Source organism: Misgurnus anguillicaudatus, chromosome 24, assembly GCF_027580225.2.
Source record: "Misgurnus anguillicaudatus chromosome 24, ASM2758022v2, whole genome shotgun sequence".
Taxonomy (NCBI): domain Eukaryota; kingdom Metazoa; phylum Chordata; class Actinopteri; order Cypriniformes; family Cobitidae; genus Misgurnus; species Misgurnus anguillicaudatus.
The window spans coordinates 24,840,196-24,912,284 of record NC_073360.2 but is presented as its reverse complement, the minus strand read 5'-3'; the positions used below and the strand labels follow the sequence as shown (position 1 = coordinate 24,912,284).

The 72,089-nt window shown below is 37.4% G+C and overlaps 1 protein-coding gene and 1 long non-coding RNA gene across 3 annotated transcripts; both read right to left on the bottom strand.

Annotated features, from left to right (window-relative positions):
* Window positions 1-14,441: 14,441 nt before the first annotated feature.
* On the bottom strand, window positions 14,442-49,327 carry LOC129438169 (uncharacterized). Its single transcript, XR_008642464.2, has 4 exons — window positions 48,550-49,327; window positions 19,792-19,867; window positions 16,162-16,226; window positions 14,442-15,773 (listed from the first exon to the last, which is right to left on the bottom strand). It is a non-coding gene; the product is annotated as an uncharacterized lncRNA (long non-coding RNA).
* Window positions 49,328-63,889: 14,562 nt separating this feature from the next.
* LOC129438166 (arsenite methyltransferase) lies at window positions 63,890-69,573 on the bottom strand. Of its 2 annotated transcripts, XM_055196781.2 has the most exons (11): window positions 69,419-69,573; window positions 68,839-68,969; window positions 68,565-68,715; window positions 68,317-68,453; window positions 68,133-68,202; window positions 67,944-68,025; window positions 67,363-67,494; window positions 67,146-67,288; window positions 66,936-67,058; window positions 66,171-66,249; window positions 63,890-64,425 (listed from the first exon to the last, which is right to left on the bottom strand). In XM_055196781.2, exons 1-10 carry the CDS (start codon window positions 69,515-69,517, stop codon window positions 66,172-66,174), a joined length of 1,146 nt encoding a protein of 381 aa, XP_055052756.2. In that variant the 5' UTR covers window positions 69,518-69,573; the 3' UTR covers window positions 63,890-64,425; window position 66,171. The 2 variants fall into 2 exon arrangements, 1 of the variants encoding a protein (XP_055052756.2); XR_012367520.1 differs by lacking the exon at window positions 63,890-64,425 and having other exon boundaries at window positions 66,936-67,054.
* Between the last annotated feature and the right edge of the window lie 2,516 nt (window positions 69,574-72,089).

The window sequence follows — 72,089 nt, the reverse complement described above, 5'->3', positions numbered from 1 at the left end:
GGATAAATTATAGTTAATCTAGATCTTCATTCGAATTGTGTGAGTTTTCGATTCGTGTAACACGGTAAATTACAAGAAAGCAGTTTGTTTACTATATAAATATTGTAATGCAGCTCAGAAGATGAGATTATTAATAACAGAAAACATTTTCAATAAGAAAGATAGTTTTAATGGTTAAAGTGTTGTTAAAATCAAATACTAATTGAAGTAAATTGAAACATGGGGCCCTATTTTAACGATCTGAAACGCAAGTCCGAAGCGCAAAGCGCAAGTGACTTTGTGGGCGGATCTTGGGCGCTGTTGCTATTTTCCCGGCGGGAGAAATAAGTCTTGCGCCGGGCGCAAATCAATAAGGGGTTGGTCTGAAGTAGGTTCATTATTCATAGGTGTGGTTTGGGCGTAACGTCAAATAAACCAATCAGAACGCTATCCAACATTCCCTTTAAACGCAAGGGCGCAAGTTCCATGGCGGGTTGCTATTATTATGACGGATTTGACAGGCGCACGCCAGGAGCGGTTCACAGCCGAGGAGACCGACGTTCTTGTAAGAGCAGTCAAAGACAGAGAAGTTGTTTTGTATGAGGATGGGAGAAACCCGCTCAAATCAGCGTCGGTTAAACAGGCGTGAGAGGAAATAGCCGCAATTGTCTCATCAGCTGCGCCAAGCACTACAATGATGTCAGGAGACGGGGGGATCCCAAGCTTGCCAGCATAAATCGGGCACGCCAGGCACACAGGAGGACATTGCTGCATCCACCCTCACCGCTGAAAGGGTTTGGGGTCTTTGAAATCGGATACAAGAAACGCAAGCAAGGTTCAACCCCAAAGTACACTTACAAATCAAGTTCACATACATGAAGGTTTCCTATGAAAACATTTTAATTATTATTTAGATAAAATAAACGTAATACAGCCACACAACAAACTTATGAAAATATTTTAATCGTTATTTGCATGAAATTTTTTAACGCTGCCAGAAAATAAATAAAAACTATCACCGCTCACCACAATGATTTCCTTTATGTATTAATATTTTTGATTGTAACAATTTATGATTTGATGATTTCCCTTATCTCATGTATTAATATTTTTATTGTAACAATTTATGATTTAATGATTTCCCTTATCTTATATTTTTATTGTAACAATTTATGATTTGCAAAAATAACTGTTGCATCTGTGTAGATTAGATAAGCAATGCGCGTTGTGCACGCTATATATTATGGTCAAGCATGCGCCCTTAAAATAGCATAATGAACCACGCGCAACGCGCCACTGACTTTAGACTAGTTTTTTTTGGTTAGTAGAGCAATTGTTTTTTGAAACTGCAAAATAGCATAAGAGATGGTTTGCGCCGGAGCACGCCTCCTTTTTTGCGCTGAACCGCCCAGGGAGCGCAAGTTCATTCCCTAGTTTGCCGACGTGCATCTGTGGAGGGAAAAACCCGCTGTGCGCCAGTGTAAAATACGAAATGATACATGCGTCACTGACAAAGTCAATTGCGCTGGGTGCAAGATAGGGCCCATGGTTTCAAAAGCATGCAAGCAATATGAATATGCACCGTTAAAAAGAATGGCAGTGGTGGCCGGTGACTTCTTTTTTTGAGAGCGCTCGATATGAAGTTCTTCACAACATGTATGTAGCCTATCATGTGTGTGGTTCCTTTTTTCAAAATATAGGTGTGTTCGACATCGGCTGTGGCTGGATGTAACCGATCGGCGAGATTAGCCGCGTGCAGGTGGGGAGGAGCTGAAAACGGAGACGTGAAGTCGGACGCGCTATGCTTCCCGTAGTTTGCTGCATTTACGTCAGGCATGGCTGATCACGTGCCGTTTGCTTGCTTAATCGCATTAAAAATTATTTGTAAGATGTAAACTACATAAAAAGTGAATTATACTGTTTTGAATGTCCGTATATGAGCATGAGTGGAACTGAAGAGGCTTACAGCAGTGTTTTTACAAGAATAAAGAGTTCAACATAAGCATATATTATTTAAATACCAATGTAGTGGGGGTCTACGTTTTTTATCCATTTTATTTTGATGAAGATGACACAATATAACATCGCGACTACATGAAAAGAGCTTTAACTGTTATGATAAAAATACAGATTTGTGAGCATTTGTGGAACTGAGGGCGTGAAAAACACACGAAATACACATGATTGTTGTCATGTGCTGAATCCGACCAATCGTGAAACAGCTGTGTCGTCATTACAGCCCGTGCAGCTCCTCTTCGCGAACTGCGCTGGCTTACTCAGGCGGCTGATCTCGAACCGCTCTCGCGGTACTTAAAAACCATATGACACAATCACGTGCCTGCAGCGCCAGCTGAAGTCGGACAAAAATACTAACCGGAATGCACTGCTTCAAGTCAGCCGCCGATCGGTCTGCGCAGCGCCGCATGAAGTCGAACACACCTTGGGCCCTATTTTAACGATCTAAGCGCATTGTCTAAAGCGCACAGCGCAACGTCTAAATGGGCGTGTCCGAATCCACTTTTGCTAATTTAACGACGGGAAAAATTGTTTTTGCGCCGAGCGCATGGTTGAAAAGGGTAGGTCCTATTGTAATGGGAGTATTTTGGGCGTAACGTGCAGTAAACCAATGAGAGTCACAGCTCTCATTCCCTTTAAAAGCAAGTTGCGCTGGCGCTATGTCTAATCCCTATTTAGATGACGGACTTTGTAAACTGAAAAACTAAGCGGAGGTAGAAGATCCCCAGTTTAAGAATAATGTTAAATAATTGTGTTGTTTTTCCCTTATATTGAAATTGTTATTTTTTTATTAAAACCTTTAAAACCCGTTTTCTTTTAGTCATGGAAGTAAAAAGCAGGCTTGCAATTGCTTTAAATGTATGGCTATCCAATATCATCAAAAAATAATTTACAAGTATGTAAGATAAGGTTTGTACTCTAAAAATACTTTATTTGTAACAAACAGGAGATAAAGAAATTACAAACGGCTCTCCTCACGTTTCAGCACTTTGGACAGGGTTTTTTTTAGCAAAGAGTTTTTTTAAGCATTACTTACAAATGTTTCTCATCTCGCCATATCCACATGTACATCATATACAATAAATCCGGGAGGTAGCATTAAAAAAAAACATTTAAAAACAGACGCATTTGTTTAAAGCAAAGCATTTATTTATCAGGCTGCAGGTAAAGCAGCTCTTTGCGCCTTCTAACGTCTCATAATCAGTCCTCATTTATAAATATGTTCAAGAGACTCAATAATAATCTCTTAAATTCAATCCTTTAATCTTTCATATTTAAAAGCATTTTTGTGCTGCTGCGCATTTATGTACTTTGTGATAAGCAAACCCGCGTTGTCCTCCCGTTTATAGGCGCATATTACTAATGCGCTCTTTAAATAACATAAAACATATTGCGCCATTGACTTTAGACTTTAGACCAGGTTTTTGTTGGTCAATGGCGTAGTCTATTTTAGTTGCCTCAAAATAGCAACGCGCCAACAATGCGCCTGAACACACCTCGTTTTTCAGACCAGAACGCCCATGGGCGCAAAGGGGGCGCAAATACATTTGCTATTTAAACAACGCGGCGCTAAACGTGAAAATTAGGGTGGAAACTAGCGAAAGACACTTGCGTCGCGCATTGCGCTGCATTGCGCCGGGTGTAAGATAGAGCCCCTTATGTGTTTGGCGCATCGAGTGATCCTGTGTGCATCACGTGTCTTGTCAAAATGAGTGCCTGCTGCAGACGCGTCTAAAGGGTTTATGATAAAAGAGACACTCACGTTTGCCAGATACTCGCATAATCTCATGTGTAATCAGAGTTTACTGTCAAAGGAGTGTCTTGTGTGTATTTTGTGAACGTGAGCGTAAACGGTTTTGTTTTGTGTGCAGCAAGCACTTATTTTGACAAAATACCTGATGCACATGGCTTTCCTGAGTCATAATTTAGTCGTAATATATGTAAAGAGTTTCAAAGGCTTTAGTTTTTGAGCTACATGAACATTGTCTGTTGTTCTTTGCAGGATTGGCTGCAACAGAATAAAAGGTCAGAGAGGTATTGTAAGCCCCATGTATGCATATTAGACACAGTCAGTAGCTATTTCTCAATGCTAATTCAAGATCTACTCTGAAAGGCCATTTCTTGACGGAAGCAGCCTTACAAACGCTTTTTCCATTAATTGACCCACTTAAAGCTGGCAAATTATTTTCATTCGGAAATTTCCACTTCAGGAGTTTTATAATTAGCATTCCTTATAGGCCTAATAAAAACTTTTAAGTGCTAATTGCATTCCAGTTTCCAGACTCTTGCAGTTAGTCTCAGACTGTGAACTCTACGTACAAAAACCCCCTCCGGCATGAGTACGTTTGTAAAGAAATCTGAAAAACTACATGAAACAAAAAAAAAACTAAAGTCAAGTTTTGAAAGGCCTCTTTGCAAGTAAGTTTCAACACAATCTTTTGGCAATTCATACATATTTTATGAGGTGGCTAATTTGTATGACTTTGTAGGATCAAATTAGTTTTTGAAGGATTTGCTTTGAGTTTAGGGGTGGGTATTATTGTTTTTGAACAAAGCCATTTTTACACACAGATTATGGGAAATACACAGAAATGTCTTTGGGATTTGTCAGGGGATGGTTTTATTTTGGTTTATTATATTTTTCGGAAAACCACTGCCAATGATCCCGTAAAGATCCCGTAAAGACAAGTGACATTCGTGCCTTGTATTTGCAATTGTGCACTTTGCAATTGTTGATTTCATCCACAGCGTTTGTGTCAGTCCTGTCCTGTCTGGTGTTTCCCCTTAAAGGATTAGTCAATTTTCTTCAAAAAATCCAGACAATCTACTCACCACCAAGTCACCCAAAACGTTGATGTCTTTCTTTGTTCAGTCGAGAAGAAATTATGTTTTTTGAGGAAAACTTTTCCAGGATTTTTCTCATTTTAATGGACTATAATGGACCCCAACACTTAACACTTAACTCAGCACAGTTTTTTTCAACAGTTTCAAAGGACTCTAAACGATCCAAAACGAGGCATAAGGGTCTTATCTAACTTACCTTTATTGTCATTTTTGACAAGAAAAATAAAAAATATGCACTTTTAAACAACAACTTCTCGTCTTTCTCCGGTCCTGCGACGCGCCAGCACGACCTCACAGAATATGTCATCATGTCAAGAGGTCACGGATGATGTATGCAAAACTACGCCCCAGTGTTTACAAATATGGAGAGAGAGGATCGTTCCAACATTGTTGTATGTCGAAGGATACTAATTAATGTCTTTGTGTCAGTTTATTGTTTAAAATAGTCCGCAAATGTGCGTTTCATATATGTAACACGTGACCTTTCTACGTCACTATGCAATTACGTGAGGTCGCGCTGGCGCTTCACAGGACTTTAAAAGTGCCTATTTTTTATGTTTATTGTCAAAAATGACAATCATTTCACTAGATAAGACCCTTATGCCTCGTTTGGGATCGTTTAGAGTCCTTTGAAACTCCATTGATAAAACTGTTAAGTGTTGAGTTAATTGTTAAGTGTTGGGGTCCATTGAAGTCCATCAAAATGAGAAAAATCATAGAATGTTTTCCTCAAAAAGCACAATTTCTTCTCGGCTGAACAAAGAAAGACATCAACATTTTGGATGACATGGTGGTGAGTAAATTATCTGGATTTTTTTTAAAGAAAATGGACTAATCCTTTAATTTTATGGCAATGTTAGGCTACTAGGTCCTCTTTACTGGAGCGATCCCAGAAGTTGTTACGGGATGTGTTTGTTTTAACACTGACAGGCACACTGGTAATATTATGGAGCATTTCTGGGATGTGCTGTGTGAATGTGATTAAATTAATTTCATTCAAATTCGTAGAGAATTGGCAACTTCATAAAATGAATTTCTGTGGGATCAGGTTTTAGTTTCAATAAAAAAATAATACCCTGCCCTATTATAAACTCAAGGTGCATGACTCAGCAACCATGACTGTGTGGTATCAAAACAACAGGACCTCAAAGAGGCATGTTACGATCAATTCTATTGATCACTTTGGGCTCAGTTTATTAGCTATAAATAACTTTGTTTAGTATCCAGCATTCACCAGTCAGAGCTGAATGAAATTGTGATCCCCGCTCCACCTCCGACTTTCAGAATAGGATTATCCTAATATTAGTTTTATGTAACATCACCTTCATATGAGTCTGAAATAGGGCATTTCATAAGAGTTTCAGCATTCTGACTGATTGTTGAATGGTTTGGTAATCAAAGGCTCTTTTTAAAGGCTTAGTTGTATTTTTTAAAGCCTGTATTTCAGGGTCGACTGCAAATCCATTTTCAATCTTCTGAAGTATCTTGTACTTTGACATTTTCAGAGCTTTTCTTTTTACTCAAAGTATAAAGGGCAGTGTGTGCTAATCTATAATGCAAGTTTTTGGGATAAAAGCCGCTTCTTATCAGACCTCTTTATCATGATATGCATAAACAGCTTAACATTTTCACAGAGGTTGAGTGAACACTTCATTTTAAAAGCCCTTTATTATGTCAAATTCAAAAGAGATATTTTAATTATTATTTCCCACAACTCTATATTTAAATTAATGTGCACTTTTATTTCATGTACACTTTTGGGTAGACATTTTAAGTGTTTTCATATGGCAGCAAAGCTGGGAATGCTTTAGTGCTGTGATTGTATTACAGTTTGAGTCATTTATAAAAGCAGCTTTTATTAAGGCAATGCAAAACAAGTGCCGCATGCAAAGGTGTTCATCATTTACCTTTACATTTACTTTGATTCATTTAGCAGATGCTTTTATCCAAAGCAACTTGAAACGGATGAAACAGCACAAGCAATTTGTCATACAAGCAAACAATATACATGGTACGCAATGCTAAATTTAGACTACAAGCAAGATTAATACACAAGCTAAAGTAAAAGTTGTCATGCATCAAGTGCTTTAAAAAGCTTTTGATCCATTTGGTGTTGCTCAGGCATCACTAAATGTAACATTGCCAATCGAAAGGAACCATTTCTGTTAAAAAATAAAAAGTTGCTGGATGTCATTTCCTTGTGAAGTGTGGCCAACTGCAGTGGCAGAAAATGTAAGTGGTAATAGCACTATATACGATTGTCCACTTCCTGATCACTGACTAGTAAATACACTCACTATGGCATCATAATAAAGCAGTTTAGGGATAAAAACGCTTCTCAACAACAACATCAGAAAGAATGCAAAATGGATTTGCAAGGGCAATTGAATTAAGAATAATTTGAAAAGTCTTAAATAACAAAGCTGTTTATAAGTATGCACCATCAAAGATATTGGATATAACAAGATTGAGCACTCTTTTTGCTATGAATAGGGGACAATGCAATGCTAAATATGGATATGGTAATATATTGTAGTTATACTGTGCATACAACCTTGAAACATTGTCTTGACACATCAGCTTTAGGATACTGTACCGTCTAGTCTAGTCTCATTTCTCCAGGAAACAAAAGTAAATGACACATTAAATGTGTTTGAATGACTTTGGCTGGCAGTGTTGCTAGTCCTAAAGCTCTTGAGAGGTGCTTTGTGGTTCTACAGACCTGTAGATGCATCATCACATCACAGTAGGCGAGACTCCTGTTATGGAGAGGTCATCCGGCAACTAGCTCCCTGTTTAATTGTCACTTCAGATACAGTTTTGCCAATATTTACAGGTAGTTGTGCAAACATTGTTAGGTTCCCCGACTGTCGAAATGATGTCTTTGTCTCTTAAAAGGGGAGATAAAACAGCATGAGCTACAGTGCATTAACAAAAATGTTTAAAATTAATATACTAGACAAACACTTATATATAGGTGTTTCAAAAATAAATGAATTAGATTATTTAAAAAAAATGATTTTCATTATACCGAAACAGAACATCTGACGTTAGAGCTTGACGTCATTCCAATGTTCTGTTTTGGTAGATAATGAAAATCGTTTAAAACGATGTCAAAACCCAAAGTCATAATGACGTCAAAACCCCACATCATGCTGATGTCAAATCCCAACGTCATAGTGACATGGGCCTGATGTCAAAACCCAATGTCATACGTCTAAACTCAATGTCGGCCTGACGTCAAAACCCAACATCATACTTGCGTCAAAACCAAATGTCATACATCACAACCAACTCTCGGCTTGATGTCAAAACCCAACGTCTGCCTGCTGTCAAAACCCAACGTTGGCCTGACGTCAAAACCCAATCTCATACATAACAAACAACTCTCCGCTTGATGTCAAAACCCAACGTCGGTCTGCTGTCAAAACCCACCGTTGGCCTGACGTCAAAACCCAATCTCATACATAACAAACAACTCTCGGCTTGATGTCAAAACCCAACGTCGGCCTGCTGTCAAAACCCAACGTCGGCCTGACGTCAAAACCCAACGTTTGCCTGATGTCAAAACCCAATGTCGGCCTGACGTCAAAACCCAACGTCACAGTGACATCAAAACCCAATGTCATACTGACGTCAAAACCCAACATCAAAGTGACTTCAAAACCCAACATCGGCCTGACATCAAAACCTAATGTCGACCTGAAGTCAAAACCCAACCTCGGCCTGACGACAAAACCCAACGTCACACTGACGTCAAAACCCAATGTTATACTTAAGTCAAACCCCAACATCGGCCTGACGTCAAAACCCAATGTCATACTGACGACAAAACCCAACGTCATACTGATGTCAAAACCCAATGTCGACCTGACGTCAAAACCCAATGTCACAGTGACGTCAAAACCCAACGTTTGCCTGTTGTCAAAACCCAATGTCAGCCTGACGTCAAAACCCAACGTCACAGTGACATCAAAACCCAATGTCATACTGACCTCAAAACCCAATGTCTACATGACATCAAAACCCAACGTCAAATTGACTTCAAAACCCAACATTGGCCTGACATCAAAACCTAACGTCGACCTGAAGTCAAAACCCAACCTCGGCCTGACGACAAAACCCAATGTCACACTGACGTCAAAAACCCAATGTTATACTTACGTCAAAACCCACCATCGGCCTCACGTCAAAACCCAACGTCATACTGACGTCAAAACCCAACGTCATACTGATGTCAAAACCCAATGTCGACCTGACATCAAAACCCAATGTCACAGTGACGTCAAAACCCACGTCATACTGATGTCAAAACCCAACATCGACCTGACGTCAAAACCCAACATCACAGTAACGTCAAACCCACCGTCATACTGACGTCATAAACCGATGTCGGCCTGACATCAAAACCCAACGTCATACTGACGTCAAAACCCAACGTTATACTGATGTCAAAACCCAATGTCGACCTGACGTCAAAACCCAATGTCACAGTGACGTCAAAACCCACGTCATACTGACGTCAAAACCCAACATCATACTGATGTCAAAACCCAACATCGACCTGACGTCAAAACCCAACGTCACAGTGAAGTCAAAACCCAATGTCTACATGACATCATAACCCAACATCGGCCTGACATCAAAACCTAACGTCGACCTGACATCAAAACCTAACGTCGACCTGAAGTCAAAACCCAACCTCGGCCTGACGACAAAACCCAACGTCACACTGACGTCAAAACCCAACGTCATACTGATGTCAAAACCCAACATCGACCTGACGTCAAGACCCAACGTCACAGTGACGTCAAAACCTACCATCATACTGACGTCATAAACCAATGTCGACCAGACATCAAAACCCAACATCATACGTCAAAACCAAACGTCATACTGACGTCAAAACCCAATGTCACAGTGACGTCAAAACCCAACATTGGGATGAGATCAAAACAGAACATCGCCCCGACGTCAAACTCTGACGTCAGATGTTCTATTTCGGTAGATAATAAAATTTTTCCTGTCCTTAAAACGACATTAAAACCCAATGTCATACCAACGTCAAAACCTAACGCTGACTGATGTCAAAACCCAACATGATACTGACGCCAAAACCCAACATAATACTTCGTTTTCTTCACATTAAATTGGCAGGGCTTAAACAGTGACAGTTCCACGGACCATCGTTGTTTCTGAGATTTTTATGTTAAATAATAAAGTCTCTGCACTCTAGTAGTTCCTTCTGACTCAGCACATCCATGATTATACTGTAATACAAGTACTAACGTTGTGTTGCGACCGCCTGTATCACCTGTAGTATGGGCCGGCCCTGAGTCTAAATGTAGAAAAAATATTAAGATTGAGCGAGTGACCCTCTCAACTGCAGAGAGTGAATATACATACATTAAACATTTATCAGAATCCTTCAACAAGATCTGAAAGATTTGGCACCAGGATTTCAAACAAGAACAGTCAAAGGTGCAGTGGCTGAAGCCATGAGATGAGAACAAAAGACAAGCCTTTGAAACTTAAAAAAGAGGGACATCAAACAGAAATAAATCTCTACAATTAGTCAGGAGAGGTGGCACACTGTACACACACACAGTAAAGGCAAAAGTCCTCAGCGCTCACCTGAGAAACAACCACAACAGCAGAATTGCGGAGTGGATAGCCATCTATGCCTGAATAACCACCCTAAGAATAAATAGGGAAAGATATAAATGCCATCTCGAATAGCATCTTCTGCGATAAGCCTGGGGCACAAAAGGCAGTTGCTTTGTGTCAGCTGCACAGAGATGTGTCAAAGATAGACAGACAGAAAGAGACAAAGGCGGAAGGAAGGAAATAAAGTGATAACACATCTAACATCACATAGATGACAGTGGGAGGAGGGAGAATGATCAGGTATCTGTTGGTTTAAAATGAAATGTGCCACTAACTGTGGTCTACATGGATAAAAACAAATGAAGAAAACATGCATACACATGCACACTTACAGCAGGATGTGAAGAATGGCTGGTCTTTTGTCAATCGCCACAATATTAGTCTGTTCAGAGTCCAAAAAGAGGAAAATGCTCTTCTTTGTCTGGTTTAGTTTTGTGTTGAAAACCAAACCCCACTGATCTCTATGGAAGGAACAGTATGTGCACTTTTACTCAACAGCTCTTTATTTGTGACTGTAGTTTGATGAAATCAGAAGGAGTGCAGAATATTGTGAGCTGTTTAAGGTGAAATCCTGAAGGGGTTTGACAGCCCTATGCCACAGTGTCATCCTGATTCTTATTATTACACAATTCAGCCTCGAAAAGACATGGAGGTGTCAGTGTACAGGCAGTAGTTGACAGTATCACATTGTGTTTGTGTAGAGGACATTCTGTAAACAGGTTCAGGGGAGAGATTGCACACAACAATATTTCCCCATAGTTTCGAAATCTTACATAAGACAAAGGAAAAAGATTCATTAGAGTGAATTATACTACAGCATGATATATGCCTCTGTTAGATCACACACTGGAAGTATTTCTGGCATTAAGATGTTGTGTCATTTGCCTTCATTAAAACGGGAGACAGCGAGGCATGAAATTAGCCTACTGAATGAATTTTTGTCAATTGTGTAAATATTTGTGGAATTCAGATATGCAAGTTAGGATGAAGAACATTTATTGTGATTATCTTGCCAATGGTTTCTTGCGTTGTAATTGATTTTTCTCCGCGTGACTGGACATAATGTAAACAGGGCCGTAGTGTCACACAGTTTCTATTCTTGGACGTCTCTTCCAAACCCCAACTCCGCTCACATACGTTATAAACACAGTATTTTGATGTATTTGCAGTTTACCCAGAGTTGAATTAAAATGACATTAACTAAAATAAAATCTCAACGAATATTTGGTTTGAAATATGTTTCAGGTAGTATTGCAGGTAGTAGATTTAAACGTTATATATTGTATGTAACATCATTTTATTGTAATATTGTATTATTTGTATTATTTTTTAATACTATTTCTTATATTCATTTAATTTTTTCTTTTTAAAATACCAGCGCCATTCTTGCGTATTTTAGGCAAACACTGCCCTCTGGCGAGCAACACAAATCTCTCTCTCTCTCTCTCTCTCTCTCTCTCTCTCTCTCTCTCTCTCTCTCTCTCTCTCTCTCTCATCCCTGGAAATAAGGAAATAAGGTGGACCTTAATGCCAAATTACATAATTTTACAAGATAGTAGTGGTTAACGGATTACATTACGTCATGGATCGAATAATTTTAGTAATTTTTGGATCAGCACAAAGGGGGTGGGGGAAAATAAAATAAGAACAAATCATGAAATTATAAACATATATAAATAGAAAGAACAAAGTTACAAATAAAGTAAGGTCTAACAGTTGTACTGAAAAAGAATCAAATAAATAATAACACTTCTTCATTCTATAAATAAATAATTAACATTTAAGGGATTTTCCTCTTGTCTTCTGTTGTTTGATTAACATAGGCTAAGGACACATTAGATTTGGCACTTTGCAAGTGTTTAAGCAAAAATGTGCTTTTTGGGTGTGTCCTTTTAAATTCAAATGAGCTGATCTGTGCACTAAATGGCAGCGCTGTGGTTGTATTGTGATTAATGGGCGGTATTATTCTGACATCACAAGGGGAGCCCAATTTCAATGATCTACTGTTTACATGCTTGGAGAGAATGATCTAAGTTACTGGGTTGATCTTTTTCACATTTTCTAAAGTGAGAAAAGCACTGGGGACCCAATTATAGCACTTAAAGATGGAAAAAGTCAAAACTCCATGTGTGTCCGTGCGCACATAAAATAGTTCACTTTAAAATGAAAATTTTGTCATCATTTTCTCATCCTCATGTTGTTCTGGACCTGTGTGAATTTCTTTTTTCTGATGAACACAAAAGAATTTGAGGGGTCATGCTGAACACACAGCAGATAGTGACCATTGACTTCCATAGTAGGAATAAAAAAATTATGATGGAATTTAATGGGTACTGTCAACTGTGAGCTTACCATCATTTATCAAAATATTTTATTCATCAATTTATTCATCATTTATTACAATACTTCCAAAATATTTTTTTCCTACTATGGAAGTCAATGATCACTATGCTGTGTGTTTACCATAATTTCTCAAAATATCTTCTTTTGTGATCATCAGAAAAAAGAAATTCATACAGGTTTAGAACAACATGAGGATGAGTAAATGATGAAAGCATTTTCATTTTAAAATGAACTATCCCTTTAACATTTTCTTGTGCTCAAAAAGTTAAAAATCGCTTGCATCATAGAAACACATGCCAATGATAAACATTCCATATAAATAATTATTTATTTCTAAATGATGCATATTTGAGCGATTATTATGTAAGAGATTATTATCATTATTGTGCGTGCTTTCTTCTGCTTTCCCAAAAAAAGTTTATATTATATATTATTTTTATATTATTTTATTATATATTTATATAATATACACTCTTCTGACTGGGTGGGCCAGCTGTCACTCTGAGTGGTTCCATGTGCCACCAATGTAGCCTCGCCACAACCCAAAATGTATTATGTATTGCAGCACTGTTACTGGCAGCAGCCGTTCAAGTTGTATCTGTCATTACTTCTCTTGATGTCAATCACACTTAGCTCCACCTCTTTTCATAATTGGCGCGAACTGCTAAAAGGTTATCCTACATTAGTGAGCTACATTATAAATAAGCTAAATACCATTGGAACGGACACTTGCGAACCATACTTTCTTAGTGAAGGTAAGCAACCGCTACTTTCTTTAAATATTTACACGTTGTCTTTAAGACAGCGTGACAATTTTCATGGGCAAAAGTTTGTTATTAATCTGGGGTAACGTTAGTTCTAATGAGTTTTTGAAGGAGATTGAGGAAATGTACCACACATGAAAAAATATGTTTCATGCAGAACAAATATATTTTATACAAGTAGTATTTTTATAAAGTCTGACAGTCAAAACGTACATTTGGCTAACTTAAATTAAACCGCTTGTGGAAAGTGACTGACTGAAATAAATAATAGACTTTGTATATGCCTGCCATATTGAAGACCCACATTTATTTATTTATTTTTTTAGTGGGGAAACGATTGATTATAAGTGTCTCTTACCAAAAGTAAAACATCAATTCATGGTTTAAGTCACTAGATGGCAGACTTTATCTAGAAATGTTTGCTTTAGGCTGCATGGATCATTATGCTTCACCTGAGATGTCCCATATCTGTACATTGGTTATTTAATCAGCACTTAAAATGTATTACTAATTTGCTTTTTGAGGGTAATTACACCCCATTTTAATTTTATCTATCCATTCCAGTGAATTGATTCCCTTATTTGTAATGCAGCATAGATGTTTATGCCTTGAACTGGTTTACTTCCAATTCACTCACCTGTTTTGCACTACAGCGCCATCATCAGGACACAGTTTGCAAGAGATGCTGATTATAGTTGCACATGACTATGACACAGTGGTGACTCGGTGAGTATCTTCAGTAGGCTCCATCCGTTTGGACATATATATATATAATATAGATTATATAATATATAATCTATAATATAATATAGATTATATATATATAATCTTAAGTGTTACCAGTTTTTTCAAAGACACACGAGGCAGGTCATAAATCATGTCATTACATACATCTGTCATTTCTCTGCAGAATTTCTCATGGTTTATTTGGCACACATACAGAGTCTAAAAATAATTTGAGAACATGTGCAAACACTTAAGTTATGAACAAAGCATCCAGCATCAGCACTAACTTTCCTTGTCATATTTATTCTAGATACGGGAGGAAAACATGAAAACAGCGCTGGCGAGCACCAGGTACAACATCAGCGCTTTTGGATGAAATGTAGAAACAGAGCGTATGGACGCCTTCTGCAAATCTTAACGTCCCTGTGGGCCAGGTAAAAGGCTTTGGGCCTTGGTTTTTGTGGTTTTGGCAAGTCTTCAGAGTTCAGCACACAAATGGGCTCATGTTTTCTGAGCAATACCATTTGGTTAACTTTAACGTCTGTGGCTCATACATTTGTGGTATGCGGTTCATACATTTTCATCATTTATACGCATTAGAAGTATACATATATCAACATCAACAAGATGAATTTTTCTCATTTGGGTCCTTCTGAGGTGGCTTACGGTTGAAATATGAATTTGTGGATGTGGAGCACAGGTCATCTGAGTGGAGATCTCTCACTGGAATGTATAATTAGACAGGGGCCTGGTGAAGGGAGAGAGGCAGTCATCTTTCCAACCCTTAGGCTACCAGCTTTAAAACATTCATAACTCCCTCCAGTACAGTATGCTTTTGTATTATTTGACAGATAAATACCATTTAAAGTGTGTTTCTGTAAGCAACATAGTGGGACCTAATCAATTTTTTATTATGAGGATATATTATTTTAGGAGGAAGAGAATAGGAATTTTTATTACAAAATCAATGACTTTTTATACTGGTGCTTTGCAAAGTACAAAGAGGTGTATTTGTGTTGCCTTACTTCAAAGCATGTTTGACTTGGCTTTCTCGGCATCACATCCATATGAGATTAAGAGTCCCACAGTTGTCAGGTTTGTGCCTGACGCAAATCTGACGCATGCTGCTAGGGCAAGCAAATAAAACTCTGAAGTGACAGTCGAGAATTATATGCACTGAAAACCTGTTCGTAAGCCTTTCTGCCAAATAGAAACTTAGAGGAATGCTTCGTTTTAACCAGCCTCATTCAAATAAAGTTTTGGTGGAAAAGAGTTTAGAGAAGCGAACAATAGAAAAGGCATTGTTGGGAGAAAGTCAGGTAGTGTCTGTGACAGGTAAATTTGGAAAAGCATGGGGCTTTTGTCTGCATAGGCTCCCTGTACCCCTCCCGTTCTTCCCATTAGGATTCAGCTCTCATCCTCTTCCTCGGCTCACTGGTGAGAAGGCAGAGAGATGAATGATTTTAGCTGGGAGAATGCCATGCAGAACTCTGTTTTCCTGTCTGTGCATCCACAATCCCAGGCAGATAAAGCACGTGATCCGTATTTTTCACGTGTATGACATCGAATGCCGTACCCTTTGACCTGAACAATTGCATCAAATAAGTTTCAAAGTTGCAACGAGAATGAAAACAAGTTAATTGCTTTGTATACTTTATTTGACTAAAGTCTGGAGAAAGACATTTTGGAAAAAAATGAAAAAACATATTCCGTGTGTGCGAACACCGAGAGAAAAAGCGAGATAGAGAGTTTTATTATGCATCTAATAGAGTGTGTCTGGTTGTACTTGGCAGTCGCTGTGGCAAGCGAGGAACTCACTGACCTTTCAGCTCATCTACGTGGGGACGTGCTAAGTCTGAGGAGCTTCGCTTAAACACCGCAGGCTGCCTGCAAATGAAACACACAGCATCGTTTCAGCAACAATCGCACGTATACATCACTTAAAATGGCGCTCGCTCGCTCGCTCTGCGGTATTCAGTTTGAGCTGAAACCGCACATTTACCATCTTATGGCAGGTTTTGGAGTTTGCCGCTTAACTCATCTGTGGTAAACCGACATTTCGTCCATAAATAACAGCTATGTTTCCATATAAGGTATAATATTTGCAGTTTCGCTTAAAGCTTGGGCTTAGTGTATATGAGATGTGCTGTGAGATTTTCCCTACGTTTGTTAAAGTATTATTTAGCCAGCTTTAAAAGACAACGTCAGCAACTTGGTGACTGTATAACATATACACTGTCAGAAAAAAAGGATCCAGAGGTGTTAATGGGGCAGGACCCATTAAAAAGATCCTAATATGTACCATTTAGGTAGCTACAGTTACTGTATACCTAACATAGTGCAAAGGTGTTTTTTATCTTAGTGACAGCTCATTATTTTGTAAACAAACCTAATCATAGGTTTACACATTTAAATCAGAAGTGTACATTATCTGCTCAAAAGCACATGGCGGGCTACTGATGTGCCGTTTTATAGCCTACGGCATACACGGTGACAATGTTATCCAACATACTGAGAAAAAGTGACCTTGTGGTGCCGATACAAATAATGCAACAGAGTACACCTCACTGTCGCCGAAATACGTGTGCAGGGACCAGGTCGTCATGGCAACGCCTACAAAGCAGTGCGGTAGAGGGCGCCAAGGAGCTGGAGCAGAGTAACAATGGGAGATTTGGATGCAGAATATCATTTGCATCAGTTATGGTCGATAACCACATGGTGACCCCTAAGGTAAATCTCGAGGGGAGTAATGGTTATTCGACAGCGTGCGTTTAAAATTCATTAAACGTGGCGTGCTTTCAGTGACATTTTGCGAAAAATGTTCTGCGTAGATCGTATGGAAATTAAAATGTAAAAACGATAGGAAAGTTGGATGTAAATGCAACACATTCGGATGGAGAGTTAAAGTCGTGCCAGCCGTGAGCTCGTAGATGAGATTTGTCTGGTTGCCTGCTGCTGGGTCGGAAAAACCACACAACAGCCACCTCTTATTACTCAAACCCCCCCCCCCCATACTGTGTGCCTGGAAATTTGTGTGTGTGTCTGACAGAAAAGAGAGAGAGAGATCTCTGACTAAAAAATAAAAAAGCACAACAGGGTCTTTATTTGCCCACGTTCTCAATTAGTAAATGGAGATAATGGCTTTACGTTCATGCATCTTGTCGCAATACTGTCAAGATATTCTGTCACCGAGAGACTCACCTTGACATCCCCTTCATATGAGTGCATATTTAATGCATCACTTAAAACGGGTAAAGATTGTGCCAGCTCTGCAGTACAAAAATTACCCACAATTCTCGGATCCTACTCTTACGCTTCTGGTGGTAAATGATAGTTCTGTGCAACAAAGTTTTACCATCAACATATTTCATTTGAAATTTCGAATAGGATGATTCTGACCATGAAAGGTGTCCTGCGTCCTTAGTGACCCTGCCTGTGAAAACCCATCTAAAGTCTTCTTATATAATGTAAAGAAAATATAATCTTGATATCTTTAATATTCATGTTTAAAGATTGTAATTTGATGTTAAATAAGTGAGAAAAATTAAACTTTGATGTTCCTAATCTCATAATCAGATTATGAGACTTTAGCCTGGACTTCACAGACCACAATTTACTTCTTTCTGTCACAGTGGCCCAATCTATTGTGCGGTAAATGATAAAGAAAGACCACTAATGTTATGTTAATCACAGTTGAATCACTACAGAGTACTGCGAACTTAAAATCACTCATTGTCCTCTTTAAACTTAACTCCAATTCTGACAAAAAAACAAAGTACACTCCAAAGTAATGTCCTCTGATTTGGCCAGCTTGCGGACAGACGCACTATGGCTAGTTTTAGTGGGCATGCGCATTTAGCTTAGTCTAGTGGCTTCAGGCTTACTGTGTCATGCCTGGCTGTTTTGTATTCATGGTGAAAGACTATCTCACTACTGTTGCTGGGGGCTCTGTGGAGCAACCACCTATTAGTTGGAAAACTGCCACAGCGCAGAGTGAAGTTTAATAAATATATAAAAGGCATTTATTGCCTAATTGGATGGTAAGTGTCAGAAAACAATCAATTTTGTTGATGCAGCGTTTTTAGATGCTTTTTTTTCTCTAAATCAGTGGTGCCCAACCTTTTTCACTTCATGGCCCCCTAGTTGCCCACAACAATATTTAAAGGGTCCCTACTCACTCAATTTTTTCCAAATAAAATTAGCTAGAGCTTGGAATGAGTAGACAGATATACATTTTCGCTACTAAAATGGCAAAAAAATAAGAAACATCTTGATTTTTGCTTGTTTTAGCTTATTTAATGATTGTTTTGTCCAATTTTGAACAATTTGAAGTCATCTTGAGGCCCCCTGTGGGTCCCAGCCGTCTGGTTGGGAAACACTGCTCTAAATCATTGTAGAGAGCCGGGGATTTAAAATAAGTAAATTTAAAAGATGTAATAAAATATATTTCTGTTGCATTCGGAGCTCAGTCCTCTTACACACAAAAAAAACCCAATTAATTCAATTTACTCATTTTTTTAAGGTAAGTGGTTGCAATCACTTTATTTAAGCAACATTTAAACAAAAGTTTTTTTTTTTGTAAAAATTTTTTTTTAATGTAGCTTAAATAAATTGATTGTGACCACTTACCTTTAAAAAATGAGTAAATTGAATGAATAATTTTTTTCAGTGATATATATATATATATATATATATATATAAGTAGGGGCTGTCAAAAAATTAATCGCGACTAATCGCATACAAAATAAAAGTTTTTGCATAAAGTTTTTGTGTGCACTGTGTGTAAATATTTTCTTGTATATTTAAATACACACACATGCATGTATTTAAGAAACTTTTACATGTGTGTGTGTAAAAAAAAATATATATATATATATTAAACAATTTATAAATGTATGTGTGTGTATTTATATACACAAAAAAAACACACAGTGCACATTTTGTATGCGATTAATCCTTTGACAGCCTTAATATAAAGTAGTTATGTGTGACCCTGTCTGTGAATTCCAGGCTAAAGTCTCAATCTAAATTTTAAGGGGATTAGGGGCATCAAAGATTTGATTTGAATCATTGATTTTACATTGATTTTACATTGATTTCAGTCTTTGACATGACTCGGGCACTATTGAAGATATCAATGTTATTTTGTCACAGAATGTTCATTACTTTATGTAGGATTTTTTTTTGGAGAAACAAAAAATATCTTTAGCTGGGTTTTCACAGGCAGTGTCACACAAAATATAGTGTGTTCAATTAAGTTAGAAGTAGTTATATTTATGTAACTGAAAGTGTCTTATGATTCACATCTACTGTGAATGTTATGTAAATGGAAAACCACATGCTGGAATTGACAATTATGTATATAACATGAATTATATATGAAACCGTACAATAGCATTAGAGCTGCTAAATTATGCTACAGTATTAATCTTTATGCTGTTTGAAAACTTACTTTTCATAATCAGAGCAAGGACATTTTGAAGCAAAGCTATCATCATCAGGACCGACTCATGATTGATCTCTGGAAACTAGAGAGAGAGAAAAAAAATTGAGACAATAAAACCACACAGAACAATAATAAAAAAATACACCCTTGACTTCATCATTGTTCACATGGACAGTTGTAATGGAATATCGTGACCTTTCCACCTTTGATTTCCACTGCACGTCTTGCCTCCACAATAATTCCATAATAAAGGAGCCAATCTGTTTTTAATTAATCTGCCAGAGAACGTCTTCAAAAAATGATTGAAAACAGCGTTTACCCTGCCTACACTCTCGACAAACTCTGCCTCTGCCAATATACTGTAATAGTAACCATATGCCCAGCAGATAAAGCAAACCAAATACATTACTAAAACATATTAAATTCACAGTAAATTCTTCTTTTGATACACCTTTTAATGAATTAGCCGTGCTTATAGAAGATTCACAAAATACATATCGGTTTACAGAAACTACATGCAAAGAACATGTTCAATTGGTTGCGTTAAATTCAATTTGTGTTTCGATCTGACATTAACAAAATAGAGTGGATGCAAACAAGTGAAACAGTTTAGGAAATGTAACAACAAGTCCACTTCCTAAACTTGTGCCTACACACAGTATCATGTGTAACCCTGTCAAAGTTCTTGTGCTTTGTAAGATGGGATTTTTGGTCAGAGGTGCTGAAGCCCTCCACCTGTCTCCCAAGCTCCCGACCCGTGATTTTAAAAGAAGAACTCACGAGTTAGGGTCTCAGGGAACAGGAGGAGGGCAGCCATTACCAACTGAGCCCATCGCTTTTCTCTCATTAAAGCTACACGATGAGTCCTACAATGTTTTGCTCTGAGCTAGCCACGTCTGCCCAGACTAAAGTTTGTGTCCGTGTCTGGCTGCACAGGTCATGCGCTGTCTGCCTTTGTGTCCCGCAGCGCCACTCGTCCTGTGTAAAAGAAAGGATGGCAGGAGAAAAATCCTGAAAAAAATGATGTTTGCTGCACTCAGTCCAGATAACCAATGCAGTGCATTTTTTACAACAACAAAACAACTGCATACTAAAAAGTCTCGAGCAACAGACGACGGAATAAGACCTTTCAGACTTGTTTCCTCTTTTTCGTATTGAACTTTTGTAGACAAATGCCCTCTGCTCTGCAGTCTTTGTGTAAAGAGAGGAAACACCCCCTCCACAGAGCCAGACGGTCACTTCTTCCTCTTTGTTGTCCTCGATGCCCTCTATGACAGTCATGACAGTACATCTCACATTTGAAATCCTACAAACACAATACACTGAAGTCCAAACAGACTGCAGCTAGACGCTCCTTTCGTTGGCATGCACTAAACTACCTCAAGACTACGCTGTCACTTGGCCATTTGTAGGTGTGATCGGTAGTCAACTACATACAGATGTGCCGAGCAGCTGTGCACGAACCCCACCCCCCATGTTACCTCCGCAGCCACTATTAATGAAACCTCTCCTATCAACGGTGGCAATTCAATCGCTCACCCTAGCCAAAACATGAGTGATGTTATTCTCATCACCTCTACCGGCTCCTCCCCCACCCGTTTGCCCCCTATCCTCCCCTGAGGCGGACGCCAGAAAACGGACCGAGGTGATGCTCCCGGGACCGTGCAGATTATCATCGGCATTCCCAATTTACCTTCGTCTTTCCGAACAAACGAGACGCCATCGCCGCCACCATCCATCTTTGAAGGAAGAAAGTCGGATTCGGAGGTGAAGAGAGGAGCTGGATGCTGAATCAGACACAGACTGGTCTGAGGAGGGGGGCGGGGGCGAGTGGAAGGCGCAGGTTATTCCCGCCCCGGCACTCGCTGCCATTGGCTCGCAGGAGCCATCCATCACCCTGTCCCGCAGTGGCAGGAGGCTGCGGCGCTTCAGTAAGGGCGAGAGTTTCAGACACAGGCAAATGGCCGGAAGATTGTATTCAAAAAGTCGTCTTTTCGGCAAGACCTTACAGACTCGATGTCTTTGTCTGACAGCTGACCTCATCAACCCGAACCAGCGGCTCTGGGGACGCTAACCTTAATTGAGTGAGGAGAGCAAAAAACGTTTAGCATGGGCTGTTCTGCGGTTGATCTAGGTCAAACCCTGACATATTCTTTGAGAAATTAACCGTTGAGTAATCAATTACACCTTCGCTGATTGCATGTTATGAACGAGTCTGCGTCCCATGACCAATTCATCAATGAATATGTCTAACATTATAGCACAAACATTGAGGATAACAAAAGAGAGCGCATGTAATGATGTAATGACTTGCAGAATGGCTTATCCCGTGGTTCAGTCTATTCCCCGTTTCATTAACACTCCTGCCCTATGCAAGCATCCTCGGTGGAGCACAACACTCTAAATGTCAGTATATATCCTTCAATGCACCACAAGGAACGCTGTGATTTCTACAGCGACACATAATTCAAGTCCAAGTCCGTTTGGCCTCCAGACTGCAGACGCTGGAGACTCGACAGAACCAAGGGACCTTTAAAGCAAATGAAATCAATGCGGGCCTTAAACTCGTGCCTGTGATCAATCAACTCTATTACAGCCTCTGCCTCAGTGTCTGGGCATTGCTGACCTCCAATCTCACCTTTGGACATTAAATATGCAGCGGATATATTTCAAGCTTTACAAAGCTTGTTAGTTCTTGTGTTTGTGGGTGGCCTCGTACTGTTAAAAGCCAAATACAAAAATGGTAAATGAGCGTTCTGTTTAACGATCTATCTAATCAGCGTGCTAACAATGTCAGAAAAAAATGCTCCCTAGCTGTCACGGGAGTGGCGCCTTTGCACCTAAAGAGCACATATTAGTACCTAAAAAGGACATATTGGTGCCAAATGCATACATATCTGTACCTAAATTAGGACCTTTCTGAACTTTTTGAAATACAATTTGATCTCACCGGTCGAGGGTGCAGAGTGTTCAAACATTAATAACTATCATGTCTTGTCACACTTAATGACAGCCAACTCTATCGATGCTGTCCATGCCCCTCACGCTCAATGCTATTGATTTCTCATAGGGGTCAAAGGGCGAGCCGCCATTGATCCGTAAGACACTCTGACAGCGGCGGCCCAGACAAATCGATGACACCTCGGTGCCCCAAGTATACATTATGGTTATTTACTAGACGTGACGCAAAAGTAAGCTTTATCACTTGACTGTCAGGTACGGCAGAGCTAAGCAAAATTCATATTGGAGCTTCCCTGCAAATAAAGCTACTTGGGTTGCCATTGTAATGCCAGGATTATAAGTGGAGCTCGGTTGCATGCTGGTGGTTTTAGAAGACAAATGGACTGAGATGTATACAAATACAAAGTCAATTATGTTCGTAGTGTAGTTGAAATATGAGTCTCATTCTAGTGCTGCGTTCGCCGGAGATTGATGTTTGGATGAACTGAAAAAAATCTGATCAAAGAAACTAGCAAAATTAATTAAAACATCTTACCAATACAGAGAAATTTACCGTTTTAGTGATTTAAACTGAAGTTATTGACTGCAGCTTTACATCTGACAGATATAATCATTAAAGATTAAAATGCAATTTTTAAAGCGTTCAATACTAGTGGGAATATACATGCACAAGTGCATCTCTCTGGTACTCTCTGGTTTTGTCAAGATACACACACTTCATTGATCTATGTGCTCATTTCGGTTAAACAAGAGCTACATTATGTGCTTCATTTGCATTAAAATACTTACAAAAGCAGAATGAAAGAGGTTTAATATAGGATACCGTCTGCCGTCCGATGGCTTGTGAGCTCCAAGGAAAGCTAGAAGGTTGTACAGTTAACTCCCAGTGCAAAATTCTGAACCATACAACCTACTACCTCAACCTGAATGCACACAGTTTCTGTTGCCGGCACCCCATTCATCTTCACTTTGGAAGTTTACAGGAACGTCAATCAATAATAAATCACATTGTAAGACAAGTCCGTGCAACAAGCTATTCCTGGCGAGTAGGGAAAAGTCTCATGCGCAAAAATGAGCAAAACACCCAATGCAGGCTGGCAGTACATACAGGTGTCGGATGATTTTCAACCACAGAGACAGAGACCCATAGAAACGAGCTTGTGCCATTTAAACTCATCACAAGATCGGATCTACGGGTTAATGACAAGTGGCTGATCATTGATCTTTAACGCACTTGAAAAAGAAAACAGCTGCAGTGATTGTAAATTATTTACAGACTATGATTAACATAAAGGATATCAATGCAAGACTTATATATGAAGAGTTTGGTTCCAAAACGCAATAAATGCATTTTTGAAAAAAATGAGTTACTGCCAGAATCAGTATTATATTAGGTCAGTATTAAAAAGTAAATTCTTAATTTTACGCAAAATCCAATATCCGCCGTGTTATTCTGTCATCTTTTCTCCCTTTTTTCCCAAAACGCGATAAACGCCACTCCTCCTTTTCTACAGAATGCAATAAATCCGCTCCTCAAATTACAGCACACCATTCACGCAATGTAAACAAAGAATGGCGGCGCGTTGAGTATCCTAGTTTTCCTCATCTACTTTGTACTTCGTGATCAACAAACAAACAAAAACAAAATAACACTTTAATGGCATTGATAAACCTGTGATGGTTTTCTATGACGGGAAAGAAATGTATGTCATCAACATCTAATAATTTACGCGAGAGGCACTCTGGAGACGGTTGCTTGTTTGCCCGGGCCGACAGCATCAAGTTTCTGTCATGATAACACATTGACCCCAGGGGATCTTATGAAAAACTTTACATTATTTTACTCAAAGTCAGCGAAAATCGAGCAGGACCAAAAACATTTTACAGCTGATCGCTGTGAAAAACGTTAAGCGACGACGTCAAGTATAACCGCAGCAATGACAGTGTTCTTAATATCACAAAGTAAGTGTTTTGATTAATGCCATTAATGTTTATATTTTTAATTAGTGTGTACAACTAGTCAACTAAATGAATATAACATGGCAAAGATTAATGCACTTTTATATTGGCTATTGATTCAATAGATTTATAGCATTTTTTATAATAAATCTTTGAAAATCAAGTTATGGATTGAATTTTTTATGTTTTTATAACCTAAAGATGCTATGTGAAAGTTTGTAACAGAAAATAGTTGTTTTCATCTTGTCACTTTCTTGGTATAGAAAACACGTTTTTATCGAAATTTGTCAAAATGGATTTATTGCGTTTTGGAACCAAACTCTTCATATGCATTTCAGACGTACCATGTTTTTACAGCAACAAAAAAACCTACTGTTTTAGGATATTTTTCAAAATATGTGGATTGGTTTGTACTGTATTAATAACATAACACAATACATTACTGTTAACTTGCTAACTTTCTCTAACTGTAAAACAGTAAGGGAGTTCTGCTTCAAAGCCCTCGACTTAGTTTACATAAAAAGCTTCTTGGGAAAAAGCTGGGTACTTCAACAGATCATGTTCCCCATTAAAATCTTTGACAAGTTTTCTGATTGATAGCTCGAAACCTTTGCCTGGTCCAAAACCTCAACAGCCTTTCCCACTTCAGTGCTCATGAGTCACTTAGGTAATCTTACTTTTTCAAAAAATTGTGCCATATTCAAATACAGGCACACCCAGGGCTGTCAACATAAGTTATGTGTGGAAAAAAATAAAACTGTATGTCAGTATTACTGACTGGCAGGAAAGTATCAGTAGTATGCGTTAGTCTTCAATACAAGTTAGGTTGCTTATAGACAACATAATTCTGCTGGTATTTTGCAGTAAGAGTGTTGTTGACTAGTTCAGTAACAGCCAGGGTTGATTTAGATAAAATAAACATAAAATACATTTTGTGAGGGTGCTTTCGTTGTTAGCCTGTTTGTACAAAATCTGCGTGTTTAAATTAAAACTGCATTTTATTTGTCGTGTTAAGTTAAAAACGTATAGAACTTAACAAATTTTGTTTCACTTTGTCCCTCTATGTTTAGTTGTCCTGAAAACTCACCCCAAGAATTATGCATCTAATTCGGGTCAAGCACACCAACCTTAAATGTCACCTAATACAGGGTATGAGAAATTTACTTTTATATGTTGTATGAACATAGGGGTGTGACGGTTATTATATAACCGTGAGACCGACGGTTATAGTTGAACACCGTCATTAGGACTCTATAACCGACAAAACCGTGTTATTAAAATATTAAAAAATATATATCATAAAGAATGTTTAAATACTAATTAAAAACAATTGTCAACAGTCTGTGTTACACGCCCCACCATGTTATCACGTCACGCAATGAAAAATACAGAGCGGAGCAGACACTGACAACGCGCTGACATACAGGAGAGACCAGGGCACCTTTTGGTTACTTTTGAGATTAAACATATTAAACAAAGTCTCAACTTTCAAATCATCTCTTCCTTCTATTTAATTTATAGAATCAAATAAACATAAACGACCATAAGATGTTTTAACCGCGGAAAGGCTCCGCCTCGCTTTTCAAGTTCAAGTCCTCCCATGTTAATCTACATTCACTGCTAGTTGTCTTGCTGTTAATTGTATAAACGTAGAGCAAGTAGCTAATCAGTGTTTAGTTTATTCAATGCTGGTTTCACATCGCAAGCATGAGCACTGAGCAGCGCGTATGCGGAGAGCGTTTGCCGCGCGTGGCCATTGTGCTTTTACGCCAGCTGCGTTTGCAGCGCATATGGCGCAGTTTAATAACAGTATCACAATCTCAAGTTCACATTACTTTATTTTACATGCATTTATGAGCAAAACCTCTTCAAGACGCTTTTAATCCACATTGTTTTCGTGCTGTTCTGGTCCGTGTAATGACAGATATAGACACAATTATAGACATTAAAAGTCCCTGGCACAAATCTGTTTCCCTGAAGATTATTAAGATAATGACAGATTTAGGATTAATTTATGCTGGGCACCTTTAAATTAATTTAGCTGCATGCATTTTTGGTCTAGAAAATCTTGGTCTCTTTTTAAAGAAAACACAATTTTTTTTAAGTGTCTGGAGTGCAATAAAGTATATATTTTATATTAAAACCCATAAAAATTTAAATTTTACTTCCAAATTGCTTTGGAAATAAGGCCATGAGTCTCAATTCGGATCCAAATTTCAAGTTTAAATCACAAACAATAAGGTTTTTGTCACACTTTTAGTGGTTTTACCAACAAAGGCCACTAGTGTCAACAGTTTGCTGCATACTCACAAATCACAAATTAATAAATGACTGTCACTGCATTATTATCAATGAAAAAAATTATAGATAATATAGAAATATTTATAATAGGATATTATAATTATGAATATATATATATATAATAATTCATATGTATTTCTATGGGGTGAGTGAAATTTAACATAATAACTGTCACTGCTATCATCAAATGGCCTTGAAATATGTAAACTACATTCTTAGAGCTTAACAACAATATATAGTTGTTCAAGGTTATTTCAGGTTTAAAGGATATCTAATAAGAAATACGTAAAAACACCTTGAGCCCACCTATTGGCCAGTGACATTTTAGAAAATTACTCATACTATATCATTATTTTTGCAAAACGGTGATGAAATATGAAAATCTCAAACTGAGAGCTTTCCAACGATATACATTTTGTCAAGATTAATGCAGGTTAAGACTAAGAAATTATTGTTTTAAATATGTAATGCCAAACGTCTCACCTGTGAGACAGTGACAATTAAAAAGTTAAAGGGCTCGTATGATGCGATTTCATATTTTCCTTTGAAGTGTTAAAAACTGTTTGTGCATATACTGTAGAACAGGGGTGGGAAACCCTGGTCCTGGAGGGCCACTGTCCTGCAGAGTTTAGTTCCAACCCTACTTAAACACACCTGAAAAATCTAATTCAGGTCTTCAGGATTACTTGGAAATGAAATTCAGGTGTGTTTGATTAGGGTTGGAACTAAACTCTGGAGGACAGTGGCCCTCCAGGACCCAGGGTTCCCCACTCCTGCAGTAGAAGATCAAAAAAGTCGCAAAAATTTAAGTCGCAAACCCAAAACACAATTTTCTTTCTAAAAGTGGAGGCTTATCCATGCCTTCCTAAAACGCCACATTCAAACACGCCCTATTCCTATTCCACCCACAAACAGCTCAATGCCTACTCTTAAATTACATAATTTTACAATATAGGGATTCAATCTATTACATTACGTGTTTTTGAGTCGTGAATCGGATAATTTTTGGATCAGCAAAATGGATATAAGGATATTTAATCAAGAAATTATAAGCATATGGAAATAGAAAAGAACAAAGTTATAACATATATAAAGTATAACAGTAGTATTTAGCAAAAGAAATATAATCAAATGAATAACAACAAAAGTCATCTTCATTCTATAAATTAAATACAATTAATCTTTTTAAAGCTACAGCTGTGATTTTCCTTTTGTCTTCTGTTGTTTGATTAACATAATGATACAAACCTAAGCAGACTGCATAAGCTTGAGGGTATACTGCAACTTTAAGACCGGATAACCACGCATTCATGTACTGTTTGCATTCACTTAAAGACATAACTGACTGTTTTCATGATAATACTTGCCAAGACTGTGTTTTTTTTTTTATAATTTGGGGTGTATGTGTCCTGTCAAGCACAGAGATTCTGTGTTTGCGTGCTTTTTGAAACGTGCGTCTCCATGAGTGTGTGTCCACTCGAACGCATACTCGTGTGCGCGTCTTTGTGCACAGAAAACAGCTCTATTAACATATTGCGATCAAATTGTTAAAAACGGCTTGAATGTTAACATTTGTAGTTTAGAAATGCATGCAAATGATAAACTTTCTATATAAATAGTTATTTATTTCTGAATGATTCGTATTTGAGCGATTATTATTATTAAAGAGATTATTATCATTTATGCGTGATTTCTTTTGATTTTATTTTGTGTCTCTTCTGACTGGGTGGGCCAGCTGTCAATTTGAGTGGGCCAGTGCCACCCTGTCCCTTATGTAACCTCGCCACTGCCCTACAAATCTACATCACTGTGTGGGAATATTCTCATAACACCGCCCAAATGTTAAGGAAAAAAAGAAGGTGTAACTTTTATTCTCACTTAAGTATTGTTGCCGCCACTGCCATGTCGTGGAGGTGCTAGGCTTTGGGAACTCATATTCCAAATATAAGGAGCTTAACATTTCCCTTTAAGCTTGAGGTATTCGGCCAATCAGCACATTGCGCTTTTCAGAATGATGAGCTTTATAAATATCGTTGTGTTTCAGAAAGGCTGGGCATAGAGGAGTATGCATTTCCAGTTTTGCATGTCCTGTTTTACAGATTCAATGCACTGACTGCTTTTACAAAATATAAAGGAAATGTTTATTTACTTGGTTTCAACACACTGTAGCACACTTTGATTCATTTTACATGCTCTGTTTCTGGTACATTTTTTCAGATAGCAAAGATACAAAGGACAGTCAGCTTTAGCCTTGCTGCTAAGCCCTCACGCCCCATTTAATGTATATGATAAATGACAATGTAAAGACAGTCACTAAGTACAGTATCGGTTTCACTACCTTTTGACCTCTGCCTAGACTGACAGGTTTTATAGGACAAACGCTGTATATTCTCTTGGTGATAGACAACGTTGGACTTGGATTGAGATTTTTACAACCACCATCTGAGATCTTTACTGTCTGCCACGAGAAGACGTATGAAGCGAAACACTCTGAGAACATATTTTACCGAAACAGCCATGTAAGGTCAAACTCTGTTCTTTGACTTTCTCCTCAGCTTCCAAGTTTAACTTTTGCCCATAAGCTGGTTCACGTTACCAGTGAATATAAATGGAGCATGGTGAATAGGATCCATGCTATGCTGCTTTGCAAATAAAGAATCTGGACTTGTCAGATTATACCAGTCATGAAATACTATTTCATGCATCTCTCCACACCAAAGCGTCAGTAATAGTCCACATGCATATTGCTCCAAGGGAAGATCTGGTTGCTTTTAAGCGAGCATGCTTTGATAATAGTGAATGTGGATTAAGTAACATTTTTACAGTTTACAGTTTAAACATAACTTTTCTGTGCTTAATGGTATTATGACAGATTATGAAATTAAAATGACTGAAGGATTTGCAGCTGCTTGACCATTTACCATCTATCATAAGTCCTCTCCTTTGTTGATTCATACTTCTTCACATGCCTGCTGTTCCACGTGAACCTAGACTGATCGATTCGTTTAAAGCCCCGAATTAAGGAAAGTAATGAAAGCAAGGAAAGATAGGGATTGTTTGGGCAGTTTATCTGGAAAAGCGAGATATTTTTGGCCAGAGGCGAGCTGTTTGCGCACACGTGAAGTGAACTCAATGGTGCCATTAGTCTTAAACAAGCAAATGCAGGCAGCAGCTGAGTGGGGCCTCTCACGTGCCATTTGGCTACAAGGCAGTGTTACATGCGTCAAGGAGTCACTCGGTTCATAGCAATTACTCAAACATATGACAGGACCCATGACTCACACCGCGCCGAATTTTGCTGAGTGAAAACAAGACTCTGGTCTGAATCTTATTAAAGTCACTCGGAGAGAACTCGGATGCATAACACTTCACGTTGTAACTCTCAAGTGCACAGTGGACCTGCATGTGCTTTTAACTTCAGATTACTTAACTTCAACTACAATTGTTAGTAAAATGGTACCAAAAAATGGTAGAAAAGGTGTCATTGGGACGGCACCCTTTAGAAAGGTCCTAATACTGTATGTATGATTTAGATAAGGATAAGGTACCAACTAGTGCTGGGCCAATACCACTTTTACCGATGTTGATACAACAACCTTGAGTGTCTGTCGATACTGATCCAATACCATCTCTATCGCCCTTTTAATCAATTAAGCTGCAAATAACACATTTGTTAGCCCTACAAAAAGCTTAAACAGAGCTACAGAACTCAAATGTTTTACTGTGCAACAAATGGCTGTGCAAATTCAAGACTCAATCAAAAAAATGGTGCAATACTGCTGCAACATTTTTATTTAGTCAGCACAAACATTTAAAAATAAATTTAAGGTGTAACTTTGGACAATTTGAAGTGCAGCTTTGTGCAAATTCATGTTGCTCAGCAAGTCGCGCTTTACACCAAGTTGCCATGACAAGGCCCGTGTTGGTATATGTACTTCCCGACTTCTACAATATTCAATCCAGCCATTTTCGCCAATATCGGATTAATATCGATACCGAATATCGGATCGGCCCACCTCTAGTATCAACACGTACCTAATGTGCACTCCTTAGGTACAAAAAATCTGCTCATTTTCCAGGTCCCCCAGAGTCAAACATCCGATTTCCAGCGTTTTGGAATCCATTCAGCCGACCCCCGGGTCTGGCGCTAACACTTTTAGCATAGTTTAGCACAATCCATTGAATCTGATTAGACCATTAGCATCGCGCAAAAAATAACCAAAGAGTTTTGGTATTTTTCCTATTTAAAACTTGACTATTTATTACTTGCATCGTGTACTAAGACTGACAGAAAAAAGTAGCGATTTTCTAGGCAGATATGGCTAGGAACTGTACTCTCATTCTGGCGTAATAATCAAGGACTTTGCTGCCGTAGCATGGCTGCAGGAGGCGCAAAGATATTACGCAGCACCCGAAAATACTTTTAATTTTCTGTCGGTCTTAGTACACGATGTAACTACAGAAGAGTCAAGTTTTAAATAGGAAAAATGTTGAAACTCAGTTTTTAGCGCAATGCTAATGGTCTAATCAGATTCAATGGATTATGCTAAGCTATGCTAAAAATGGTAGCACCAGACCCGGAGATCAGCTGAATGGATTCCAAAATGGTAAACATCAATTGTTTAACTCTAGGGGAGCTGGAAAATGAGCATATTTCCAAAAAAAGTGGAGTGTCCCTTTAAAAGAATACAGTTTTGTACCTGAGTGTACTTTTGCCAGAATTGGATTTAATTCTCACCCAGAAATAGTGAAATTCGTTTAGTTATGGTGTTATTGCTGCAGCGCATTATGGAGAATATTAATGATGTGTTGTGGTCAATGTCTAGTTTGTATTTCACCAGCAAAGTGCATTCAACCTCGCCTGTCTCTTCAAAGTTGCTTTATTGAATGCACCTTTTTGCTTTTATGCCAGCTTGTATTTGATCTAAATTGAGAGATTGTTAAGATCAATTATTGAAATGGATGTTAAACCAATCTGAAAAGTACGACACAAACAGGTCCTATCCAAGCTTGAAACTAACCACATTGGGTCAAGCCACATTAACTTGAGACAAACTGGATTACAGAACTGGGCAGTGCCTCCCACTGTAACTCATAGCCAATTTTAACACTATTATGCACCTGCGTGTGGTTTTCCAGGAGGTTGTTGTATAGCATACACCATTACGTAACACGCAAACACTACTGTGACTGGAAACACTTTTCCAAATGTACAGAAATGTTGTTCGAAGGGAATGCCTGCCTTGCTTGATGTACAGCTCGGTGTAAAGCAACACAGAGGTATTCATGAGCTCTATGAAGTGCTTATGTTCCAAACTTCATCATTCAAAGCAATAGCTGTAATTTCTTGTCTGACTGCCCTCTACTCGTTTTCAACTATTTGCGTCAACTTTAAGCAATTATTGTTTTGATGGATGGTCGGATAGACCAGGCTAAACAGCCTTAGATGTGCAAGGAAACGTCTTTTGTCAACCCCTGCGGAAAGTGACTTGATGGTTCAAAGCAAGTCGAGCTTTGCCGGGAGAAGTGCCAAGAAAATGACTTTGTTTGACCAAACTGTCAATCAAACTCCTTTACAAGTGCCAGAATAAACACGGTCAGTTTTTAGCAGGACATGCTTGCGACTGTATCTGATTTTAAAGCTGTGGGCACAAGGACTGAGGGGAAAAGTTGGGGTCCTTTTCGGGGAGCTACATAAAGAAATGGTAAACGCGTGCTGCTAACACAAATCCAAATGTCCAGAATACACTCTTAAAAAAGAGATACACGATAAAACCATAAAAAACAATTTGTCCTTATGCATCCATAAGGAATCACATTAAACATTAGAAGTATAAACGAAATTGCATGGACTGATTTATGAAATCTGGCCATCACAGAGCGCTTTCCATATTTATAATATAATTAATTTGTGGTGTCTTTCAATCATTAGATGTTCAATTAAATATAGAAAAACAATGTTTAATCTTGATCAACTGCATTAGTTTAAATGCACCACTTGACTGAAGATTATAAATTGTAAATATGTTAACAACTGGACCCTATTACCTATTTAGCAGAATTGGCCAGAACACAAAATTGCTAAATGAAACTCCAGTAGGCTAATTTACTAGTGTCCGTAACAAACCCATTTAATTTCTGAAATTAATTACGCTCTCCCGTGATGACTTGTATTTCATGAAAAAATACATGTCGTAAAAGCCATCCTGAGTCCAAGAGAAATATGAGTGGAAAAGAAAAATACTATATATTGATAAATTCTGGCCCTACGAAACGCCGCTTCCAAGCGCTACATCTAAAAAACATCAATACTTTATGAATATCAAATGAACTCGGGCTGAAAATAAACAACCATCAATGTGGCTAAATAAAGCATTGTTTCAAGATCAATGCTTGTGCCATTTCAAAAGGCTTGTGATAGCATTCATTAGATTAGCCTTACAAAAAATCTAATGGCATTTGAGTTTCATTACTGTCATTGTTAATTACTTTCTTTGTCTGTGGCTCAACTGGGCCTAATGTTAATTGCTTACCAGAATGTCATCCATTAGAGGTTGATTCCCAGTACAAGAAGACTGTGTACATGCGAATGAAAGAAACTAATATGATACTAACTGCAATCCTCACTAACATTGTGCTCTAATCTTTTTTAAAAATTTTCAGATGACAACTTTTTGTAAACAGTATTGGCCTTGATATAGACATTTCTTATTGAATTGTATTCTTTTTTGAGAAATTGCAAAAGTCTGGAAATTTTTAAGCAGATTAAGCTTGAGCCATAGTGATGCTTACAAATCAGTTTCATTAGCTGACATATAAAAATAAAAATTCAATTTCATGCAATTACTATACGCAACCCCAACGCTATCTCACGAGAATTTGTACATATTTTATGAGTTGGCTAATTTGTATTAATTCAGACGACCACATTCGTATGTTTTTGTACGATTTTTTTTCTTCATGAGAATCGTACGTTTTTCACGATTAACTTCGTATGAATTCATAGTTCAAAACAGAACATCACTTTTGTTACGATCGCTCCAGGCTTTACCCACACCTACTGCAGTAAAAATAATGACCACATTACCATACATGCTGGTGGCACCATCGTAACAGCACAATAAGCAACAATGAGCACAGAAAGAAAATGTTGAACCACATTTTCAAAAACTTTGAAACTTTGAAAATGTATTGAGTTCAGTGGAACGTTGAAATTGAAATCTAAACTAAACAAAAAACTAAAATCTTTTAGAAAACTTAAGCTCTGTCTCAAATGACACATATGCACTTAAACTATGCACTATGGACTCAAGTGTCTAGTTCAGGGGTCTCCAAACTTTTTTTAACCAAGGGCTATCACAATGGATAAAACAATCTGGAGGACTTCTTTGATATGTTTTAGCATTGTTTAAAATGTTACCATACATAAAAGAAGCCAAGCTAATATAAAAAAAAGTAATAAATAAATATTAAAATTGAGGTTATTAATAAAATGTGCCTTGGGCGGGCAACTAACAGATTCCGTGCAGGCAACCTGGTACCATGTTGGAGACCACTGGTCTAGTGTATGAATTTTACAAGAGTAGTATTGTCCAGCATTTGTCCAGTCTGAAGTGTAATCGTCTCTGCATTTGATAGCTCCGCACAATCAGACACTCTTTTGCAGGCAGAGGAAGGGGCGGGGCTGTGTGCTCTACCCTCCACCGCCACTTTCAGAGTGTGCTTGTAGCAGCTAGGAGGCTGCTCAGGTTGCAGCAACAGTACAATTTGTCAAGTTAAAAGTTGTTCTATCACTGAAATTATTTTAGAGACATTATTTAAAGGTAAAAAAAACTACAGTTGCTTTAAACCACGTAAAGCTTTCAGACTACTCGTAATATATTCATTGTGATTTATTCATTTTCCTCTTAAAAGAAAAAATAGTTTTTAGTCCTGTTCTATTATTTTTTTAAACTCTTTTCTTAAAAAAAATAGTACATATAAAACATGAAATGCTGTCTTTTAATTGTTTATATTGTATTTCCTCTTTTAAATTGAGTTTGATTTTGAGGTCTTTTGCCTTTTCTCCTTTCCTGTCAATATGCTAAGATTTCAAACTAATTTATTTTTCATTCGCAAATCTTGAAATCACCAAATGCATGCAAATTACAATGTGGGCTGAGTGAATTGCCTTTCACTTGCACTGGAATGTATCATAATGTAAATTGCACTAAATCGCTCATATTTTTTGCATCCAGCCACATTGTTGCTTTATCGTTTATAACCAAATTTATAGCTGCATTGCTTAGGAATCTGTGCACACCACAAGCCTCTGTAGCAAGCAAAGGAAATGCAAAGTGGTCTCCCTCAGCAGTACAGCTAATGGAAACAGAGTGGAAATGGATCACAATGAAAGCTGGGGTCAGATGAGGAGAACGATTCCTCAGGGGCGGAATCAAAACAAGGAGCCGCATGGAACCGAGACTCAGATTTCACTCCTGCGCAACTCGATTGCGCGATACCACTCAGTGCTACTATAATATTCATAATTACGGTAACGCGTTGAGAAAAGAACACATTTTGTGCATATGATATAATGTGATGTAATGTGAATTTTGAAATTGCAGTGCAGTGATCATGAAATGCATGAGAAACATGGATTAATCCCCTGCCGGTTCACTGAAGTGCACTGTGTAGTTCAATACATACACATCTCGGTCAAACAAAATTACATTTGGCCACAAAGATTGAATGGAGACTGAAGGAGATAACTTATAGTCGAGATAAAATCAGAATTGACCGTGTTTACTAGATGCATAATATACAATAAAAATTATGGCAATGAAAATCTATATTGATAAATAAACACTTTTTGTAACTAATTTCACTTCTCTTTTATACTTTAGCTTGTTCTGAATCAAACTCTGTAAATCACTCCAGGGAATAAATGGTTATAATCTAATATTATAAACAAAGTAAACCAAAGAAGTTCAAAAGCAGAGCCAACCGAACAAAGAGCATATTTGGCATAACCTAACCAGAATAAAGCAGCAAAAAAGCTAAATCAACCACTCCAAGGCATTGAGTACTCAAACGACTCAAAGGTCGTTTTTTTATAACTAAACAAATCATTTTTGCATAACCCACAGAACCAAACTTGCAGCATCCACATAATGTGGGATAAAGAACTCCAGACGTATGGAAAATATGCAAAAGCCAGAGTTAAATTAAGGCCAACTGTTAGGGAAGCGAAGCATGTAGATTCCTGGTGTTTCCAATGTTCTACCCCTGCTGTGTTACATGGCCTCAACCCCTTTTGTGTGGGGTTAACCCGTTAAATCCCACCAAAGTGGCTATTCAGTGGAGTGCCATCCACCCCAGGGGTATTGTGACTGCCCTTTGTTACGAATAATAGACTTAAAGAGGATAAGATACCAATAGCGCGTCCTAACTTCCCCTATAGCGTCGTCTCACTTTCTTCAAGTGATTGATCCCCGTTTCTGTTTAATGTTGAGGAAGTCAGATTTGATGTTGGTTTGAACTCAAATGCACTCGGATGACATTAAATTGCTTGACAGTTTTCAAACTATGAGAACTGTTTTGGCATTATGGACCAAACTGTCTTTTTTTGGTGGTCTGAGCTTATGATTTTAGTCAAAGATGCATTGGAAAAATGCACACGGGGAAATAGTTTAAAACGTTTGATATTGCATGCCTAAAAGCAATTTTGATCATAGCGAATTAACTTGATCGAAAACCGAAACATCAGTGCCGCAACAACCCAACCAAACTAACCAGAGAGTAAAAATGCACCCTGTACTAATAAATAAGCATAAATTGAACACACGACTTGTATTGTTATAATTGCAAATGCAACAATCATACATGTGTGTATTAACTGACAAGGGTCCAGAATTTAAATTTGTATAAAATTGCAAATGCTGTAAATTCTTAAAAATATCCTTATCATCAAATCACAGATTTCCAAATAATTTTACTCCGTGACAATTTTAGCTGTCCTCTTTCATGGGTCACTGGTCAGTAAACACACTTCTGGTCTTGCCTCCCTCTAAGCAGGTGAACCAAGCTCAAGACTTTCCCACGATCCCCCAGTAAATCTCTCTATGCGCTGCCTCTTTGCACTCTTCAAACCATCTGTCCAGTTTTCAGTGCGCTTCTGGTGGAACAAGTGTCAGCTCCTGGGATGAGTCCAGGGTTCCCAAACAGATTTGATTAAAATATTTGATCAGCACTACACGTGTTAAGATTTGAAAATTAACATGGAAAATGTGTAAAACAAAAAAATGATGGAAATGTTGGAATACCAAAAGATCTTGTGCCTTTTTTGTCCATCATTCTTATCTAAAAAAAATAGCTGAAAGACTAAAAAAGTACTTGATTTTCACAGATTTTTGAATTTCAACACCTAAAAACAGTACTATCATAAAGATTATTTAATAAAATTAGGTACAGCATCCAACCATTCAAACATTATGTGAGCGAAAAGAGCTGTCATGAAATCGCCTCCGCCGTATTAGCTTTTTATCGTAAGCGAGCATCGTAGAGAAAATGAACAGCGCAATAACTTCCACGTATCCGCCACAACATTTGACCTTCACGCTCCACTTTTTGTTTCGGAGAACAATGCTCATTTCGTATAATATTCCACCTGTCGAAGCTATCGAAAATGTACGCCTAAAAAAATGAAATAAATAATAAGAGCCATGTTACGCAGTCATGTGACACAGAGTCGTCCTTCTATCCACCATTTACTCTCGCCCTTGCGAGCAGCCCACGCATCATTCGAGTATTAAAAGAACTGCGCCTGGTGCCGGGGCTCTCCTCCCTCCGAAATGTGTGACATCGGCTGTCCGAGAGCATGAGAACGGAGCCTATTCAATAGCAGAATCCTCATGCTTGGCTAGTAACCATGGAAGCAGATGCCTACTCTACTGCCCTTCTTACCTCCCTGCTCTCTCATTGAAAAGAGGGCTCGCCTCGCTTTCTTCTTCCTGACCGAACTTGCTTGGCCCTCAAAGGGAGCGATTCAGCAGGTCACTGGTCTAGACTTGTTTGCACGGTCCACGGATCAGCCTTGAGGTAACCCTTGCTCCGTGCGCGCCGATCGCGGTGGGGGACATCGAAGATGTGAATTTCAAAAGGAGCTCCGTCCGATTTTGCCTTTGTGCCTTTTCCCTCATCGATCGGCTGAATATCGAACCCTCTGTCTGTGCATGTGTGAAACGGATAGCTTAGTAAGCATTTTTTCTAATCAAGCTTGCGTTGTGGGCCAACTCTCTTTCTCTCTCTCTCTCTTTCTCTCTCTCTCTCTCTCACTCTCTCGTTAACCCTCTATCTTTCTCACATTTTTTTCTCTCTTTCTGTTTTCTTCTTGCTCTTCCCTTCGCTCTGATTGTCTTGTCCTCACGCTGTTGTTTTGATCATCTGGGACATCTGGATAAGCATGTTGTGATACTTCAGATCAATGTCATTTTTAGCTGTTTTCGAGCCTGGTGTGATTTCGGCATTGTGGATTTTGCATTGATGCAACGCTATGTGTTTTTACAGAATTAACCACAGAGGGACTTTAAGACTTAAAAAAACGATGTCAAATGCTTTGCTTATAATAACTGTTTTGATAACATTTTACAAACATGCAAAAATAAGGCTAGTAAAATACTGATCGCTCATAAGGTGAGTGTAAATGTTTAAATATCTTGGACTTAACTGCATGCAAAAATATTAGCTGGTTTAAAACATTACTTGCTGTTTAATGTATGTGCATTTATATATGCAAAATAATTATGTTGATTTGGCTGGTATTAAAGCTGTGAGTCTTTGAACATATCTGTGTCTCTGAAAGCTATATATATAACGTGTTGTAATTATTAAAAGATTATAGGATTTCCACTATGTATACATTGTCATCACATTTCCAGGGTGCTGCTTCACACTAAAATTTAGACATAACTACGATTTATATTTTTTTTCTTTTTGTTCAGCAGCTGTTGTTAGATGAAACATAATATTTTGTACAGGAAAAGACTACAAATTCATATTTTTTATTTATTCTGTTGAAATGATTTATATATTGAATTATACACTATATACCTGTAGTTTAAACTTATAATTTATGTTTAAACGGACATTGCCAAAAAATAACATAAATTACCACTTACAAATGTTATCATTTCTAATATATTATTAATCAACAATTTATTATTTTACAATTTTTGTGTTTTGTAAAAAAATAAAATAATGTAGAATATGTAGAATAGAATATGACGTTGTTTATTAATTATGTTCTACAGGTAATATTTCATAATAAAATAAAGTGTTATTCCAGCATTAATTAAAGTTAATTAAATAGCATTTGGACATATTGTGACAATTCTGTGATTATTGTAAAAAGAAACACCCAAAAATGTAACATATTTCTAAATATATATTATAAAATGTATTTATTAATATCAGTTAATATGTACAGTTGTTATTGCAATGCAATTTGACAGATGAACAGCATTCTCTTATTAACCTCTAATCGTTCAATTAAGTGCCATAAATATACATTTCTTTTTTTGACCCACTCCACTAAGTTTTGGTGAAAGATAGTGAATGCCATGATCTGGACGTTTAATGGTGCTGAAAAGGTTTTTTCTTTTTTTGAGAATTTTGATTGGATAAGCCCCCCTTACAGTGCTTCACATGTGCGCCATGTCAGTAGTTGGTGGTGAGGTCACAGAAAATGGAAGCTCAAGATCTGAGTTTACCTACGGTCTAGTATCTTTTTACTAGTTATTATAATATAAGAGTATGACTTTTTCGTGTTTAAATAAAAAACATAACTGGTATCTTGAACAGCTGTTTTAACCTCACACATTTTAAGCACATATTCACATTTTATTATATAGTTTCTCAATATGAATATTAACATTATTTTTACTTTATTATTTTCTTATTACCTTGTTATTTATATTTCCTTAATGGCATTATTTTGCCATACAAGATTTGTAGGAATATTTATGTACTAAAGTCACACTAAGTGATTTATTATTTTAACAATAGATTTGCAGTATATTTTATGTCTGAAAATATTTAGTGTAAAAAATAAGATTATCTAAAAGAAAAAATAAGACACATTCTTGTGCCTTGTTTAAACAACAAACAGCATCTGAGTTAACTATTTTAAACAAATAATTAAATATGTAAATAATATTATATACATGTTACATTATACTGTATATGATTTTAATTAATGTGTGTAGACAAACTACATTACCAATGCGGATGACAATAACTGGTCAACAGCTCCCAATAGACAAATACTTTCATCATAGTGCAATTATATAATGTGCCTTGTCTAAAAGTGTCATTCAGAATGTACATCTTAGTGTTTGACTTCGATACAAGACGCTCAATATGTTCGCCTGGCTTGCTCTGACGTGTGACTCACAATAGACAATGAAGCCAAGACCAGCTGTGAGTTTCTGTTTAGCTCCCTGTATGCATTATTTATAGTCACATCAGTAGATTAGGCTGAAAGCTTGACCCTGCCGCATGTCTCCGACCCATTCGTGTTCTGGTCACCATTATGATAGCCTGCTCTAATCTGCAGGCAAACCCACTGCTTTGTTGCCCTAATAATGCATTATAACAGAGCAGTTGTTTTAGGCTCTCTATCTATCTATCTTTTATATTTTCGTCGCTGCTCAGACACGCACATAAAATTATAATTTTTTTAAAGATAATAAAAATATAATTTCTATGGATAGTAACTGTGTTCCTGACGTAACAAAATCAGAGGTTAAATTCCCAGAAGATACATTTACAAATTAAAAATGTATCTTTAATGTATGTCACTTTGGATGAAAGCATCTGCCAAATGCATACATGTAATCTAAATGTTAGTTTTTGTGGATTTACCTCAATTACCTGCCGTACAGATAGTACCCCTCAATACACAGAAACATCCCCCTCTGCATTACCAGGGCTAACAAAACACCATTATCTGTTTAACTGCCTGAAAATGGTTAAATACTGTCTATTTACATGACAAGATGCAGCTTGTTGTGAAGTGTGGCACAAATGAGTTGTCACACAAAAGATGTTGATGGACACAACCGCCCCTGCACCCCCCCAAAAGCACGGACACTGGCTCATGAATGACAGTGCACCAGCAAGCACCCTGGCCATACACACACACACACACACACACACACACACACACACACACACACACATACAAACCTAATTGGTCAAAACAAGTTACCACCGCTTCAGAAACAAACCATGCATTTAAAGATACTGTACATACTGACATATATTATTAATATGGCAGGTAGAACAGAAATAGAAAATTTATGCTTTAAAGTGCCAATAAAAATGCTTAGATTTTGCATTCTAATCTAATATAAAATGTTTCATTTCAAATAAACTAAATAGTTTAATGAAAGTTAAAAATATATTTAGAAAAAGTTAATTGCCTTAATGGTTGCATTTACTGCATTTTAAGCTGGCATGAATTTCACGATTTTTATGCAAAACTTGATGATCCATTTTATCTCTGTTTGATTTGAAAATGATCCAAAGAAAATGTTGCATGCTTTAATGCAAGTAAGCAAACCTGATCTTTTGTATAAATAAGTTGCTTAATATTACAGAATTGCTTATATTTAATAAAAAAGTCTACAATTTTTAATTTGCCTTCCTCATTTTAAATCACAGCTGTTCTTTTATGTTTTTTTTTTATCGTAACTGTATTGTATTTCAAGGTTTAAATGAAGAAAAAAAATCACAGATTTTTAGACTTCGGGACCCATCTGTATGATTATCGATCTCAGATGGATATAAAAAAGGAGCGATGACCTGAAGGCACAATGAGAAAAGCTTGATATCACACTGGGAAATAAAACACGAGAGAGGGAGAGAGAGATGTGGTTCCTTCTGTCCTCTCTCTCTCTCTCTTTCCCTTTCTCTCAATGTCTTTGTGTGCCATGCAGGAATGTGCTTGCTTTTCATTTCTCTCTTTGTGTCTGCCTCTCGGGCTCGAGCAGGCAGTGTCTTATGCCACAGCGGGGTCAGGGCAAACACAGAGACACATTCATGGCCACATCAAGTTTATGTGAGAATCTGGTCCTTCCCTGCCCCTAATTTCCATATGAATTGTTAATAAAATAGCAGTCCTGTGAGGGAGATCACTCTAACAGGGGAAGTCAAGCAAAGCAACCTTGGTTTCAAAATGGCCTCGTCCCTTATGTTGCCTAGGTGCTGAAGCGCTTGTGTTAAAGCTATCGCGAGCATATGTCATTATTGTCGACTGTTTACTTAAACTGAGCAAATAAAGAGCGAGTATTTGACAAAACGTACAACTTTTTACATTATAAACCACACTGACAAGAAAGTCAAGATATAAGTCTCTCACAAAATCTACACTATTTATTAAAATGGCATCGAGTACTGAGAAGTGGGGCTTCGGACAAATATTCACATGTTAAGATGTACTCAACCCAGTCACAATTTGGGATTTCTGGGCATGGATACAGCTTGAGGGGCCGGTCAGCTGATTGACTTTTCTTTGGGTATTACACGTGTCCAGTGACCCCGCCACACTTTCCCATGCCCTCTGGTTCCCCATCTATTATAACAGAAATCACCCCCATCCTACATCCTAGATAGACCAGACTTGACAACAGCAGTTTAAGGTTTCCCTCTGTGATGTCATCGAGGTGTGCTGTAAAATAACTAGGTGGCAAGGAATGGTCTATAGGAGAAAACCAATTTACATTCATGCATTTGGCAGATGCTTTGATCCAAACCGACTTACAGTGCATTACATGGTTATATATAATAATATAATTTTATCATTATGTGTATGTGTCAGCAGTCATGTGTCATAGGTTTACTGCATGAAAAATGCTCTACCAACCGGAAGCTACAGGAGGAAATAAATTGTGATCTCTGAATCAAAATTTTCCCATCTTGAAGTTAACGTATCTACACCTGTTATTTTTAATAAAGGTTTTAAAAGATGTAGCACAGGTCATGGGTTCAATTTCAAGGGAACACACATACTGGTAATTTGTCTAGCTTGAAGGATTTGGATAAAAGAATCTGCCAAATGCATAAATGTAAATGTTTCAGGAAAATATAGAAACTTTATTATACATTATTTAAATTATTTTATTAATAAATGTGTTAACACTTTCCAATTAGGCTTTATTTGTTAACATTAGGTTAACAATGAACAATATTTAAAGAGTTTGGAACTCCTTTTTTATTGTGCGTTCCAATTAATATCAATTAAACTGCAGTTGGTTTGTTTTGATTTAAGCCTTCATAACACATTAAATAAAACAAAATAAAAACATGATAACATAATAATAAACATGTTCTGACAAAAATGTTAAAAACTGAGAATCTCGTTTTGGAACCAAACTCTTCATTTCTACAGCATGTATTAAACTTACTTTAGTTATTGTTAATTTCAACAATTACTAATATGTTTTTAAAACCAGAGTTGTAAATGTTAACATTAGTAAATGCACAAATGGGTGATTCTCGAAATTAGATTTATGAGGTGTCATGAAACATTTTAATAAAAAAAGTAAATGCAAAGTAAGAGTATCAAAAAAGAAGCACAGTTACAAACATCTCTTCATGTACTATTTTGCACATGATTTTAAATGACATCATACAAACCAATTTTGGTTTTTTCCACATTTAAGGGGAGAATTTTCATTACCACAACGTGTTCATGACTGGATTTGGATTCTTTGACATGGAAATATTTATAATTAAAAAAATAAAAAGCTTCAGTGCATGTTATAATATAAACATTTACAGTAAAGAAACATGTGCTATTTGGTGATAATTGGTAAATGTAGAGACAATAATAAGGAATATAAATATGTCCAAGAAAAATTTTCTCATCCTCCGCAACAATTTTCAATCATTGTTAAGCTCTCAATAAACTAACATTTTCATTAAGAAATTGTTGGAAGGGACATAATTGACTGTGACACTCAAGATGGCTACCAGGTAAGCAGTTCTTATTTTTTCTCTCCAGATTAAAGTTGAAATTTTGTTTGTCATAGTACCTAGACAACTTTTTAGTTCTCATTACCGAAACATGAGTTTGTAAATGCATATATTTAATGTAATATCATGTTTCCCTATAGTATTAATTCTATAGGAAATATTTTTTAATCCTCTAAAAAATAATGGTTATAGTAAGTTTAGACCTTAATCTTATATGTGCAAAAAAATAAATAAAAATTGGCTTCAATGGCTTTTTTAAAAAAAATCTGATGCTGGACACCTTTTAAGTCTGAATTTTGTAAGAATCACCCAAATGAATTAACATTAACTAACATTATCAAAGATTAATAAATGCTGAAAACATACGACCATTAAAAATAATATATTTTTCAACTATTATTTAAATATTTGTATTTTTATTACCATCATTATATATTTTTATGGATATTCAGAGATCAGTTTGCAAACGGTTTCCAACACATTTTATCTGATAGTTCCAGATTAAACCATGCAAGAGTTGTTTTTTCTGACATGTCATTGAGTATATCATAAATCTCTAGTTCACAGGATCTCAAATCTCTTAATCTCCCTCTTAATAACTCCTGTTATCATGTCTGACTTCTATCTGGAGGGCTCCTTTTCTTCTACACATCTGCTATTCAGGCAGAGCTTTTCTTTTGATTAAGATGTCTTTTGTGGACATGGATGTCCTCACTCTTCAGAGTTTTTGGACTTGCGGACAGATCTCGCTGTGAAGCGAGGGTATGTCTGCCAGCTCGACGTACACAGAAGAGGAGCATGACATCAGGGCTTTGTTATTTGGGAGATCTTTTCAAGGATTACAGTGAAGAAGTGCCTGCCTGGTGAAGGATTATTTAACTCAAACTCTGTTTTCGCTCCCATATTTTCTCCAAATAGTTCTGGAAGTTATGTAGCTTGGAAAATCGTGGCTGCACATAATCCACCTCTTTCGATTTTGACATTTTTAACCATTGGGCGCTTATTTTGAATGCAATACCCTGTGTCCATGTGAGATTATTATACACAAAACCCCACCCAAATATTATAAAGAATACAGAAACTCTACAAAATGTGTTTTATTAAAATTTGGTTTTAGGTCAATTGTTTTGTTTCAGATTATTTTTGTAAAATTAGCTTGGTGTGGATTATGTTTTGAGTTATTGCTATGCAGTTGGCTGTTCCGGCCTAAGAATTTGTACATATTTTACGCATTTATGAATTTGTATGAAGTTAATTGTGCAAAAACGTACGATTATCATTAATAAAACCATAACGAAACACCACCCAACGTCATGGGACAAACGCAAATCGTACAAATATGAACGAATGTGGTTGTATGAATTAATACAAATTAGCCACCTTATTGGCCATTCCTTATCACTGCTTTTTAAAACTTTGTTATTCATTTTCAACAGTTATCTGATATTTGCTTTTAAATTTATTTTGTCACTTTTTAATGTGTTTGTAATGAAAGAACAATCAAAATGTCTCTTACATGAAATGAAAAACACAGTTAGTGTATATTTTACTGTATATAAATCTAAAGGTTATTTTTTTCTTTGCTTATTGGCTCTTGTGTTGATGAACATGACACTACTTGCTGTTTTTTGTCTTTGACTGTACCTCAAACTCTATCTCTTTCAGAAACACAGCAGTGAACATTTCCTGGGGATATCACAGAGCCATTATACACACATAGTGCTTCTTTTGTTTTGTCGTTTCCCTCAAACAAGTGTCCTGTGATATTGGAAAAATATTTTGGAAATGTTACGCTTCCTTTATATTTCTCACAGGTGTTAAGATGAGAGCATGTTCTGACAATTCTGCCGTATCAAAAGTCAGGGTTTCATTTCATTGGAAAATCACCTAGTAGGATGGACATAAAATAATTCTCACAGATTTGGACATGCTCAGATCATAAAACATGTACGTAGTGCTAAAACCCTTTAGCGTGCAATGACTAATAACTGATTACTAATGTAGAGGCTTTATAATTTTTTAGGAAAGCATCTAATTTCCAGAAGCCATTAGTGTTTCTTTGTACTCATTTCCTCTACACAACCTACAGCCCAAGAATCAATTAAAGTGGAAATGAGAGTAAATTAGCTGTGCAGTTATTTAAAGATAAAATACAATTTTGACGCAACCATAAAACTTTTTAAGAATCACAACCATTGCTTTTAAAACTAAAACAAAAGCTCTTTTTACTAAACTACATTTTGCTAAAATGTCTGGAATAAACTAATATTTAAAGGGATAGTTCACCCAAAAACGAAAATTCTGTCATCATTTTTTCACTCTCATGTTGTTACAAACCTGTATAAATGTCTTGAGGAATTTTGAGGAATGTTCGTAATCAAATCGTTCGTTCACTTTCATAGTATTCTTTTTTCCTATTCATAAGTAGCATATATTTGTAGCTAGCCAACAAATACATTGTATGGGTCAAAATTATTGATTTTTTAAATCTTTAAGATATTATGTAAAGATCATGTTCCATGAAGATATTTTGTAAGTGTCCTACCATAAATATATTTAAAACTTTATTTTGTAAGTGGATGTAGTTGCCAAGGACTTTAAAAGCGAACTTTAAAGGCAATTTTTTCAATATTTAGTTTTTTTGCACCCTCCGATTCCAGATTTTCGATTAGTTGTATCTCAGCCAAATGTTGGAAAGCTTATTTATTCAGCCAAGTTGCATGAAATTACGTACCTATAGTCACGCAATTTTTTGATTCCTTTCCGTGATACTGCCACGAACCTCAGCGCCCTCTCGTGATCGTATCACGAATTTCTGTTTATGTGTCATTGTCACGTATTGGTTACTCAACTGTTTTGTCCTATTTTCTTACCATTTTCGCTTCGGTTTAGGGCTAGATTGACATAAAATGACATCCTTACCCAAACCCAACTCTAACGCCAGGCGACAATGGTTTAAAATGTAGAAAATATAAAAAAATCTGAAAAAATTATATAAACCAATACTTAAAGTGACAATGCAAACACCAAATCTAACCCTAAACCGAAGCAAAAATGGTGGTTTCAAAATAGGAAAAAGCAGTTGATTAACCAATAAGTGACAATGATATGATATGATTACGAAAACTTGGAAATTCGTGACAGTATCACGAAAAAGAATAAAAAAATTACTTGACTAGGTACATCATTTTGTGAGACTGGGTAACATTTATTCAACTTTTAGATGATATATAAATTTCTAATTTGTTATAAATAAATAAGAAAACTGACCCCTATGGCTGTTATTTGTGGTCTTGGGTCACATATTGTCTTCCTAAAAGCAATACATGCAATTTCATTAACACAGTGTGAAAATTATTCAAGAAAATCAATATAGCAATTTGAACAAGTTTGTTTAAATCTGATATAATTTAACTTCAATTCCTATTGTCTTGATCTACACCTCTCACACATGGCACCTCATACCAAAAACTTTAACTTATAACTGGGCCATCTTTCTTGTTAGTTCAATAAACTCAGAAGAACTGAACATTTTAGTAGGATTGTTTATAATGTTAACTCACTATAAAGCCAATTTTACAAACATTTTCACACAGAGAGAATGTCAATCACCTTTGGCATACATTTGATAATTTTACAATGATTTGTCAGGTTGACCATGCAGGTACAATATTGTTAATAAAGCTTAAGATTTGATATCTAGATCGACTACACAATTATACCAAAGGGTGTTTAATAAAAGCATGCAGTGAGAAATACAGTAAAGTGGTTAAAGGTGCCGAAGCTGTGCTACTGTAGTTACGGTTTATTGTCGGCAAAGAGAAATTAGACAAGCCACATGTGCACACTGTAAAAATGCAGCATTTTTGTCAAATCAACAGAAGTTGTTAAAGTAACATAAAAATATAAGTTAAACAATTTCAACTTGTTTTTATAAGTTGTGTCAACTTATCAAAGGTCAAAACATAAATAGTAGATAATAGTAAAGAATAATAGTTGAATTGACTTGCAAAACCAAGTTGTTTAAACGTCATGTTTCATTTTCTATTCATAGTGGAGCTGAAAACTATTCAATACATAAAAAGTTTGTAAAACTATCATTTAACACAAAGGAAACAAATTTTTATGTCTGTAAAATAATAATATAATTATAATTTCTGATAATAATTTTGAGAACACCAATGGGATGATACAATGAAAACAATATGGAACCAGGAACTGCTGTAAAAAAAAAGTTACAATACACCTCTTGTTTTCACATCAAGCTAAAAGTTAAAGACTGAAATTCCAGACAGGACCATGAACTTGTCTGGAATTCGAGCACAAAGCCGGCTTTTCACCTCAATTACAGCCTCAGCTGATAAGGCACACAGCGCTTATCGATACAAACAAAAAGGAAAAAATCTTCTATTAAGAAAAAGCATTTTGTTCATTCACAAGTGATCACATGCATATATTGACACACACACTCTTTACTTTCCTCTAATGTCAGACCCAAACTGTATACAGAAGGAAGTATACACTTACCATGATTTAGCTTCTGAGTAACATGAAAGGTAGTAAAGCATCCTCACAGCCTATTCCATTTAAGGTTTTCGAATAACTGCTGTCTAGACCACGCAAAAACTTGGAAACGACCTTCCCCCTTCCTGCGAACAATCTATTACCCCTACACACACACGCGGCTCCCCCTACCTCATCCACGAGTGGAATCGCTTTAAGTGCCTGTCAAGCAGAAAACCGGCTTCGGCATTGTGCAGCTGTAATGTTTCTCCCGGTCCGCCCTCCAATGAGATTGGCCCTTTCTTCACCACATGACTTAAAAAGGGCTGAAAGTAAAGAGTAGAAAAAGATGTCCGGAGAAGTGCGGAAAGTATAATCCTGTCCGCGGGGTTGTGTACCTGAGGAGCAGGTTTAAGTTTACAGTGCTTTTCCGACATACTTTATGGAGCGTTGAGCGAGGGCAGGAGGGGGAGGAGGCGAAGCTCGCGAGTGAGGAAACTGCGCATAATCCCTTCCCCGCAGAAACTTCCTCTCTCTCCCTTGCTCATAAGAGCCGCTGGCTCTTGTCTAAGCGCTGGAATGCAAAGGCCATGCTTCAAGAGGCCCAGTCAGACAAACCCCTAAGTCACTTCTCTATGACCTCCAGCTTAACATTAACACGTGTATGTATGTGTGTGTTATGAAGGCCCAGATGGAATATGCTGACTTTTAAGCATTTTCTGAGCTGGTGGGGAAAAATGTTTTGTGCAAGTATCCATCAGTGCATATTTTCTAAAATTATACAGATGCCTGGCTTCGTAATCGTTTATTAAAAGAATGAAAGGTCTCCAATTAAAAGATTACAAGGGTCCGCCTCTGAAACAACACTTATTTTTTGCTGACATCATGAATTTCTGTAACTTTACAACATTCAGTGGCTATGGTATGAACAGTGGCGGATGGTGGCTTCTTTTTTCGAGGGCACTCAACGCGAAGTTTATCACAACATGTATGTAGTCCGTCATGTGTGTGGTTCCTTTTTTCAAAATATGTGTTCTCCACAAGCAAGAGATCCTGTGTGCATCACGTGTCTTGTCAAAATAAGTGCCTGCTGCAGATGCATCTAAAGGGTTTATGATAAAAGAGGTGCTCGCGTTTGCCAGATACTCGCATAATCTCATGCGTAATCAGAGTTTACTGTTAAGGGAGTGTCTTGCATGTATTTTGTGAATGTGAGCGTCTTTTTTGACGCGTGTGCAGCAGGCACATATTTCGACAAAACACGTGATGCACATGGTTCACATGATGCAACAAACAAATATTTTGAAAACACGAGCAACACACATGACCCTCCGAACACATATTTTGTATTAGCACCCCTCGGATGAGCAGTCACGAGCCGCCAATTCTAAGAATTTCTATACTGTCAGAAAGAAATTGTAAAAAAAAAGGTAATTGAGGCTATACTGAGGGGCAACCTTCCGATCTCTCTGATGAAGCCAATACGGAAGTGACTTAAACTGCAATTCATCAATTGGTCACTAGAGGCAGGCTCCAAACGGGAGTCAACTCCCATAGACCTCCATGTTAAAATGGCCAACTTTACAGTAGAAAATAATATGTTTACAGCCTGGTACAAAAGTTGTTTTTGGTCTTTATAGCCAATTTTGCATTTCATGACAACTGCGAGGGGGGCGAATTTTTTGTAACTCATCCGTTTAAATGATATTAAACCTTAAAGTTCTGCATAATTAAGGACGTGGCCCATAGACTGTAAAAAAAGATGGACGATGCTCGTTCGCTCTCTTCCATTGGTGAAAAGTGAAGCCATCAGTGTTCCGATACGGCGCTGACATCTTGGGTCTTGAGTCTGCGCAGTAGCGATTTCGGGAACAGTCCTGCAGTAGTGAGCAGGAAGTAAAGCTGCAAAATCAAGGCCCCACCCTCGCTACTCACAGAATGCGCATATCACAGCTGTCAGTCATGACGTTACACCACCATTTTTATAGCATTAAATAACTAACTAAAAACAAACTTATTTTAAAAACAAACACTTGAATTTACATCAGCGTGATAAAAACTACAGTAAATGACAGAAACCAGCTACGGAAAAAAAATATTGAAGTGCAATTAAATTGTTTAGTTGGTCTCAAGTCACATTGAATAACATTGGGAGGCGGGGTTTATGACCTATACTGGGACCAGTCACTTGGGGGCGATCGAGATGTTTTGGCTTCATTTTCAGGGCTTGTGCGGCACACTTGGCGTGGCCACTTGAGTGACAGTTGAACAGCCACTGTTGTCACTAGAGTCGAGCTAGGCGGGCGTGGTTTCAGCAACCAGTCACCTCAGCTTCACCCATGTCCCGCCTTTTTTTACCATTTTCGGATATCCGCGAGAGATTGCAACGGCAGGCACCGCCTACTTTAAGCTTCAAAAACGATCTTCAGAAACCTATGGGTGACGTCACGGACACTACGTCCATCTATTTAAAAGCTAGGGACCATTTATTCTGTGTAACGGATTAAGTCTCAGCCAACAGTTTTGCTTTTCACATTGAATATTCTTTTTAACTTATCAATGTATCAGATTTTAGTGTTTAAAATAGTTTGTGAATGGCATTTAAACGGTTAAACAAGTTACACAGTAGTTAAAATCCTGATTTAAAAACTATAAAACATCAAATAAACACAGAGATGTTTTTGAATGCCAAGCGTTCCAGTTGCCTTCAGAGTTCTGCGTTATTCTCTGTGGACCTAAACTGATTCAGACTGATTTTACTTAGTTTTTTGTCAAATTACATTTTCAAATGTGCAGTGGGATCAAATGATTTTGGTCATGCTACAAAGTAAATCTGTACTCATATCACATGGTTCTTCTTCACTCAGCATTATTCAAGTTTATGTTTTGCCTTCATTTTCCATCAACGATTATAGCAGTGAAAATAAGTTACTATGCCTAGAGGTGGGTTGTGAACCCAAGCAGACATTTCCATCTGGTTTCACACAATCCCACGATGCACAGAACATCAGTGTTTGACCATAAACACAAACTTCATGCTCATATGATCAGGAAACGCTTCCTTTGGCCTTTGCCTCCCTCAGATCAGATGGTCTCATGGCAATCACAAGACAAGACTATCTCTCACAAAAATAACACCAGCCTAGCGCACTTTCACGTACAGCTCCAGATATGCAGAACTCAAGTGGGTTGTAGGGCACAAGCAACCGCGCTCGCATCTGTTCTAGACCACACACTCGCTCCGGTGCCGCTTAGCACTTAAATTAGAATCCACCTTGTCTTCACCGTGCCCTTTTCCAGAATTATTCTCGAGACTAATCAGACCCTGGGGATCTAGACCTTGGTGCCGAGGGCCTAGAATAGGGTCTATTAGACGTCCATTTGGACTCGAGCCAACGCGGCATAAATGACATGTGGAGTGCTTGCTCCACCCATGAGGCCCTTATGGAAAAAGGTGGTTTGTCAGTACGACCACATATTTTTTGTGTGTTGTATTTTCTTACATAACCTCATGTTCAATTTTAAAAATATATAATGTAAATTAGGAGATTATACACTTTAAGTTCTAAAAGGGTTATTGACAGTGACACCATAGAACAGTGGTTCTTCATTCTGATTGGTTGAAACGCGTTCTAAGCCGTGATAAAATACACCGGTAACCTCACGGTTCAGACCACATTACATAAGTATCACTGCGCCACTGTTGCTGTGTACTGATTTATGAGAATAAACACAACAGTCTTTAATCATATTTTTAATTTGTCTACAATTGCACAATTAATGGCGATATCCAAATAAATGTCAATAAATACTGTTGAGTCATCTCGTCAATAAAGAGAAAACGTTGTCTGAGGAGTTTATAACTGAAGTTCATACGCCCGCTATTATCCACTGGGTGGCGATCTTTCCCAACTTAAACACTGACGCATTCACTGAAAACACCGTGTAGTATCAGTGTGTTCATGTCTGAATCTGATGATTTCTTACTAAAGTTCTTCACAAAAATGGAATTATCTCCGCTTTTAGCTGAAAATTTGAGAGGTGATAACTGATAAGAGAACAAATTAAGGTAGGATGAAACTTTTTGTTGTTGTTGTTGTTTGAAAGCGGATGGTCTGTTCTTTCATTTTATATTTATGTTTATTTAAAGACGATAATTTTTCTGTAAGGCATTAAACTAAAACCGGGTGGCAACTTAAAAAAAAACGCTGACGGGGAAAGAGTTCAGCATGCTTACAAGCATATTTGATCATCACTTCAACAACAGCACAATATAAATGTTAATGTATAAATTAGATGAATGGTGATTTATAAAATAAACACCACCGTCTTTAATCATATTTTCATTGTATCTTTGCTGCGTCTGTGTTGTTTGTGAACTGCGCTCTGTTTCAGTCACACTTGATTCTGAGGAACTACTTTGTTTGGCGGAAGAGTAATATTTATACTAATATAATTACAACTTATTTGTGTTTTATTTTATAAAATCCCGCTAACTTTATGCATATGAAGTAACCGTTTTATAAACGCAATAAACCCCTTGAAGCGTTGGGTTACCAGTGCATTTTATAACAGCTAAGGGGGTTTAGGCACTCCGCTTCGCGTCGTGCCTAACAACGCCCCTTAGCTGTTATAAAATGCACTGGTAACCCAACGCTTCTCGGGGTTTATTGCTTTATTGACAGTGACACCATAGAAGAACCATTTTTGGTTCTCAAATGAACCTTTCAGAAGAAACTTTCCACTACATTTCACAACTATTTTGTATAACAAAACAGTTCTATGGATATTAACAGTTCTTAACCATACAGCTTGAAAAAGTACTTACAGGAACCTTTATTTTTAAAGTCCCCATGAAATCAAAATTAAACGTTTTTCCTTTAGTTTAAATATGTTAGGTAGGGATGCACGATATATCGGCTGACATATCATTATCGGCCGATAACTGCTTATTTTTAATATTATCGGTTATCGGTCTGATAGCAAAATTAGGCAGATAAATGAAAGCCGATAAATTATGGATTATTTTGGTTTGTTGAACCACTTCACTTGCTCATTGCTGGCCATGTGGAGTTTTGATTGGTGCTTTCTGTGACATAGCACGAAGATGACACGTGTTGCGGGGTTAAGAAGAGTATGCTAGTCTAGCGCAAAGACAAGATGTCCGTGGATGTCCGTGGTCCCCAAATATAAAGAATTATTGGTTATCGGTATCTGCCAAAATTTCCATATCGGTGCATCTCTAATGTTAGGCTTAAAGGGATAGTTCACAGAAACATGAAGATTCCGTTTTCAATTCCTAACACTCATATTGTTCCAAAACTGTATAAATTACTTTGTTCTCCTTTTTGAAGAATGTTTGTAACAAACAAAACTGGGGCACCATTGACTTCCATAGAAGGAACAAATAAATTTATGAAAGTGAAGGTGCCACTTACAAACATTTTTCACATTTCTTTATTTATATAGGTTTAAAACAACTTGAGGGTGAGTAAAAGATGACAGAATTTTAATTTTTGCGTGACCTATCCCTTTAAGGACATATTTAAACTTTTAAAATGTTGTATTTCCCAAAACGCTGACAACATTCGCATACAGAAGATATACGCATTAAAAACTTACAGTTTTTCGCCTGCCAAAGACACTTCAGAGTTAGTATATCAGTAAACAGTTAATACAACATAACATTTTATATAAATGTAACACTAGGATAAAAGAAATTATTTATTTTCCATGCTTGGAGGGTTCACGACTTAAAACACCATAACTTGCAGGGAATTATAATTGTCATGTCTTAAATTTCACTCAGCTTTGAGATGTTTATATAAGGAGGGTGAGGTGTAGAAATATAAATCTTGAGTGCTTTACCTTCATAATGACACAGTAATTCTTCTGCGTAATTGTAGAGGTACTGACCAATGATGAATTTGGTCCCAATTTACCAGGTGCACATGGGAAGCAAACTTTAAATGCATAACTTTTACAAGCTTTTAATGTGGTCATTAACTAACAACACGCTGACTGTTTGAGAATATAAGATTGTACAGTTTGTTGGGTTTTTTGGCCTGATTCCCCTTTGCACATGTTGCAGTACTTTCTCTGGATAATATTTCATAAAGTGCAGTTCACAACTTTGTATTCGTAGCCAACTAACAGTCTAAAAGTCCCCTACTGTCTAAAAGGCTTCTTTGTTTGCTTATCTTATAAAAAAAGTTGAGCTGAAGTCGAGCTTAGACATTTACGTGACATTTTAAAAGGTCAACGTATTGCTTAAGTCTGATGGAAATCAAACTTTTAGAGTGCATGCAAACATTCATTGTCTATAAGAACATGGCACCAGGAGATGCGGATTTTGACTGAAGAACTGAAAAGCTTTATTAACTGTTGAGTGTTTGTAATAAATCTGTCATGTTATTCAAACGATCACATTATCCTACCATTCAAAGACTATAAAACTGAACAAAGGTAGTCAGGGCACAACACATTTATGAGCATCTCAACAATAACTACTCACTGGGCTGCAGACCAATCATACTGCCCAAGCAATGAAACTGATTGGATGGTTTGTGACAGTAAACAGTCCCACTGAGAGAGAATGAAGTGTGGGTTAATGGCCACGTCTCCATGGAGGTGCAGTTTTCAAATAAAGCGTCCCGCCACCCCTTGTGTCCCTGTAACCTTGTGCTAGATGACCCCCGTGATAATGAGCACAATGATGGAGGACAGGTTTTCACTGCCTGGCTTAGGCTAAAATTTACAAGAAAAATATATCCTGCCATCTAAAGAAATTAAACAACACTGAGCTTTCACTGAGAACAAGAGACTTTAAAAAATCTATGATTACTTAATCCATGTTAAATTTGAATTAACATACATTCTGATTGTTAAGGTTTGTGTAATTCATAATAAAAATAGAAATAGAATTTAATAAAAAGCATTTTTTTGAAAGTCACTTGTTCTCAGTGAAAGCTCAGTGTTGTTTAATTTTATTGCACGTTGTAAAAAATATTTTTGCACTTACATAAAGCTGGGATAACTAAGGCAAATTCAACTTGATTTATTAAAGTTAAAGCAACTTATCACTTTTCAAGACAGTAGACATGACTTGTCAATCCTGATTAAATGTAAGTGCAAAAATATTTTACAGTGTACATTGCGTGTTTGTCTTTCTTTTATCCCCAATGGTTTGATTATAAACAGAGCATAAAGAATGGCTATACACTCAAAAAATGGGTCAAATAGGGACAGAAAATGGTTATATTTGACCCAACAATGGGTTAAAACAACACAGTACTTTGGGTTAAAACAACCCAGTATAGGTTAAATTAAAACTCAAACGGCTGGGCTGTACATTTGAGGTAAAACTATGTACCTTTTGAGGTACTAATATACTCCCTTTAGGTAAAAGGTGTACCTTTTCTTGCACTATACTCTAAAAAAATGCTGGGTTATTTTCAACCCAACGTTGGCTCAAAAAGGGATGAGCCCAGCCGTTGGGTTAAATTAACCCATAAAATGGTTACATTTGGGTTATTTTCAACCCAACGTTGGGTCAAAAAAGGGACGAGCCCAGCCGTTGGGTTGAATTAACCCATACATGGTTACATTTGGGTTATTTTTAACCAAACGTTGGGTCAAAAAAGGGACGAGCCCAGCCGTTGGGTTGAATTAACCCATACATGGTTACATTTGGGTTATTTTCAACCAAACGTTGGGTCAAAAACAGACGAGCACAGCCGTGGGGTCAATTAACCCATAAAATGTTTACATTTGGGTTATTTTCAACCCAACGTTGGGTCAAAAAGGGACAAGCCCAGCCGTTGAGTTAAATTAACTCATAAAATGTTTACATTTGGGTTATTTTTAACCCAACGTTGAGTCAAAAAGTGACCAGCCCAGCCGTTAAGTTTGATCAACTCATAAAATGTTTATGGTTATTTTCAACCCAACGTTGGTTAAAAAAGGGACGAGCCCAGCCGTTGAGTTAAATTAACTCATAAAATGGTTACATATGGGTTATTTTCAACCCAATGTTGGGTCAAAAAGGGACGAGCCCAGCCATTGAGTTAAATTAACTCATAAAATGTTTATATTTGGGTTATTTTCAACCCAACGTTGGATCAAAAAGGGATGAGCCCAGCTATTGAGTTAAATTAACTCATAAAATGTTTACATTTGGGTTATTTTCAACCCAACGTTGGGTCAAAAAAGGGACGTGCCCAGCCGTTAAGTTTGATTAACTCATAAAATAGTTACATTTGGGTTATTTTCAACCAAACGTTGGGCAAAAAAAGGGACAAGCCCAGCCATTGAGTTAAATTAACTCATAAAATGTTTACATTTGGGTTATTTTCAACCCAACGTTGGCTCAAAAAGGGACAAGCCCAGCCGTTGAGTTAGATTAACTCATAAAATGGCTACATTTGGGTTATTTTCAACCCAACGTTGGGTCAAAAAGTGACAAGCCCAGACTTTAAGTTTGATTAACTCATAAAATGGTTACATTTGGGTTATTTTCAACCCAACGTTGGGTCAAAAACAGACGAGCACAGCCGTGGGGTCAATTAACCCATAAAATGTTTACATTTGGGTTATTTTCAACCCAACGTTGGGTCAAAAAGTGACAAGCCCAGATGTTAAGTTTGATTAACTCATAAAATGGTTACATTTGGGTTATTTTCAACCCAACGTTGGGTCAAAAAGTGACAAGCCCAGCCGTTGAGTTAGATTAACTCATAAAATGGTTACATTTGGGTTATTTTCAACCCAACGTTGGGTCAAAAAGGGACAAGCCCAGCCGTTGAGTTAAATTAACTCATAAAATGTTTACATTTGGGTTATTTTCAACCCAACGTTGGGTCAAAAAGGGACGAGCCCAGCCATTGAGTTAAATTAACTCATAAAATGGTTACATTTGGGTTATTTTCCACCAACGTTGGATCAAAAAGGGATGAGCCCAGCTATTGAGTTAAATTAACTCATAAAATGGTTACATTTGGGTTATTTTCAACCCAACGTTGGGTCAAAAAGGGACCAACCGTTGAGTTAGAATAACTCATAAAATGGTTATATTTGGGTTATTTTCAACCCAACGTTGGGTCAAAAAGGGACAAGCCCAGCCATTGAGTTAAATTAACTCATAAAATGTTTACATTTGGGTTATTTTCAACCCAACGTTGGGTCAAAAAGGGACAAGCCCAGCCATTGAGTTAAATTAACTCATAAAATGTTTACATTTGTGCTGGTTTGAAAATAACAGCATTTTTTAAAGTGTAGGAGCATCTCAAAGGAGACAGCTTTTGTACCTTTATTTCTGACAGTATACAGAATCTCAACCCAGACATGTAACTTGAAACATTTAAGGACTGTTATGATTGTATTTGGAAGCAGTCATGTTTAACCAAGAAGTTCTGTCTGCGGGGTCCATATAAAACATCTTACAATGAGAACAGGAAAACCCCTGTTTCTTCACTCGCTGTTGAGCTTGTCTTGCAAACTTGGGATTTCCCTTTATTAATCAACACTTTGAAACCTTATATTAACATGAAATGAAATATGTATTGGAATAAATCCAGATGTACTATATAACCAATGCCCAAATTGCTTACAATCAAACGGGACTGATTAAATCCTTCAAGCCGAACGCTATTGTTGTTTCTCCATCCCTTTTTTGGTTGACAGATCAAAGGCGGGGGCTTTAGCATTCCTTTGAATAAGCTTTTAACTTAACAACACAAAGCAATTTAGATCTTTCCCCAGCCAAGACAAAGGCTTCTATGGATCGGCTAGCTGATATTCTAGGGCCTATTGTTGCCCTGAACCTGATAAATTTGACAGAGCCCAAGAGAGTGGACATTGTGATTCCACAAAGCTCTCCCTCAATAACCGTGGGGCTAATCTCCTTGCCTGATACCGTATTAATAACCTTTTAATTAAAACAGAAAGCGACATTGAACAAGGACTAAGCTGCACCATGCTGGGAAGTATAACGAGAATCAATACCTATACGCACAGTAGCCCGACTTCACCAAACGCTGTTAAAGAAATACAGGTCTTTAAAATGAACAATGTCAGTGAAGAGCAAAAATATTTGCTTTTCAAGGTCCAAAAAGATCAATGCATGAAACTCATTAATTTCTAAAGAAATAACACATAAAAAATGTCTCTAGCATTGGCTCGAGAAGTCTGCTAAAAACAAATCTGTTGACTTGAACTATTAAACATTTTTAAAGTTGTCATAATAACTATAGAGAAAATTGAGCTACGATTACAAGCCTGGGTTGCACAACGTTTATTAAACAGAAATGGTGATGTGTTGAACACCCTGTTGTGATGACGCAAGAGTTGCAACTACGGTAGCTGAGAGGCCATTCTTTGTGTTCTTTTTAAAATGTTTCTGAAGCCTGATGAAATCGTTTTAAATGTGTTTAATACTGTAAAATACCCTCGATGTTACAGTCACTGACCTTGCCGTCCAGAATGAAAGACAACATTCCAACTTGAACCCATTGTGCAAGCTGTCTCTTTAGTACCGTGTGGTTTATATAAATCTTACTGCTGATTGGGCCGACATTTATGACACAACCACCAAACAAGAGATAACGCATCTTAAACCTGTTGCACACCATTTCCAGGAAACATGTCGTTCAACCAGGAAACCGTAGCAAAACGTTGCGCACCGATGTTAGTTTGAACGTGCCCCAGATCTCATGAGAATTTGAATGTATTTTATGTGTTGGTTAATTCTTACGAAGTAAATCATACAAAACATACGATTATCATAAAAAACAATATCGAAACCCCATCCCTAACCCCACCGTTAATAGGGCAAAGCAAATTGTACAAAAATGTACAAATTAAAACTCGTAATATATGTACAAATTTCCATGGGATAGCGTTGGATAAACTCAGCTGTTTGGTTAAATTAACTCAGAATTTTTTTATATTTGACACAGTAATGGGTTAAAACAAGCTAGAATTTTAAAAACAAACCAGCACAGGTTAAATTACAGCCCATTGGGTAGGTTTTGTCCCTTTTTGACCCAACTTTTTTCAATTGCAAGAGATATATGAAATGTGGCTTTCAATGTTTCTTAAAGGAAAACACCACCATTTTTCAATATTTTACTATGTTCTTACCTCAACGTAGATGAATTAATACATACCTATCTTTTTTCAATGCGTACACTTTTAATCTTTGTACAGCACCTCGTGAATGTGTTAGCATTTAGCCTAGCCCCATTCATTCCTTAGGATCCAAACAGGGATGAATTTAGAAGCCACCAAACACTTTCATGTTTTCTCTATTTAAATACTGTTACATGAGTAGTTACATGAGTAAGTATGGTGACACAAAATAAAACTTTTGTTTGGAGCCATAGGAATGAATGGGGCTAGGGTAAATGCTTGCACATTCACAAGGTGCTGTGCAAAGATTGAAAGTGCACGCATTGAAAAAAGATAAGTATGTATTAATTTGTCTATGTTGAGGTAAAAACATGGTAAAATATTGAAAAATGGTGGTGTTTTCCTTTAATACATGTTTCTGGTCTTATTGTAAATTAATCTGTTTTTACAAAGAAAAAAATGTCATCTTTCATTAAACTGGAATTTACTCCACCTCTGAAACTATTTTTCATATTGTCCGACATAAATCCTTTTTAATTTTAATCCCCTTCTATCATGATCTAACCAATTCCTAATAGATAAAATCCAACCCAACATTCATGAATATCCTGTTTGAACCAAAAATGTGTTGCATTACTCATTACATGTGTACCTCGAACACCAAGCCTTCAATCACCACACAACAGATCTTAAAAAGAAAAGGAAAAGCAAGTAAGTGAAAAAGGAAATGGTTCAATTTATAGTGCACTTGAAACACCTCGATAAAGATCTGGTTTAGACTGAGTGCAAAACCAGCTCAGGAAAGCTGCTAGTCTGTCCCTAGTCAGTGCCTGGCACGCAGGGGTCATGACCCGGTCAGGAATCGCTTCAAACGACTCCTAGCTGCGACAAGAGCCCTGAGCGCTTTTGATCTCGGTTGGCTAGTCAAGCAGTATGGGTAGAAGATCCCTTTGCCTTTCCTTCAGGTCAGGCTCGATGGGAGCGGGGCTGAGGGCAGGTCAAGAGCACTGTGCTATTTTTCCTCCTCACCGTGTCCCCGCACCCTCTCTGACCCGGTTGAGCTCTTATAGCTTCAAGTGTTGCCGTTGTGGTGCTGGGATATTGGAAGGAGTCCTTTTATGGCTGTTTTCTCAGACTTAAAGTGCAGTCCTGGACAAAACATGTGCGGGTTTATTTCACTTGGATTCGAGGTGTTGATTAAATCTCAGAAACGTGCTTATATTGGACTACCCAGGACTGTCAAAGCAGATTTTCCATTGCAAATCTCGGTCTGCTGGCTTGATGACAAGCACTTTTCTGTCCTGTGTTCTTGTATTTCCTATAGTGCAAGTAGGGGCGAGACATAAAAAGTCTCCCTCATTTAACAACCAAACAGTCTAGTTTACATCAGAGATGTGAACTATTCAATTTGCTAGAAAATAGGTGGTATAAGTGCTCATTCTAGCAAATGTTTGATTCGAACACGCCCCGAGTGCATAACAAGTCATCAATATCTGGCGTTTTGTTTCGCCAGAACAGAAAGACTGTTGATTTTTAATGACGTTATCTGCTTCTGACAGCTTTTAGGAGTAGCGTACAGATGGTCTCAAAGTTACAAATATACAGTAAACTAAAAGCCATGGTTTGATTTTTATGGTGTGAGGATGGCCCGCTGCCCATCTGTCAATACACTTGTACAATACACAAACTTACGTCATTGTAATCCAATACAAAAACAAGCTCAGAAACCGAGTGTCGTGCTGGAATCAGCGTGTGGTCTTCTTATTCATCCATTCACAGCGTCTCTTGACAGTAGAGGCTTTTTAGCTCTGGATATCTTCAAGCATTAAGTGGCTAAGAGTAACGGGATACATTCTGGGCACGTGCTAGAAGCCCAGCGTTTCAAGATGGGTGAAACGAGGACAATGAATACCGTTCCTCATTGTGTTTACATTTACACCACACCTGCTTTCTCCGCACAATTTTGAATATCGCCGCACACGCTCTCAGGAGCTCCGAGGAGAGGATTTTCTGCCAATTTCTGATAAGGGGTAGTCCAACATAAGCACTTTACCGAGACGTACGCCCGAGATGTAATCAACACGTCGAATCCAAGTGAAACAAATGTCCACACGTCCCATTTGCAGGGCATTAATGTACCGCAGCCTGTTTTATCCCATCCAAAAAACAGAATTGGTATCAACACCATTTTTCATTTCTGATCATGCAGTTATGCGGTCGATGTGCCTGCAAAGTAAATGAGACACAGAAAACGCTCATTGTTCTCAAATCACCGAACTTGGGTAATTTTGACTGCTTTACGCAGTAATAACTGTCAAATGTTGGATCTTACAAGTTGGAGATCCGTAAAATTGCAATTGAACGGTCAGCACAGTCAGAGGAGATACATTTAGACATAACACTGAAGTATGTGCTGCCACCTAGAGTCTAAATGCTGATTATGACGACTTGCTTGTTCAATAAAATGAGACACATTTTAAACACGATAATTAAGTTTAAACACACTATGTATTTTATATCTTATATCTAGTGTAAACTGTGAATAGTGTGATGAAACTGATGTTACTGGCAATATAGGCTTTCTCAAGAGACTTGCTGGTAAATCTATGGGGTGCTTCAGAGGTCATCATTGCTCACTGTCTGGACTTTACTAATAAAAGGAAACACACGATTTCTTGGAATCAAATCAAGAAGTTACTCCTTCTATCACCAAGAAACTTTAATCTCATGTTTGGACTGGATGATATTGACCAAAATTCATATCTCTGTAAATCTTTTTTTTACTAGCAATATGCTTTAAATATCTTTATTTTCTACAAAGTGCAATAAATGTTTACATGCAAGTGAAGTAAAGCCTCATATGAGTTGTCACGATTATTTAAACAGCACATGATGGAAATGAAATTTAAAGACATGGTTTTCAGTTTTTTTTCTGTAGTGGCTCGTGACTGCTCAAATTCAAAATATGTGTTCGGAGTGTCATATGTGTTGCTCGCATTTTCAAAATATGTTTTTGCTGACGAGCTACATACATGTTGTGACGAACTGACCAATGTGTCACTGACCAACGTGTACATTTCGAGGAAGAAGGGTCAGACCATACCGAAATTGACAGTATTGTATCATCCCATATCCCGCTAGGGGAAAAAATACCAATATGTTTCCAAAACTCGATATACGGCCCAGCCCTAGTTTGGATGTTATGTTAAAATATTAAAAGCTGTTAAGAGCAATCAAAACTCTGTGTTTTAAACCATTATTAATTTCACAAGTTCATTAACATGTTATCAATAGGGAATGAGATAAAGCATATTTGGCGTCCTGTCTGAGCTCAGAATTTTAGCCCAAACAAAAAAATTGAACCCCCTCTTTAACTGGGATAGATGAACTAGCTGAGAGTAAAGGCGTTCGCACGCCGGACGCGCAGCTCAGCACCGCGGTTGTAAAAAAATCGAACACATTGTTTCGTATGAGTATACGCACACCTGCGCCGACTGGTGGCACCTGTCCGCGGCGCCCAGCTTTGACTCAGGAAGTTGCTCAAATCCCTGTCATGCCACAGAGCGCAACTCACATAGTTTAACATTAAATGTCACAAATCATTAATGTTTAACATTGGCTGCTAACGTATATTTTGCATTTTGAAGTAGACGCTATCTGACGAAGCTCGCGCTATTTAATGTGCACTTCCGGTTTACGATACATTCGAGTTGTCCTGGACGCGCCTTGACGCAGCGCTGCGCGGCACTTAGCTGTGCGTCCGATAGGCACACATGACCATTATCCCCCCAAACTTAGTTAAATAAACTTCATATAAAAGATAGATTCACTTAAAAAAAATGCAGCAGGAAGTTAAAACAACTTGGTTTCGCAAGTCAATTCAACCTACTAAGTTGACATAACTTTTCATAATTCAAAATTATTTTACTACATTTTTTAGGCAAACGTAACATAAAAATATGTGTTGATTTTGACATAAAAATCTTTGATATTAGAGGATTTTTCTTGAAAAAAGATGCAATGACATGAGAAGTGCTGCAATACAAAGATTGTATGGGAATGGAATCCTCTAGAATCTTTGTATTACAACACTTCTCACATCATTGCGTCCTATTTGTAGATGAGTCATTTAGTAGTCTTTTTGGTTGATTTGGTTACAGTTTTTGCAACACATAAAATGTAATGGTCAGAATGAGATGTTCCTCTTATGGCACAAATGACATGTTCCAATTTCAAATAATTACAAAATACATATTTATATTATATACAGTAAGTGTATCTATATAATTTCTATTACAATTTCAAGACATGAATAAATAAAATATAATTAAATATAATTGAGCATTTAATTGCATTATCAAGTTTTCTTTAGGTTGAAAACAAATAAAACCATTACAGTATGCTTTAATGATTATATAAAAATAACAAATTAATTCATCATATCATTATGTGAGTACCAAAACAGGTATAAATCTGAATCAAAATAAAGTAAAAAAAACACACATCTAAGCCGCTAAGAGTTTGATTTAGCATAGTGATGCATTTGAATACAAATATTACAGTCAGTAAATAATTGCTATTATTTTTTATTATAAAATTTGATCAATACCAAAAGCTTAATATATGATCATCTCCTTGAAATGGAATCCGGTGACCTGGAGACGGCTGTGTCCCATTTCAAGGGCTGCGACCTTCTAAAGATGCGACCTCAAAAGGCGAGCATTCGGTCTGTGAAGGTGGCATCCTCCGAAATCCGCCCATATTTAGCATCACCTGCATATGAATTTATTTTAGAAAATATGCCACGTTAATGTAGATTAAACCAACAGTATCTCAAATGAATCAACCTTAGAAATACATGCAACATACACAGAATAATATTAATACAAAACTTATAATACTAAAACATTGACAAGAAACTTTTTTCTGCTAAATACAAACTTTTATTTAATAATGGTTTTAATTATTTGTTTAAAAATATCCAGCCGTTATATTAAGTCGTTACAGGCGCACAATGAATCCTGGGATAGCCTAGGGCCTAGGCTGTGAAGGATCTATTTGTTCTATCCTTAAAGGAATAGTCTACTCATTTTCAACACCAAAATATGCTACTACCCTAACTAAGAATTGCTGATACATCCCTCCACCATCTGTGTGCGTGCACGCAAGCGCCGGAGCGCGCCGCGACGCCCCGACAGCACCCAGCCTAGCCCCATTCATCCAATGGCACCACCCAGAGACAAAGCCAGAAGTGACCAAACACATCAACGTTTTTCCTATTTAAAACGAGTAGTTATACGAGCAAGTTTGGTGGTGCAAAATAAAACGTAGCGCTTTTCTAAGCGGATTTAAAAGAGGAACTATATTTTATGGTGTAATAGCACTTTTGGGAGTACTTCGACTCGGCGCAGTAACACCCTCCCTCTCCCATTATGAGAGTGAGAAGGGGAGCGGACTTTTCAGGCGAGTCGAAGTACTCCCAAAAGTGCTATTACGCCATAAAATATAGTTCCTCTTTTAAATCCGCTTAGAAAAGCGCTACGTTTTATTTTCTACCACCAAACTTGCTCGTATAACTACTCGTCTTAAATAGGAAAAACGTTGATGTGTTTGGTCACTTCTAACTTTATCTCTAAATGGTACCATTGATTGAATGGGGCTAAGCTAAATGCTATCGAAGCGTCGCAGCGCGCTCCAGCGCTTACATGCACGCACACAGATGATAGAGGGATGTATCAACAATTCTTAGTTAAGGTAATAACATATTTTAATATTGAAAATGAGTAGACTATTCCTTTAACAGCCTAGGCTATCCCAAGATTCATTGCGCGTCTGTAACGGCTGAATATAACGGCTGGGATGCATAAAGACGCCTTCAAATTGGGATGGCCTTACTGACCTTCAGTCGTACTAAATCAATAGGTCTAAAGGGGATTGCACACTGGCCGCGCAGCTCAGCGTCGCGTCGAGTCGCATCTACGACAACTCGGAGGTATTGTAAACCGGAAGTGCACATTAAATAGCGTGAGCTTCGTCAGATAGCGTCTACTTCAAAATGTAAAATATACGTTAGCAGCCAATGTTAATCGTTATTGATTTGGGACAAATATGATGTTATTTAATGTTAAACTTTGTGAGTGGCGCTGTGTGGCGCGACAGGAATTTGAGCAACTTCCTGAGTCTCAGGTGGCGCCAGTGTGTGTATACTCATAGAAAACAATGTGTTCGATTTTTTTAGAACGGTGCGGCGCTGAGCTGCGCAGCCGGTGTGCGATCCCCTTTAGAATACGGTCTTAGGACACAACTGGTATATTGTGATTACTGGTTAGATATGTCTTATGTTATGACTTAAAGTCTCAATAAGTTGGTTTGATATCACATCTGGATAAAGAAGCAGACTGAACAATACAATTTGTTGTAGAGTCACCAAATCTGTTTTGAATAAGTATACTCTCTGTAACTCTTACTGCCAAAATAGTGATCTATACATCACATAATCCTCTGGAGTTTCCAGTTACCTTAGTGTCCTGTCTTCGAGCACTGCTTCACTGAGGAGCCAAGTCTATCCGCGAGAAGAAACGGGCTGAGGTGGCAATACTGGAAACAGCAAAAATAAAAATAAAACAGATTTCTCTCAACTTCTGTCTGTGACATGAATAGAGTCAAAAATGAACCTGTAAGCACTTTTATGTGCAGACAAAATTTAAAATAAATAAACACGATAACAAAGAGAGTTTTATCATGGGGTATTTTTAATCCTACCCAGTCTCACAAAGTTTCGTGACATAGTCACGCACTTTTTTAAATTCTTTTTCCGTGCTATTATCATGAAATTTCGTGTTTTTTCGTGATCGTATAACGAATTCCTGTTTTCGTGTGATTATCATGTATTGGTTACTCAACTGCTTTTTTCTATTTTTAAACCATTGTCGCTTCGGTTTAGGGTTAGATTTGGTGCTTGCATTAGAATGTCACTTCATATATTGGTTTATACTATTTTTTAAATGTCGCCTGGCGTTAGGGTTAGAGTTGGGTTTGGTTAGGGATATCATTTTATGTAAATCTAACCCTAAACCGAAGTGACAATGGTAAGAAAATAGGACAAAACAGTTGAGTAACCAATACGTGATAATCACACGAAAACAGGAATTCGTTATACGATCACGAAAAAACTAAAAATTTCGTGAAAAAAGAATAAAAAAATACATGACTATATAACGAAATTTCGTGAGACTGGGCTGTTTTAATCATATCAAAAATATAATCAAACACATTAGACTTACCTGTGGGTTGTCACATAAGTTTGGATCTGGAGTGTCTAACATCACGATACTAAAGTCAGCAGAAAAACGCGTGTACTGAAGGACTGCAGCCATCTCTGAACTCACCTCCACTGGAACATCTGTCTGCACACAACAACATCTAGCAGATCTGACCACTGTTGTAAAAGTGATGCCTAGTAGCGAATACATTTTTTTTTTGACCTGCATTACCTGGAAAGTATGAGATGCATCAAACTCAAAATAGTCAGCGCAGTCAGGCACGGTGCCTTTATAGGTCACAAGTGCTTTTGTCTTGAGGGAATGTTGAGGCAATTTAAAGATCCGGTAAGTTCCAGATGCATATTTAACATCCCCTAAACCGAAACATCTCAGTTAAAGCACTAGATCGTGTAGATCAGCTCTAAAATATGCCTATCAAATAGGTTACCTATCTTTTTTTGAAGTTCTGGGTTGTGAACAACAATGTGACTTCCTGCAACCAGGTGAGGAACGCTGAACCCCGTCTCCTTCATCAGAGTGATGAGATCCTGCCAGTAGAGGGCGCCAGCCATTCCCTCGCCTGATAATAAAATGCAGTGGTTTAGATCAAGGGTGGGCATTCCTGGTCCTGGAGGGCCACTGTCCTGCAAAGTTTAGCTCCAACCCTATTCAAACATCGAATTAAAAGGCTGCAGGATTGCTTGGAAATGGCATTCAGGTGTGTTTGATTAGGGTTGGAGCTAAACTTTGCAGGACAGTGGCCCCCCAGGCCCAGGAATGCCCACCCCTGGTTTAGATCCACTTCGTATGTAATCCCTAGGGCCACACCTGTTACAAGCTTGCATATGTTTATTAGAAATGTGCAATAAAATTTAACGGCAAACGGTTGGCAGACCATGACAAGTTTCCTGCTTCTGTGTGAACACTTTGAAGTGCTAGAATGGTTAAGTCGTATTAGGCTAGAATACTAAAGTTGTAAAAGATAAGGCCATTAAAATAGGTAAAAAACAAGAAGAAAACAGTGTTTACCCCACAAAACTGGATCTTCCTTGAAGGAGTCTGGAACAACTTGGTTTGCATACATGTCACTATAATACAACTCTCCACCCTCCTATGGGATAATTCAGATGTCAAGCATCATCCAAAAATGTTTTTATAGTATAAATACTATAATAGGGCATAGAAATGTATTTGTGGTTATGTGGTGGAAAAACTGACCTTAAGAACTTTGTACGCTTCCCTTATCACAGTTTTCTTATCTGGGCATAGACATATCACACAATTTGACCTGAAAAACAAAATAGTTGTTTTACTTAACCAAAAGTTCTGCGAGGGCAACAAGCAAAATCTAATGATAAAATAAATTGCGATAAATATGTAATATATCTGCAAAAGTGCATACACAACTACATCCAAGGAGTTGTTCTGTATCCCTGCATCACTGAGATTCTCCATGTATCCTTTCACAAACACAGTGTTTGGTTTAAAGTATCCAAACTTCTCCTGGTGGTACTGGACATATTTCTGTGAGGCAACTATCTGATGAAACAAACACAGATTTTATTGATGTTGTTTTTTAACTAAAAAAAATTACGCCCTGTGCTCTAGATATTCCAAATGTGTTACTGAAATCTTCTCAAACTGTGTTACCATCTCGTCTGTCATATCCAGTCCAATGACTTGACCCCTCTCTCCTACCAGTTTACTTAGGACATAGCAATCTCTGCCTGATCCACTACCCAGATCAAGAACTTTACATCCCTCCAGCTTTTCTGGAACCACCAGACCGCAACCAAAATACCTGCGAAACAGATTTACACACTGCATTTAATTAAAGTCAACTTTTTTGTCAATACAAATGCATTCTGAATGCATTAAAAGACTTCTGTGAAAAATTGGACAACAAAGTCACATTGTTTTGTACCTCTTGCACACGTCTGGGTGAACTTGTTTTAAGGCTTCACATGCACTTTTGGGCATCGGCCTGCAAGGCTTGACGCATGCAGCATTGGTCTGCAAGTCCTCTGAAGTTTCCAGGCGTGAGCCATAATAATTCTGTAAGACATTTTATTTTATGCATTTGACAGATGCTAAGTCCGCTATTGTTATCATAAATTTTTGTTGTATTCATTACAAAAAATCAATTTTTGTAAAAAACCATGGTTAGTTTTCACAGGGGTTACCCTTATGAAAATTAACCATGGTTTTACTACATTTAAAAAATGGTTACTGTAGTAAAACATGGTTTTGCTAATAGTAATCAATACAGCAAAAAAATATTGTTACTACACTTTTACCACAAAAAAAAACATGGTTAATTTTCGTAAGGGTAATTTTGCATTTACATTCTAATCTGAACAGAAAAGAATTCAAGTGATTTAAGAGCATGTATAGTGTATATGTAATCTCGGTGGAAACCGTATATAGTACAGTACTAATTTCTCATAGCATTTTTAATATAGAAAAAGTAACGTTTCAGTTCAGTTTGTGACAGCTCGACTTACCTTTACGTTGTCATGTACAGCAGTAGACATGTTTGGAGATTGTGGCTTTCGTTGTAGTACAGCCAAAGTCCAGACACACTTGCTTGCGTAACACTTCATAATGCAAAACCGGACAGTAATAGGTTTTGCTAACCGCTTTGTTTGATCCGCTACAGTTAGTATATTGAGTAATGATGACTAAGCTCTATATAGTTAAAGTCACATTGAAAATGCACCTACTACACTAAATTACGAAAACAAAAGCAGTACAGGAGTTATGATTATGCCGTCTTGTCATGTGTTACGTAGACCACCAGTGGTTCCCAACCTTTTTCACTTCAAGGCCCCCTAGTTGCCCACAACAATATTTGAAGGCCCCCTACTCACTACATTTTTCCACATAAAATTAACTAGAACTTGGAATGATAGAGAAATGTATATTCACAACTAAAATGGCCAAAAAAAGAAACATTTTTGCTTGTTTTGTCAAATTTTTTATACTTTTACGCAGTGGCGGCTGGTGACTTCTTTTTTTTAAAGGGCGCTCGATGCAAAGTTTGTCACAGCATGTATGTAGCCGCTCATTTGTGTGGTTCTTTTTTTTAAATACGTTTTCTGCGATTTGAGAGATCGTGTGTGCATCACTTGTCCTGTCAAAATAAGTGCCTTCTGCAGACGCGTCTAAAGGGTTGATGATAAAAAAAGATGCTCGCGTTAGCCAGATACTCGCATATTCTCATGCATAATCAGAGTTTACTGTTAAGGGAGTGTCTTGCGTGTATTTGGTGAACATGAGTGTCTCTTTTATCATAAACGGTTTTGACCCGTGTGCAGCAGGCACTTATTTTGACAAAACACGTGATGCACACAGGACACGAAGGACACATATTTTGGAAAAGGAAATCACATACATAATACTTCGAACACTTATTTTGAATTAGCGGCCCTCGGATGAGGAGTCACGAGCCACCACTGATTTTAAGTAATCTTGAGGCCCCCTTGGAAATCTGCCGAGGCCCCCCTGTGGGCCCCGACCGCCTGGTTGGGAACACTGACGTAGGCTTCTCACTAATCTCTTGGATGTAAAATAAGTCTGATTAGGTCACTTCAAATAATTCATCGCCTGTAAAAAATTAAATAATGAAGTTAAAACAACTTGGTTTTGCAAGTCAATTCAATTTACTCTTTTAAGTCTTGGTTTGTGATAAGTTGACATAACCTATAGCATCAAGTTGATGTTTAAGTTAAAGTAACATAAAAATATGTTGATTTGACAAAAGTGCTGCGTTTTCTTTTACAGTGTGCAGAAATTATCTACACTTGTTATAAACAGTTTTCAGCAGCAGAGGGCGCAATACATCCATGTGTTTGGTAGATCTTTTTTTAGGCCATTATGCATAGATGTGTTTGGTAGATCTGCAATGGCCACCAAGAATCTACATTGTTCAAATAAATGTTGTCATTGACATAATTATGCAACTAAACCATGGTTACTGCAGTAAATCCATGGTTTGCAATAGTAATCAATACCCCAAAACACATTGATATGCAGTTTTTATGTTTGAGACCACTGCTTTTGCTTGTGGAAGTTCACCTGAAAAAGCCTAGCGCTCGTTTTATGGCACACCCATGAACCATCGACAGTCACAAATCTATTCCCAATCCAATTCATTTTACAGACAAAAAAGTTTTACTTGATCTAGTAATTGCTATTCTGCAGACTGTGAGCCACTTTTGGAAGTAAAATTTTAGGGGCAGTTTTCTTGACAGGCTTTAGATTAAGCCAGATCTAGGCCTTAGTTATATTAGGACATAAGTAGTGTTTACACTAGTGATGTAGTACTCGAGACTTTCTCTGACTCGTCTCGGACTTGTTCCTTCAAAGACTCGGTCTCGGACCACAGTGGGAGGAGAAGGACTCATAATTTCAGACCGAGCCCTCGAGACCAATGCATTTTTTTGTTCATATAAAAAACACACAACACATAACAATAATAATAAAATGCAATGTTGACGGGAATTACTTGAAAATGACATCCCATGGTACAATGCAAAGATACTGCCATCAGAGTCGTTTATTTATCTCTAGAAAAATAGGCAGAAGATGATGCATGTGGTAGGGATTTTTTAATGATAGTAAAAGCATAGTCCATATTAAGATGTTAAGACTGCTCCTCTAAACAATTCCCAATCTAGCTTAGTCTGTAGGCCTAACTGTTGATTATTAACTGGGGTGATAGTCAATCATGAATATGAAAACTGACATGTTTTTATGGTCTTGGTCTCGACTCGGTCTCGACTCAGACTTACTTCCTTAAAGTCTCGGCCTTAACTCGGACTTGACTGTATTTGAAAACCAACGGACTCAGTCTCAACCCTTCAAAGACTCGGTCTTGACTCGGACTCAGCATAGGTGGTCTCATCCCCATCACTAGTTTACACACTTACCTTACAAAAAACATCAATGTTGTGCATCTTGAGACAAAACAATATCACTGATACTTTAAGAAATGTCTATGGGTGATTCTCACGAAAACTTGGTTTTAAAAATGTCAAGCATGAAAATGTAAAAATTCCTTAAATTTACTTTTTTTCCCACCAGACATTGAAAAACAAGTCTGGAGTAAATGGGAACATTAATTTAAAAACTTTTACTTATCATTTAACACTTTTTGTAACATAATTAAAAAAA

What these genes read in the sequence shown, in the direction of transcription:
- LOC129438166 (XM_055196781.2), bottom strand. Translation starts at nt 69,517, where the DNA reads ATGAAGTGTTACGCAAGCAAGTGTGTCTGGACTTTGGCTGTACTACAA. An exon ending in CACCCAGACGTGTGCAAGAG is followed by an intron (nt 68,716 to 68,838) that starts GTACAAAACAAT and finishes TCTGTTTCGCAG; the next exon opens with GTATTTTGGTTGCGGTCTGG. An exon ending in GGAAGATCCAGTTTTGTGGG is followed by an intron (nt 67,495 to 67,943) that starts GTAAACACTGTT and finishes TTTTATTATCAG; the next exon opens with GCGAGGGAATGGCTGGCGCC.